At 35.9% G+C, this 72,089-nt stretch overlaps 2 protein-coding genes and 1 pseudogene across 10 annotated transcripts; 2 read left to right on the forward strand and 1 right to left on the reverse strand.

Annotated features, from left to right (window-relative positions):
- Positions 1-8,393: 8,393 nt before the first annotated feature.
- On the forward strand, positions 8,394-36,590 carry LOC146896234 (beta-galactosidase 6-like). Of its 9 annotated transcripts, XM_085734474.1 has the most exons (16): positions 8,394-8,705; positions 9,766-9,851; positions 10,455-10,520; positions 10,768-10,845; positions 10,940-11,027; positions 11,280-11,598; positions 11,719-11,911; positions 12,440-12,533; positions 34,018-34,130; positions 34,206-34,272; positions 34,351-34,406; positions 34,539-34,584; positions 34,780-34,908; positions 35,033-35,124; positions 35,540-35,738; positions 36,416-36,590. In XM_085734474.1, the coding sequence occupies exons 7-13, from the start codon at positions 11,895-11,897 to the stop codon at positions 34,792-34,794; spliced, it is 408 nt and encodes a 135-aa protein (XP_085590600.1). In that variant the 5' UTR covers positions 8,394-8,705; positions 9,766-9,851; positions 10,455-10,520; positions 10,768-10,845; positions 10,940-11,027; positions 11,280-11,598; positions 11,719-11,894; the 3' UTR covers positions 34,795-34,908; positions 35,033-35,124; positions 35,540-35,738; positions 36,416-36,590. The 9 variants fall into 9 exon arrangements, with proteins under 9 accessions (XP_085590600.1, XP_085590603.1, XP_085590595.1 ...); XM_085734469.1 differs by lacking the exons at positions 8,394-8,705; positions 9,766-9,851; positions 10,455-10,520; ... (1 more) ...; positions 10,940-11,027; positions 11,280-11,598 and having other exon boundaries at positions 11,758-11,911; positions 34,539-34,635; XM_085734471.1 differs by lacking the exons at positions 8,394-8,705; positions 9,766-9,851; positions 10,455-10,520; ... (1 more) ...; positions 10,940-11,027; positions 11,280-11,598 and having other exon boundaries at positions 11,758-11,911; positions 34,539-34,635; positions 35,540-35,628.
- An 8,366-nt stretch (positions 36,591-44,956) lies between these two features.
- Positions 44,957-47,548, forward strand: LOC146896235 (subtilisin-like protease SBT4.8). The gene is made up of 2 exons (XM_085733209.1): positions 44,957-45,453; positions 45,791-47,548. The coding sequence occupies exons 1-2, from the start codon at positions 44,982-44,984 to the stop codon at positions 47,512-47,514; spliced, it is 2,196 nt and encodes a 731-aa protein (XP_085589335.1). The 5' UTR covers positions 44,957-44,981; the 3' UTR covers positions 47,515-47,548.
- A 209-nt stretch (positions 47,549-47,757) lies between these two features.
- LOC146896236 (uncharacterized) lies at positions 47,758-53,097 on the reverse strand (annotated as a pseudogene).
- Between the last annotated feature and the right edge of the window lie 18,992 nt (positions 53,098-72,089).

A 72,089-nucleotide genomic window follows, 5' to 3' on the forward strand; every position in this document is an offset into this window, starting at 1 on the left:
TTTTATAGGAAATTCTATGGTGCAGTCACCCAAATGACTTTTCCAATAAAGTCAAATCTTTTAAATCAGTTTGTTCAAAAACCGGCTTTAAAAGTCTAAATAAAATATGGAATTTATTAAAGGACCAACAGGGAAGTGTATTTTACAACCCTTTATTTTATGTCCAAATTATCAAGATATTACACTAGTTAAAGCACAAATTAGATGGTGTGATAAAACGGCTGAATATTTTTTAGACAAATATTTATATGAAAGCCATGAAAATGAAGATCATTTTTTATATAATGAATATAAAGGATTAGCTCAAGATTTAAGGGATAAACTTAAAGAATTAGCTAGATGAGTGAAGAAAACAATACACTCACAACCAGAGTTAAAGCTTTGCTTGACGAAACCAAGAAATTAAATGAGAGATTTGAAAGACAAATTTCTTTTCTTGAAACCTTACCTCAAATCTATAAACAAAATAATTTGTTTACGAAAGATTATGAGCAAGGATTAGAAAGACCCCATGAAACTTGGGTAAATATGGAAAAAGATTTTCCGTGTTACAATAAAAATGAGAACCATAAATATCCTCATATATATCATTCTTTTAATCCTCAGTTAAACAATATCACTGACATGATTAATTATCTGATAAAAAATTGTTGTAAACAACATTTTTCTCTTCAAGAAGGGGGGAAGAATAAGGAAAAAATCGAAGAAAAAACCTTATTTGCTAACTATAAAAAATGAGTATAGAAGAAAACATAGAGTATCAACTCGAAAAATTAGACCAACTTATGGCTACTTTAGACATAAGTGAAAAAGATTCCATTAAGGAAGAACCCGAACCTAAAGAATTAGAAGATTTTGTCTACGACTTTAGTTCTGATGATGATTCAAAAGACGATGGAAATTTCGTTAAAATAGAACAATTAGAAATGAGCGAAAGCTCAGGAACAAAAAGAGGACCTTCTTATAATTGGAACACAGAATTCCATAGAGAATTTTCTCAAGCTAAATACCAAAGAATTCCTATGAATTATATTCCCAAACATAGTGTAAATGATGGAAGTGGGATTTTAAATATTGATTGTGTTGATAATCTTGTTCAAGCCATAAGAAATTGGTATAATAAAAATACTATCCAAATACAGTTAGATAGTGATTTAAAAGGTCTAAGCCCAAAACAAATTTTTAATTATCTTTTGTGTAGAACAGAAGGTAATGCATATAAATTTCTGGCTGAAAAACCTGAAGAAGAACAAACTGCAGAAAATAGTATGGGAATGATCAATAAAATCTTTGAATGGCTTTTAAATGAATTCAAAGGATGGCAAGATACGGTAGATTCAAATACCGCCTTTAACACTGAAAAATTATGGAGAATAATGAATTTATCCATATGTAATCCTTGTTACATAGAAAATTATATTTGTGAATTTTCACAATTATATTATGACTTAAATAAGGATACCAGAGAAAACCAAAAGGTTGTTGAATTATTTTACCAAAAATTACCTATGTCAATGTCCCAAATAATTCAAACCGAATTTAATAGTGCAGTTTCCTCAGGAAAGGTTAAAGACACTTTAGGAGCTAGAATTTCTATCCTTAGAAATTGGATGCAAGAACAGTGCCTAAAGAAACAATCAAAACGAGATGCACGAATAGGATTGTGCTGCGATAGAATCCAAGGAAAAATTGGAGCATATGGTTGTGAAAAAACTAGGAGAAAAAGAAAATATCCTAGAAGAAAGAAATTTAAAAGATTTTCCTATGATAAAAAGAAACATAGGAAGAAAAAATTCTATAGAAGAAAAAGTGAGTACCCTAGGAAAAATAAAACCTGTCCTAAAGGTAAAAAATCATGTACATGTTGGCTATGCCATGAAACAGGACATTATGCTAATGAATGTCCAAAGAAAGTTTCTAAAGAAAAGAAACAAGTTCTAAACATGATCTATAGAATAGGTTATGAACCAGTAGAATCAGATTCAGATTCTGATTGGGAGCAACAAAGTTTCTATGAACTTTGTACAGATTCCGAAGATGAGCAAAACCAAGATTTTGAGTAAAGGAAACCCTAGTGCTACCTTTATCAAAATAAAACTTCGAAAGAAGGAAATTCTAGCCTATTTAGATACAGGCGCAACATTATGTTTCGGAAAACGAAGCATATCAAGAGATTGGAAAAGGTTAGAAAAACCCAAAGAAATAATTGTTGCAGACAAATCAAAACATCAAATATGGTTTGTTTTGAGAGACATTTCAATTACCATAGAAGGTTATGAATTTTTCATACCAACAATTTATCTTCATGATTCAGGATTAGATTTAATCATTGGAAATAACTTTTTAAAGTTATATGCACCGTTTGTGCAAAATGTTAAAACTATTTCTTTGCTTTGGAAAAATTTAGCAAACCCCAAAGAAAAGACAAAAGTGATAACAACAAAAATTATAACTAGAAATGAGATTATTCAATTAATTTCTGAAAATCTTATAAACCTAAAGAGTATTTGGGAAGAAGGAAAATTCTTTTTAAATCTTGAAGAATTAGAACAAAAACTTGATACTGTATGTTCAGAAGATCCTTTGGATAATCTGAAAAATACAAATCATGAACTTGTTACCATCAAATTACGAGATCCTAATAAGGAGATTAATGTAAAATATAAAATGCCTTATTCAGTACAAGATAAATTAGAATTTCAAAAGGATATAAAGGAACTTCAAGAAAAGAAGTTAATTACTCCATCTGCAAGTCCACATTCGGCACCCGCTTTTTATGTGACAAATCATAATGAAATAAAAAGAGGAAAAGCTAGAATGGCGATAAATTATAAGAAACTCAATGATGCTACAATCGGGGATTCTTATAAATTACCACGAAAGGATTATATTTTGCAGAAAATAAAAGGATGTGATTGGTTTTCATCCTTTGATGCAAAATCAGGATACTATCAAATTAGACTTTCAGAAGGAACTAAGCCTTTAACAGCTTTTTCATGTCCACAAGGACACTACCAATGGAATGTCCTTCCATTTGGACTAAAACAAGCACCATCTATATACCAAAGATTTATGGATAATGCTCTTGGAGGATTAGAACATATATGTTTGGCATATATTGATGACATTTTAGTTTTTACAAAAGGAACTAAAGAACAACATCTTAAAGATGTAGAAATTGTTTTAAACAGAATTTCAGAAAAGGGAATTGTTATTTCAAAAAAGAAATCACAATTAGCCAAAAAAGAAATCGAGTATTTAGGTCTTATTTTTAAAGAAAATGGCACTCTCGATTTATCTCCACATGTTCAGGAAAAGATTCAAGCTTTCCCTGATGAATTGAAAGATCGAAAACAAATTCAAAGATTTTTAGGATGTTTGAATTATATTGCCAATGAAGGATTTTTCAAAAATTTGGCAACGGAAAGAAAGATTTTACAGAAAAATATATCTGAAAAGGTTCCATGGTCATGGACTGAACAAGATACTCTAACTGTAAAAACTATTAAAAGAAAAATTAAAGTTTTACCCAGCTTATACAATCCAACTGAAAATGATTTTTTAATTGTTGAGATTGATGCTGATAAAACAACCTGGGCAGGTTGTATGAGAGCTCTACCTAATGGTAAAGCGATACTGAATCTTGATGATTCGGGAAACTATGTTGGTGATGTAACCCATCAACAAGAAATGAAAGATACTGGAGCAACCCAGTACGCTAAGTCTAGTAGCTCGAAAGAGAAATTGGACAAACTATCTGATTTATCAGAAAAATTAGTATCAAAAGATACTAAGATTGATTATTCTTATGAAAATATTAAAAATAAGATAAAAGATGAAGATCTTTTACTTTGTAAATATGTTTCAGGATCATTTACAGATACCGAACAAGGTATCCAATTCATGAATTAGAAACATTAAGTTGTTTTAAAGTTTTAACAAAATGGCAAATGGAATTAATTCCAACTAGATTTTTATTAAGAACAGATTCCAAATATGTAACCGGATTTTGGAAATATGACCTTCGCGTCAATTATAAATATGGAAGACTTGTAAGATGGCAGATGAAACTCCAACCGTTTCACCCATATATTGAATATATAAAATCTGAAAAGAATTGCTTTGCAGATGCATTGACAAGAGAATGGAAGCAGCTATAAAGACGCTACAGAATTCTCTCAGACAAAAACAGGAGCAAATTGCCTCTGCAAAAAATCGTCTAGAAACTCTTCTTTCTGAAGAGGGGGAGATGATATTAACAATTCAAAACCTTGAAAAACTTTGTAAAAAAGAAACATCAATAGTTTCAGAATCTAAAAATAGTGAAAACTGGGATCTGCTAGGTCAAGATTCTGGAAAATTCAACTACTATGTAAAATACTCAGCTCCAAAAGAGTCAAAAATCCCAATTGAATCAATAGAACCAAATGGATGGAATCCAACAAAAGAATCTTCAACAAACCCAACAACTGTCCTTGCAGAATTACCAAAGACATCTTGGGCTGACAAAGTCGAAGAAGATGAAAGAAAAAATGGAAAAGAAGAAGAATCCATTGATCAGCAAATAAGCCAAAAAATTGATAGTCAACTTGGAGGCAAGAAAATGGCTTATGTAGTTTTTGATGGACCCATGAAAGGAATCTACCAAAACTGGGAAACCACAAAACTCCATACACAAGGCAAAAATGTCAGATACAAGGGTTATGAAATTCTTGAGAAAGCAAAAGCAGCCTACAACGCTGTTTACAAAGAAGTTGCAACAGCCAATAACATAGTCCAACCATCAAAAATGGAGACTAAAAAGAAGATATTTGTAGATAAAATTATCTATGGAGAAAGACAGTTCGTCAAAGAAGTCACCATTGGAGACTACTACAAAAACTGGAGATGGCTAACCAACTATTCAGAAGAATTAAAAGCAGAATGTTTTTATCCTAGCAACAATGGGATAGAAGTCAAAGCTGTAACAGTTCCAGGCATAGGCAAGGAATTGGTAAGATCATTCTATGATTGTGGAATGATTAAAACAATGTATCTTCAAGAAAACACAGGAAAGAAGATCCATGAATTAGAACTTCTTCCAAAAGATATAGGCGATATCGCTTATAAATTCAACAATAACTTTGCAAAAGGTAAAGAGTTCTTTTTATCTTTTACTTCAACTTATCCATGGTTTGAAGACGATGAAGTTATTAAAGCCAGACACTTAATCAAGATTGGCATTTCAAATCATTCATATCCAACAAATGATGATAGAGATGTAGATCCAAGACCAGAATGCTTTTTGCATCAAATGGAAAAATTCTATGATACTCTCATCAGATTTGGAGTAAAATTACCAAACTTTAGGGTAATTACTGCAAAGGAAAGCTTTCTAGTCTATAGTGACTCAAGAAAACAAGCAAGAGAAGAACACCTTCAGCAAATTCTAAAGTTTGAAGAAAACTTTAGTGGGCTTGAAGCAGACTTGGGCCATCTACCCGACCCAATTCAACAGGAATGTTGCCGACACTTTCAAAAATACAAAGGACACCAATGCAAGTGGTGTGCAAAGGACATGAATATCGTGGCCGACAAAGAATCGTTGTATGACAGTGACATATCACCAAACAACGAAGAAAATGTAGAAAGTTAGTGGGCATGGGACCCATTTAGAGATAAGCCTTATCTCTAAGGCAATTATGTAACATATTTTTCTACGTTTTCTTTTTCTTTTTGTCTTGTCATTTCTTTTTCGTGTGCTGTAAAGGAAAGGGACGTTGTGCCAATTATGAAGGCCAACTTGTGAGTCTCTCATCCTATAAATAAGAGCCTCGAAGCTCATTTGTAAGTACCATGAATTGAAGCAATATAAGTTATATCGTTTGATATGAGCTTGCCTCTTAGTTTTAAGAACTAGTGGTCCTATAGTGGTAAAACACTATAGCTGAGAATTCTTGAGGTAATACTCTGGAGGAATTCGCCCTGAGTTGGGAAAAACTCAAACACAAGCAGAAAAAACTGCTGAAGAAATCAAATTGCTGAAGCAAACCAACCATATTTCTGAAGAAATAATCAGGTATGACTTTATTGCATATTAAACATGACTGAAATTTCATATTTTGAAGGAACATCTAGTTATTATGCTGATAGCATAATAGATAATAAAATAGAAGAAGCAGATTTATCTTTAACTGCTGAAGAAAATTTTAAAAGAAAATTTAGTAAATTGAGAGAATTTCTTTCAAGAAAAGATATTCTGAAATTCGGAATAGTAACAGGAGAAGAAGCAATTCCTATTGAAACAACTAATGGGAAAATAGCTATATCCACTATAAACAAAGAACAAATCATAAAGAGACTTGAAACGTTTTCCGAAAACAAAAGAAGAAAAATTGGTTATATTCATATATCAACCATTCAATTCTTAATCAAAAGTACCTTCATGAAAGGTATTAATTCACCCTTAGAAATAGCCCTAGAAGACTCTAGGATTTTAGATAAAAATCATGCAATGATTGCAAAAGGAAAATGTAATCTTAAAGATGGAAAAATAAAATTTGATATAAATTTACAAATAGGATTATCCCTAAAAGATATAGATCTAGATAGATCCATAGTTTTTCATTATAAAATGGAAAATCCAAAATTCATGAAAGAAGGTAATCATCCTTTTACAATTTATTATAGAATTAATTATGCTCTGAGTAATTCACATCATAGTATAGAATTCTTAGGAAAAGATACAATTCATATTGATGAATTGTTTAAACCATTAGTCTCTCTGGAATCACCAATCTATAAAAATTTCGCAAGAAATAGCTTTTCATTAATAAAAGCAGAAAAGAATCTGTTTGAAGAAACAGAAAAACCATTGCTTAAAAGCCAAAGTCTTCGAATGACAGATTTTAATAAACCATTAAGTTCTCAAAACATATTTTAAGATGATGCCTCATCCTTAAATAACACTTCATTCGAACCTCCTAGAAAGGATTTCGAAATAAGCAGAGAAAAAGAGCTTAAGGATCTGCATGATTCTATAAAAACTCTATCGATACAGGTTAATAAGATTAATCAAAGACTATAAAAAGTCAAAATGCCTGGATTAAATCTAAAAACAGAGTTACAACTCTATAAGCAAAAACTAGAAGAAATAATTTTTGAAATAAATTATCAAAATACAAGAATTATGTTAAAACAAATTCTTTTTGCTTCAAAAGATTTAATAATCTACCATGTAGGTTCTATTTCTAAGTTATTAGAAGAAATAGAAGATTTGAATACTCTTACAAGTATTCAGCAAGAAAAAGCAAAAATGCTTTTAGAACCCTTTCAAGGTTTAACAAAAATCGAGAAAATGTTAAAACAAATAAAAACCGAACAAATGTTAGAACAAGAAAATCTCCGCTGGAGAATCCACCAATAAATATGCCTGGTTTAACATTAAAAGAAGAACTAAGGATATTTAAAACTAGGTTGCAACATCTAGTAAGTGACATAGAATGGTATTATGATCTAATAACATTCAAACAAATAATGTATAAAGCTCAATCTTTAATGAAAACGCATATAGATCTAATTGAAGATCTAGAAAATGAAATTGAAGAAAGTTCCGTCAACAACTCTATCCAAAAAATAGAGATTCAAAGAAAAAGAGCAAAAATACTTCTACAACCTTTTCAAGGTTTAGATAATATCGAGAAACTTCTAAAAGAAGCTCGAGAAAAATCCGCAAGAAACCCCACTCCAAATCTGGTATCAGAGCCGGAATACAATCCTGAGGGATAATAATGAAAACAAAAATAAAAAAGAAATTAAAAATATCTTTTTTCTTAAAACAAAAGCTTTTTAAAATCGTTTTTCCAAATAACCGATTTAAAAAGACATCCACGTGGCACTCTCCCATCAAGCCACATAAGCGACTTTTCCAAAAAAGTCACAAAAGCAACTTCACCATAGAAGCCCCCATTTTTTATTCCATTGAAAAAAGAACTAGTGTTTTTACTTGTGCGATGCACAGATAACTTTATTTGTGATTGATTGTTATAGAATATATTTTATCGTTAATCATATCTATTAAATATAATTTCTTTTTGCATTTTAAAATTGGTACATCAATTTTGCACAACTTTCAAGATAATTATACTCCCGGTTACTATTATAAGCAAAAGTCAACTTTTTAGGTTCATTTAATAAATGATGTATTTGGTCTATATTATTGACCAAATACATCATTTATTGAATGAATCTAAAAAATTGATTTTTGCTTATAATAGTGACCGGAGGGAATATGCTATATAGGACAATTCTTGTCCTTTTTTTTTTACCATTTTGCCCTTATGGGGGTATTTTGGTAAATTTGTAAATGCTGCCTTCCCCCATATATATATGGAGTGGTATGATTTCATTGTTATATTTCCTCACTCTCCCTTCACTCTCACGGCTTTCTCTCCCTTTCACCATCCTACACCAAAGTCCAATCCAAACTCACAAATCATCATATGCAAGAAGAATTTGGTAATGGGTAGTTCTTTGTATGGCTATAGAAGTTAAGGAAAGTTGGCGAAGAAGAATAAAGGAGATAAAGGGGATAAAATTGAAATTAGGGTTCTTGAAGAAATTGATGAAATTGAGGAAAAGCTAGAATTAATGAGAAAGCAAGGAACTGATGAAGTTAGGAGCAAGAAAAGATTAATTGTGCTTGAATCATCAACCTAGAATTAAAGGTGGGTTCCCTTTCCCTCATTCCTCATGCATGATTTAGGGTTTTGACAATTGGGAATTGTAGTTTGGGAATAATAGAACATGTTTCATGCATAGAAATCTTAGTAGATGAAGTTGTTGCATGTTGAATCAGTGTGTTTGCATTTGATTGAAATTGGCATGGATGTTAGTGCTAATCTTATTATTGAATGTTACTTTTATACTATTATATCATGATAATAATGTTTTAGATTAAGAAATGTAAAAGTAGAATCAATTGAGTAAGTAAGAGAAAGTAAAATTCTGCAATTTGCAGATTGGATACCCTGTTAGTAAATTGAGCATAGTTTTTTATACAAAGATCATTTGAGAGTGAAACTTGAACCATTGCAAAGTAGACAAAAATATCTACAGAATACGCTCAAGAATCGTTGAATTACATTGAGTAAAGTATGAGCAATTCAGGTTTCAAGTTGAGTTAAAGTTTCTGCCCTGTTTCTGTATATATGCAAGTTCTTTGATAAAACTGTATGAATTAGATTGTTAAACACCAAAGATAAAATAATATTTATAAACTATACATTCTAAGCTTTCCAGGGAATGTTCGTTTACTCAATTTGGACGTCGTTTGATATTTTAATTAAAAAGACGAAGTTGAGCTCTGACTATTGTAAACTGAATTTTAGGACTGGTTTGGTAGAACTATATGAATACAAGGCATTTGATAAATTTATATCAGAACTTGTGATTAGTGTAGAAGTTGATTGTGATTATGAAACTTAATCTAGAAGAGAATCTCAAATGACGTAAGTGAACACAATGCGCTGCATTGTGTAGTAAGGTAATGTATGATAATAAACTTGTAGTATTTAATAGTTGTTTGATGTACAATTAAGTAGACTAATGTATTATATTAGTAGTAGTTGCAATATAAATTTATTATGTATATAATAAATTTGCTTATTTGTTATTTTAATAAATCTTGACAGGTTTAGTTTTGAATGTTTGTTATTAGTATTAGTGTTAATGATTAGAAATGAAATAAGAACATTGGTTAAGATGTTTTCTTATTTTAATTTTCAGGTTGAAGATTTTTGTTGGAGTTGCTGCAAAATCTGGTGGAACATGAATCAGTTAATATTCATGAATAAAAACTTCATCCAGTGGAAGTAAGGCAATTGTGTATCTGATCTGATAAAATTTGATATGTGGTGTGATACAGGATGTTGCTTTAGTCTTGGTTTCAATGTTCTGTAATATTTCTGCATATGTGCATACTTTGATTGAGCTTTTAGTTGATCTGCATATTTCTGAAATTAGGCAATTGTGCATAGTTTCTATCTACAGTTACATTGCATTCATTAATGAATTTACTAAACTCATAATGAGTCTGATCATGTTGCACTTATTCATGTTAGAACACTTGGTTGATGTAATAAAGAATGTATAATTAAATGCAGAAAAAATAATCATGAAGTGAATCTAATCTTAGCAAGACTTTTTAGGAGAAGAGTGCTTTCTGGGGGTCTAAGGAGTAGCAGAAATGATTTTATGTTTAACACATCTGTTTATGTGTTGATTGGGACTAAAAGTAGAAGTCTCATTTTCTGTGCTTTAATCTGTATTGAAATTCTTGGTGTGCTGCAATAATTTAGTAGCTTAGTAATTTGGCAAGAGTAACTGGCTTAGTAAACTTTCAGACATGAAAATTGAAGGTTTCTGAACCTAAAAAAGCTGATGCTAAAAATGCTGCACCTGCAAAACATGTGAAGGTTGTTGATCTAAAGGATGTGAAAGATGAAGATTGTGATGATGAAATTGGAAGCTCTGATGATGAGGTATTCGATAAATGTTTTGTTTAGTTGCATGTTGCTATAAGTTGTCCATTTTTGGTAGTCATACTGTCCTTCAATCTAATATATACGAAGTTGAAATGAGATAAATTTGTTAAAAGTGCTAGGGGGTTATCATATAGTGTTCTCAGCTTAGGCAAATTTCCTTCTCATCTTCAGTAAATATAAGTCTTGATTATGCATGTCTGAGCTCAACATTTTATTAATATTGTTTTGATCTTGATAATTGTAGATGGAGAATTCTGATAGTGATAGTCAAGATGAAGATGAGAGTGATGAAGATGACGAGGAAGAGACTCCTGTGAAGAAGGTAATGACACATTGCTATCATGATGTTATTTCATTTGTTATAATATTATCGTTATTACTGTGATTTGAGACAAACTTGTCATTCTGTTTTGAAGGTGGACCAAAGAAAGAAGAGGCCTAATGAATCTGCTTCAAAAACTCTAGTTTCTAAGAAAACAAAAAATGCCACTCTTGAGAAAACTGGTGAGACCAAGTTGTATTATATATTGTAATAAATATATTTTAGTATCTTTTTGTCTAATTGGACAAGTATTTGATGAATGAGATGATATATCAGTGACCTTTAGAACATTATCTTCAAGGGCATTGTGAGGTTTCGAAAAAGTATGTATGCAACCAAAAATGGGAAAAATGGACATAGATTATCAGGTTTCATTTGTGTTTATGCCTTCGTGTTTTACAATTTTATTTTACTTACATGATTCATTTGTGCAGCCTGCACCACACGGTCTGCAGCAACAGTCTGCTGCTGATTACAGTTCAGTTTATGTTCCTGCAGCATCTGTTATTGCTGAACCGCATCAGATCAAGTGGCAGCCCCCTGCGAGTGGTCGATTCAAATGTAACGTTGATGCAGCTTTTTCTATCCCCCATAATCGCACCGGTGTTGGTATTTGTCTTCGAGACGACGAAGGGACTTTTGTTCTTGCCAAAACTGTGCATGGAAGCATTGCCGGTTCGCTCCTGGGATGTAGTCTAGCCTTTGGAATGTTCAACAGCCATGACAATTTTAAGGCCTCCCATAATAGTGCAGGTGGGCAACCAGGCAATATATATTTTTTTATGTAATTTTTTTATGTTGTGTCTTTATTTTAATAGGACCATTTTTTAATAAAAAAGATGATTAATTTCATTTCATGTACTACGTTTGCAGGACAATAGCAGTGAGCATTGGATAGTAGTCAAGGTAAGAACATCAATTATTTGATGCTTGAGCCTAAATATCATGTAAACAATACTGCTACTTCAATTTCTGCATTAGCTGGTAAATATTTTTATTTTTCCGAAATTATATGATCGGATGAGGATGAAGGCTTGAAAGATGCACAGATGAGAGGGGCCTTCAGGTATTAATGTCATGAATTTATTCATATAAAATCTGATATATTTCACATAAGTTTAGTACAAAATCTAATTAAATTGTGTTCATTTATAAATTAAGCCTCTATAATCTTTGTTACTGTGTTCTTGATGCTATCAAATCATGTTCTTGATGTTATCAAATCATGGTTACAACTTACAGGACAATATCAAAGTTTTTCTTATCACTTTAGGTTTAGGATCCATATGAACCTTAATCTGTCATACTGCATCAGTTATATAGATGAATTTCATTTTCATATTAGTTATATAGTGATTAGCTGTTGGTAAAGATGTGCTATAAAGGGATGAGCTACAGTTGAAACTTTATTACTCATAATAGTTGTGTTGTATAGTGAAAAAATATTGACGCATGATATGTTTATTTTTGGAATGAGACACCGCTTCATAGAATTATGGGACCAAGATAGGGGTTTCTGGTAATGATCACTTAGTATTTAAATTTGCGGTTTGGTGCTTTCTTGGTAAACTGTTCTTGGTTTATAATGCTTCAGGAGGTGGAAAAAATTGTCAAAGCAAGGACAAAGGGTGAGACAGGAGCTGCAAAGACACTCTGTAGTCCCTTTGATCAGCCAGAACTCCCCGAAGGTATAAGCATTGTTCAAGTGGAGGTGTTAACGTGCTATTATTTTATCCTACTTCCGTCTCTTTATAACTTAAGTGTCTCATTTGAGTTGTGCATGGTTCCTAAGAAAATGTTTAGTTGAGTTGATATCAATGATAAAATGTATTTCATTTACTAAAACTTTAGTAATATTTGACAAGTAAAAATTGCAAATGAGACACTTAGTGCATACTTGGGCTATTTTCTGTGTTCTATATACATATAACTATTGGCAGTGGGATGTTAAGGTTCTTTGCACACAAGATTTTGTTCATGTTTAGTTATTTTTTCTTTTGTGAACCCTTAAAAAGCTTCAAGGACTCATGCCATATATTTGTGACTTTCCTTCTCTTATTCGAATATGCCAAAAACTATGCAATTAAAAGTTGCGAAATACAGTTTCTTTTTAAAATTTTGGACATTTTTATTCTCTTTGTTATGAATATTCAAGATTGCACATCAAGAATCCCACTAATGTATAGTAGAAAACCAAAGAATTGGAGAATTTTCCTGGCATGTGCACCTGCATTTTTCTCATTTAAAAGGGCTACTGCTATGTCATGTTTGGCTGACTTGCTGTTGCGGATTTCTCAGGCCATTTTTCCGCTTATGGTGTGGTTTTGTTGCCGATTCAACTGTCATATTTTTGGTGTAACAGAACAGAATTTCGACTTCTTTTTTGGTCTGATGTAGCTAGAATTTTTGTTAATAAGGCTTTTGGTATGTGTATTGGTAACTTTCAATAATTGATTGAGTTTACATTTTTTAGTGCAAGTCTAACAGAATAAAAGTTTGGCATGTGTATGTGTAATGTAGTTGAAACAGGATTCATAATAGTCTTTCTTTCTTTCTTTCTTAAAACTATGTCTTTTGGACCACTCTTCCATATTGTTCAAGTAAGTGTAGGTTTTGATTAATTAGAGATAATGTATATATGGCTTCTTAATCTTCATGAAATTGTGAAATGTGGTGTTAAAAATGTAGTGTTTAGGTGTGTTATACCCTAATTTTGGACCTAAAAATACTTATTCAATTCTTCTTTTCTTGCATTATAAGTCATTTGAACTGTCTCTAATCAATTGCATCTTTCTCTGCATCTTATTTCAATGTTATTTGTAAAATTCACACAGAAGGGTATTTTAGTCATTTCCTGCATTCAACTCATTTTAATCTTTGAAAATTTTTTGAGTCTTTTAAATTGGTTTGTATAAGTCTTTGTTTCAATCTCATGTCAAAATTCATTTCAAAAAAATCAGTTGAGTCATTTTTTAGTCAGTTTAGCCCCTAGGGGCATTTTAGTCATTTCCTATGTCAAAATTTTTCTCAGTCTTTTAAAAATTTGTTTGAGTCTTTTCATTTGGTTAGAATAAGTCCTTATTTCAATTCTATGTCAAAATCCAGTTCAAAAATTGCATTTGAAGTCATTTTGAGTCAGTTTTGCCCCTAGGGGCATTTTGGTCTTTTCATGTGTCAAAACTCTGTTTAAACTCTTGAAATTGTCTCTGAGTCTTTTAATCTTGTTTGTATAAGTTCTTGCTTTAATTTCCTGTTAAAAATCCATTTTAAAATTGCATCTGAGTCATTTTTAGTCGTTTCAGCCCCAGGGGCATTTTGGTCATTTCACACGAAATTTCGGCAGAGAGAGGTTACTTTAAAGTACCTCATTTAGGCCATTGGTTTGTTTTAGTCCGTTTTGTCAATTTTAGTCGTTCCACTTTACGTTTATTTCAGATTACGTTTTTTAATTCAATTTTATTATTTTTTTTCATTTTTTAGTCCTAATTTCCAAAAATTGCATTTTAGTCCCTTTTCTAGTCTCAAATATTTTTTAGTCTTTCATTTCGAAATTTCTTGTTTTTAAGTCTTTTAAAAATTTACAGAATATTTTTTTATTTGCAGATTAGCCCTTTAGTTTTAAGAATTTGCAGATTGGTCCTTTTGTCCAAATTTTGTCCAGGTCATCATTCCATAACACTTGTCAGCTCATTACTGGGTCTCAGGCACAAGTGTCAGCCTATAAAAGGCCTCAATCATTGCAGAACCACACACTTCACGCCAACTCATCAAAAAATCACCACAAACACATTTCAGTTTCTCTCACTTCACCAAAACAGATCAAACCCAGAAAATTCAAGAACAACTTGAAGATTCAACAAATCTTCAAACCCTAACCGATTCAGTTACACTTCCAAACAACAGATTCATCACAAAATCCTTCAGTTTTTGCCAAATTCAACATCACGAAACCATTACATTCATCAAAATCAGTTCAATTTCATAGAACACAAGGAAATTAGCAAAATCACGTGCAAACCCTAAGAAATTTCCAGAATCACCAATTGAGCAACATCGAAGTGGATTTCGTACTAGTTCTCAGAGATTCTTCGAAGAATCATCATCATCGAACTGTGAGGACTGCAATTCAAGTGCAAATCCAGTGGATTCACACGATCACAGTCCAAGAGAGTGAGAAGAAGAAGGATCAGAAATTTTCTCAAGGATTTTCATTCGAATCTCCACTAAATCCAGGTATATTCAAAAGAATCTTCTCGTCTGCACTTTAAATCATCATCGAAGACTCAAGATTGAAAATAAACGGTGAATCGAAGTGAAAACTTCGAAGAAATTCAAAGAAAATTCGAAACGAAACCCTAAATTGAAAAGTCATGAAGATTCACCGTTTGTTTTTCAAATACGAGTTCAATTTCATAATCAGAGAAGAAAATAGAGTATGTTAGGGTTTCGTTTCATGAAAGTTGAAAACATAAGACCGAATGATTCAATCCTAGATCTACTCCGATCTAAGCTCGTTTTCAAGAAAACGTTTTCAGAATCATAAAGAGGAGAGAAAGAGCTTTAAGAAGATGTGTTCAGTTTTTAGATCGGAGTTGGTTGAGGCTCCGACGCGGCGGCGCCACCATGGGCCACCACGTCGGAGAAAGGATGTCTCGTCGGAGAAGAGAGAGTCATTTGCAGACTCTCTCTCTCTAGTCTTTGTTCTAGAGAGAGAAGGGGAGAGGGGAAATGAACCTGAACCGGTTCGAGGCCTTATATAGGCCAACGAACCGGTTCAACCCATGGTTCAGCCCTGACCCGCCTCCAAGGCCCAATTCTATGTCTGTTTGTTTGATTTGCTATGCGCCCCCCCCCCCCCATTCCTGCATGTCTTTGCAATTTTCTTGCTATATACACCCCTGCCTGTCCAAATTTGTTCACAAAAATCCTAGAAATTTTTATATGTGTTCTTGATATTTTTCTTAACATTTTTGTGACATTTTTTTGTGCTAAAGCCTGAGAAAAAATATTTGAAGCATTTTTTTTCTATTCTTGTTAAAATTAGTGATTTTCTTGCCTATTTTTCGCCTAAAAATCCTTTAAAAATTCCTAAAAAATTCCTATGTGTTCTTGATCGTTTTCTTGATATTTTTGTGATATTGTCATGTGTTGAATCTTGGTTAAAAAGTGTGTGGTATTTTCTCGTCAATTGTTTACTATTTTTGTTAAAAAATTGTGAAATTTTATATGTTTTTGTGTCTAAAAATTCTTTAAAAAATTCTAAAAATTTTCATACACATTTCTTGATAATTTTGTGGTGTTCTTGTGATAATTTTGCATATTAAAGATTGGTAAAAATAATGTGGCTAATTTTCTTACTACTTTGTGATATTTTGTGCTAAAAATGAATGAAAATTTGCTTGATTTCAATCCCAATTGCTTGATGAATATTTGTGACCTATACCACTTGATTTCATGGAGTTTTAGCTACTGTTTGTGTTTGGTATTGCTGCATAGGTGTGAATCTTGATTGGTTACTTAGTTTACAAGTTACTTGTGTAAATAAATAATGCAAATATGCTTAAGTTTGCTTCCAAAATGTCAAGTTAACCATGTTGCCTTAATTCCCATTCCAAAATTTGATTCCAAACCTTTAAAAATGTGTTGGAGTGTGAGAATTATAGGTCATATGGCTCTTGCATTCTATGAGCAAATTTTAGTCATGTTTGCACTCATTTTGCTTTATTTTGGCTTGTTTTCTATACTTTGGGCTATAGTGTCTTTCTTGCTTTATTTCTCTTGATATTATCATGTGTTACTAACCATCATTTCATGTCTCATATTCTTCATAAGCATTCTCATCTCATCTCATATTCACCTTTAGTTTCTTGTACTTTAACTTTTACCAAGGCTTAGTATGTAATAATTAGGACTTTTTGTACTTTACTTTTACGCCATTTTTAATTCTTGCAAGACCATAGAATGTAAACTAGGGCATGATGTAATAAGGACAATGGACTCTAATAATGTACACCGACACAAGCACCGACACATGCACACACACCACTTTAGGTATATAGCTAGAATATGCATGTTTAGATGTATGTTTAGGATTGTATGTTTAGATGAATGATTAGGCTTTATACTTAGGAATATCAATTTTCCAAAAAAATGTGAACAACATCACTCAAACCATTTTCCAAATAAACCTTGGGATCCAAATCCCATTGTAATTTTCCCTTTTATTTTCTTAATCAAATTTCAATGAATTGTAATCATACTTGACCTTTTTCCAAAATAACTAATCAAACCTCACAATTTCATAATCTCATGCCCTTGAGGCCTCTCTCCCTCTTATTCTTCAAAATCCCATTTTCAAACTTAAAATCAACCAACAAAAAAAAAACATTTTTGGAAGAGAACTACGGTGGATTTGATCCCTTAAACGGGTACGTAGGCAAGGAACAAAATTCCTTCAATTCAAATAAAACAAAAAATTCAAACACATTCTTCTCCCTCCAATTCTTCACTTAGAATATTCTTAGGTTTAATGAACACTTTCAAAATACCATTTAAAAATAGAGCGCACGCGTAGAAAGTAAAGACGGTTCCTATAGGATACTATAGTCGTTATGGGTGCTTAACACCTTCCCGTAGCGAAAACAACTCCCGGACCTCGATTCTCAAGGGTTTTGCTTACTTTTTCCCTTCCCAAGAAAAAATAAGATATCACCGGTTAAAAAGGTTCAAACGTAATCCATGTTTGACACCCGAAAACCAAGATAAAACAGCTGGCGACTTCACTGGGGAGATTCGAGAGTTACGCCTAGTCTTTATTTCCGCGCTTGCGCTCTTTTTTGCTTGTTTCTTTTACTTGCTTTCCTATGTGAATAAATGTTTAATTTCTTGCAAACGTGTGGGGTGAGAATATCAAAAGTCCTGCACCCGGGCTGAGTGAACTTAGGATTTAGGAGGGATATAATCGACAATTCATTCCGGGGGTTGCCTCGTGTTTTGGATTATGCGATCAATCCCACATAGCTGAGGCATTTTGGGGGTGATGTTATCGGCGCGTGTTGTCGCGTTTAGGCACTTTACTTCTAATTGTTCTATGACGCTATGAACCGTAGATAACCAAACCCATCCATGGCCATTTTCTAGGACGTAGTGCGGAGGCTAAACCGAGTGTTGTCTCGAGTTTTAGTCGTCACGCGATACTACACTCAAGTTAGACCTTCCGCGGATAATCATGGAGCGAGTGTTGTCTCGTGACACCGTGATATACATCGGAAAGGTTGCAACTTGGGAACCTTCTTAGAACCTGGTTACTATTATCCTAAAGCCCTAGATTCACCGGACACCGTGTCCACCCGTGACTCCTCGACTTTGAACTTCAACCCACCATGTTTTCTCCGAACTTGAACATAATCATGCATTCATGCATACATGCATACATGCATAAACTTTTTCCATGCATTGTTATCAAAGGGTTTAGACAAGTTGAATTTGTAAACATTGTAGGAATGAAGAAGACTAAGTCCTATAAGTTCAAGGAAGTGGATTTGGCTAGTTTGAGAGATTTGGCACTCAAAGTTGAGGATCAGACTGGTTTCCGACATCGTTACGGGGCTTTACTTACTATTCTCCATACTAATGTGGATGAGAAGCTTGTGCACACTCTAGTGCAATTCTATGATCAGGAGTATCGGTGCTTTACTTTCCCCGACTTTCAGTTGGTGCCTACTCTAGAGGCTTATTTTTCCTTGATGGGTCTATCTATTTCTAAGGGGGTGCCTTTCTCAGGACCTGAAAATCCTCCTACTCCATTGGTTATTGCCAAAGATCTCTATCTCAAGACCACCGACGTCTCCAAGAATCTTGTCACTAAAGCACGTATCCGAGGGTTCACTTCAGAGTATCTTCTTGGGAAAGCCAACCTCAATACTACTTGTCAGGACACTCTTGAGGCTATTCTTGCACTTCTCATCTATGGGCTTATTCTCTTTCCGAATCTTGATGGCTTCGTGGACATGAATGCTATTATGATCTTCCACTCCAAGAATCCGGTCCCTACTTTGCTAGCTGACACATACCATGCTATTCACGATCGTTCCGACAAAGGTCGTGGATACATTCTTTGTTGTGTGCCTCTCCTCTATAGGTGGTTTATTTCGCACCTTCCGCAGTCTTTCCACGACAATCCGGGGAATTGGTCTATTTCACAAAGGATTATGGCTCTCACTCCTAATGAAGTGGTTTGGCTCACTCCAGCTTCTAGAGTCAAGGAAATCATCTTCGGTGGAGGAAAGTTTCTTAATGTACCTCTTCTTGGTACCCGGGGTGGAATCAACTATAACCCGGAGCTCGCTTTGCGACAATTTGGTTTCCCGATGAAAGAAAAGCCCATCAATCTTGCTACCTCTCCTTACTTCTTTCACTACTCCAATGCTCCCACGGGAATAAAAGAGGATTTCATGGATGCTTGGTCCAAGCTTCGGAAGAAAGAGGTGAAGCACATGGGTGTAAGGTCCGGTGTTGCTCATGAGTCCTATACACAGTGGGTGATAAACCAAGCTGAGGAGATTGGTATGCCTTACCCCTCTATGAGATATGTGTCTGCATCTGTTCCTACCATACCTTTGCCTCTACTCCCACCTACCCAGGAGATGTATCAGGAGCATCTAGCTATGGAGAGTCGAGAGAAGCATCAGTGGAGGGCTAGATACTATGAGGCTGAGAACTTGATCATGACTTTGGATGGAAAGGGTGAGCAGCAGACTCATGAGGTCTTGACACTGAAGAAAGAGTTAGCTAAGGCTAAGAGAGAGATTGAAGAGAAAGATAGGTTGCTTATGAGAGACTCTAAGAGGGCCAGGCGTGCCCGTAACTTCTATGCACGATACTGCAGCTATGAGTCTGAGTCTGAGGATGACGCTTCCACTTCCTATGCTTGAGGATTTCTTTTTTCGTGTTTGTTATTTCCAGTTGTTTATGTTGTTTTACATTTCAAAGTCTATCCCTTGGCTTAGCATTTCAAAGGGAATCGTCTTGTAAAACTGTATGCTGGTTGTTTGTTTCCCGTTTATGATAATTGTTGTTTAGTAATGTTTACAAACTTCTAATTTGTCTAAAAACCCTTCGATAGCACAAAAAAGAGTCTTTTTGCATATGCATTAACACATTTCATGCATCATATGCATTCATTGGTCACAAAAAACTTCTCTCGTGCTCATTGCCTCCTGGTTTTGTCCGCCGCAGTCTGAAAAGTGGCTCGTGTTCGCAAAGTTTACCAACCAGATAGAATTCATCAAACAAGATTTCACAAGAGAAGGATTATGGCTAACTTTGAAGAAGAAAATGCTCAGCTCCATGCCGAATTGGCTGCTATGAAAGAAGACTTGGCTAAGGCTCATGACACTATGTCTGCTTTACTGGCTGCACAAGAACAACCAGCCACATCTGTCCCAGTTTCTACTGAAGCAATTCCATCTATCCCACTATCTACTGTGGCTACTGACGCTCGGTTTGTTATGCCCAACGGCCGTCCTTATGGGCTCTCAGCTTACTATTCTCCTAATACTGCTGCTGGTGTCTCTGGTTTTGCTGGTCAAGGACAGATTCCCGTATCCACTGCTATGCCTCAGGTGACTACTGTTGTCACTGATCCTATTGTCCACACTGTGCAACAAGTGATTGATGTCGATACTCCGCATGGACAAGATCCCGCAATGGAAGCTATGAAAAGACAGTTAAGGGAGTTGGCTGGAGAACTCCGTGAGGTCAAGGCTAGCCGTGGAAACAATGGCGTTCCTGCTAAAGCTCGTGATCTATGCTTGGTATCCCGATTTGAGGTTCCTAAGAAATTCAAAGAGCCAGAATTTGACAAATACAATGGAACTGCTTGTCCCCACAACCATGTTATCCGGTATGTCCGAAAGATGGCTAACTACGTAGATAATGACGCACTGATGATCCACTGCTTCCAAAGTAGCTTGACAGATGATGCAGCAGATTGGTACACTAGTTTGAGCAAAGACAACATCCATACTTTTGAGGAACTCGCTACTGCTTTTGAAAGCCATTATGAATTTAATACCCGTCTGAAGCCGAATAGGGACTCTCTTAAGGCTCTGTCTCAGAAGTCAGATGAAACATTCCGTGAGTATGCCCAGAGATGGAGAGGGGCAGCTGCCCGTGTTTCTCCTCGACTAGATGAGGAAGAATTAACACAGACATTCCTGAAGACTCTGAAGAAGGAATATAAAGAAAGGATGATAGTCTCTGCTCCAAACAACTTCTCCGACATGGTCACTATGGGAACTCGTCTAGAGGAGGCTGTCAGAGAAGGCATCATTGTTCTTGAGAAAGGTGAATCCTCAGCCAGTGCACCAAAGAAGTATGGTAATGGCCATCACAAGAGGAAAGAATCCGAAGTAGGGATGGTATCTGGTAACCCATCTGCAGCTGCTACACAATTGCCTTTGCCCTATCAATACATGCAATACTCTTAACATCCTTTCTTCCCGCCATTCTATCAACAGTATCCTCTGCCACCGGGTCAACCACCAGTACTCGTCAATGCCATTGCTCAACAAGTACAACAACAGCCTCCTGCTCAACAGCAACAGCAGCAACAACAGGGTCCCCGACCCAGACCTTCTTTCCCACCAATACCAATGCGGTATGCTGAGCTGCTCCCAACTTTACTTGCTAAGGGACATTGTGTCACTAGACCAGGCAAGCCTCTGCCTAATCCATTGCCTCCCAGGTTCCGGCATGATCTTACATGTGAATTCCATCAAGGCGCTCAAGGCCATGATACTGAGGGTTGCTATGCTTTGAAATATATTGTGAAAGATCTGATAGAAAAAGGAAGGTTGACCTTTGAGAATAGTGTTCCTCATGTTCTTGACAATCCACTTCCAAACCATGCTGCTGTCAATATGATCGAGGCTTTCGAAGGAATCCCCGTTCCTCAAGATGATCCCATGCTGGATGTCCGCAATGTCGTTACTCCCTTGGTACCACTACATGCCAAGCTTTGTCAAGCTTCATTGTTCAATCACGATCATGCTTCCTGTTCAGAATGTCTCCAGAATCCTATGGGCTGTCGTGTGGTGCGAGATGATATCCAGAGTCTGATGGATGACAAGCACTTAATTACCAGTGATGTATGTGTGATTGTGCCAGTGTTCCATGATTCTCCTGTTGAAATTGCATCTCATACGAGGAATGTTGAACCTTTGGTGATCAGGTTACCTGGTCCGATATCGTATACCTCTACAAAAGCAATTCCTTACAAATACAATGCAACCATGATTGAGAATGGGGTGGAGGTGCCTCTGATATCCCCAGCTACAGTTGACAATGTTGCCGGTGAAATTACAACTCTGAGAAGCGGAAAAGTCCGCCCACCCTTGTTTCAAAAGAAGGTGGTCACACCTATTGCCACCATAACTCCACCAGTTGATCCTCCCATTGACAAGAGCACTGGCCCATCAGGCCAATCTATTGAAGAGTCTAATCTGGATGAAATTCTGAGGCTTATTAAGAAGAGTGATTATAAGATTGTTGACCAGCTGCTGCAAACTCCATCGAAGATATCCATCTTGTCTCTGCTCTTGAGCTCAGAAGCCCACAGGAAAGTGTTGATGAAGATACTGGAGCAGGCTTATGTTGATCATGAAGTCTCTGTGGATCAATTTGATGGGATAGTGAGTAATATTACTGCCTGCAACAACTTGGGGTTTGGTGATGATGAACTCCCCGAAGCAGGGAAACATCACAACTTGGCTCTGCATATCTCCGTACACTGCAAGTCTGACATGATATCCAATGTGTTGGTGGACACTGGATCATCTTTGAATGTAATGCCTGAATCCACACTAAGGCAATTGAGCCATCATGGAATCTCTTTGAGAGGTAGTAGCTATCTGGTTAAGGCTTTCGATGGATCTCGCAAGGATGTTCTTGGGGAAGTAGACTTGCCCATTACCATTGGTCCTGAGACATTTCAGATTACTTTCCAGGTCATGGACATCAATGCTTCTTACAGTTGTCTCCTCGGAAGACCGTGGATTCACGACGCTGGAGCAGTAACTTCTACTTTGCATCAAAAGCTCAAGTTTGTGAAGAACGGGTCCGCTGAAGGGACGTCATTTCAAGGCATGACTGTCGAGGGTGCAGAGCCCCGGAGGGCTGGTACTAGCATGGCTTCATTGAAAGACGCCCAGAAAGCTGTTCGAGAAGGACAAGCTGCTGGCTGGGGCAAAGTGATTCAGATTTTGGAAAACAAGCGTAAAGAGGGCCTTGGATTCTCCCCAACCTCTGGTGTTTCAACAGGAACTTTCTACAGTGCTGGGTTCATCAATGCTATTACTGAAGATGCTGCTGAAAGAAGTTGTGTGCCTACATTTGTTGTACCAGGAGGCACCGTGAGAAATTGGGAGGCCATTGATGTTCCTTTAGTCATGAATGCTTCCATGTAATGTGTCTTGTTGCTCATGTTTTTTTGTTTTCAAAATAACAATCCTTCCGCCCTGCCCAAGGCGAAAGTGATATCATTGTAAGGGCATGTTTGTTTCGGCATTGCCGTTATCAATAAAAGTTGTCGTCTTTTCCGCGACTCTTTGTTTTTTTACTTTTTAGTGCCTTTTTCTTGGAAATAATGGTAATGCCAGAAAAAATCAAAACATTTGTTATTTTCTTATTAATTTCAAAAATCTGCATGAAAAAAACATTTTTTCTAAAATCATTCCAATCATATTATGCAGATTGAACCACAATAAACCCGTTGAACACAGTGACCCTATGGTTCCTCCAAATTTTGAATTCCCCGTATATGAAGCCGAAGATGAGGAAGATAATGAAGAGATACCGTATGAGATCACTCGACTGCTTGAGCAAGAAAGAAGAGCCATTCAGCCTCACCAGGAAGAGATTGAACTCATCAACCTGGGTACAGAAGAAAACAAGCGAGAGATCAAGATCGGTGCTGCACTTGAGCCAGAGGTGAAAAAGAAGATCATTCAGCTTCTCCATGATTATCCAGATGTCTTTGCATGGTCTTATGAAGATATGCCGGGTCTAGATCCCAAGATTGTGGAACATCGGATACCGACAAGACCTGAATGTCCTCCTGTCAAGCAAAAATTGAGAAGGTCTCGTCCAGACATGGCTCTTAAGATCAAGGCTGAGGTGCAGAAGCAAATTGATGCGGGTTTCCTCATGACAGCTGAATACCCTGAGTGGATTGCCAACATTGTACCAGTACCAAAGAAAGATGGGAAAGTTCGAATGTGTGTTGATTACAGAGACCTGAACAAAGCCAGTCCAAAAGATAACTTCCCATTGCCTCATATTGATGTGCTTGTTGACAGCACTGCTCAGTCTAAAGTGTTCTCTTTTATGGATGGTTTCTCTGGCTATAACCAGATACGGATGTCACCTGAAGATAGAGAAAAGATGTCCTTCATCACTCCGTGGGGAACGTTCTGTTATAAAGTGATGCTGTTCGGCTTGATAAATGCTGGTGCTACCTATCAAAGGGGTATGACCACTCTGTTTCATGATATGATTCACAAAGAGATTGAAGTATATGTTGATGATATGATTGTGAAGTCAAGTGATGAAGAGCAGCATGTTGTGTATTTGAAAAAGATGTTTGAAAGATTAAGAAAGTACAAGCTGCGGTTGAATCCTAACAAGTGCACATTCGGTGTACGATCTGGAAAGCTGCTAGGCTTCATTGTCAGCCAGAGAGGCATTGAAGTTGATCCTGACAAAGTCCGAGCCATCAGAGAGATGCCGGCCCCTCAAACTGAGAAGCAAGTCAGAGGTTTCCTCGGACGTCTGAATTATATTTCAAGATTCATATCTCATATGACTACGACATGTGGACCAATTTTCAAGTTGCTCAGAAAGAATCAACCTGTTGTGTGGAATGATGAATGCCAGGAAGCTTTTGATAGCATTAAAGAATACCTGTTGGAGCCACCTATCCTTGTCCCGCCAGTGGAAGGAAGGCCTTTGATTATGTATCTGTCAGTGTTAGATGATTCAGTGGGTTGTGTTCTCGGTCAACAAGATGAGACTGGTAAGAAAGATCATGATATCTACTATCTGAGCAAGAAGTTCACCGACTGTGAGACCCGGTATACAATGCTTGAAAAGACATGTTGTGCCTTGGCTTGGGCTGCCAAACGCCTGCGCCATTATATGGTGAATCATACGACTTGGTTGATATCCCGAATGGATCCAATCAAGTACATCTTTGAGAAGCCTGCTGTTACTGGAAAGATCGCGCGTTGGCAAATGTTGTTGTCTGAATATGATATTGTGTACAAAGCTCAGAAATCCATCAAAGGAAGTATCCTTGCTGAGCATCTTCCTTGTCAACCTCTTGATGACTACCAGCCAATTAAATTTGACTTCCCTGATGAAGAGATTATGTATTTAAAAGCGAAAGACTGTGAAGAACCACTGATCAATGAAGGGCCGGACCCCAATAGCAAGTGGGGATTGGTGTTTGATGGTGCTGTTAATGCTTATGGTAAAGGAATCAGAGCCATCATTGTAACTCCGCAGGGGCACCACATTCCTTTCACCGCTCGAATTACTTTTGAATGCACGAACAACATAGCCGAATATGAAGCATGCATCTTGGGCATTGAGGAAGCCATTGATCTGAGAATTAAACACCTTGACATCTATGGAGATTCCGCACTTGTTATTAATCAGATAAAGGGTGAATGGGAAACTCATCATGAGAAGCTGATCCCTTACCGTGACTATGCCAGACGTTTGTTGACATACTTTACCAAGGTTGAACTGCACCACATCCCTCGGGATGAAAATCAAATGGCTGATGCCCTCGCTACTTTGTCCTCCATGTTTCGTGTGAACCATTGGAATGACGTGCCTGTAATCAAGGTGCAGCGTCTTGATAGACCCGCTCATGTGTTTACTATTGAAAATATGCCAGATCAAGCTGATAAAGATGTGAATAATGGAAAACCTTGGTATTACAATATCAAACAATTCTTGCAGAATCATGAATATCCACCTGGTGCTTCCAACATGGATAAAAAGACTTTGAGAAGATGGGCTAGCAGATTTCTGCTGGACGAAGAAATCTTATACAAGAGGAACTATGACATGGTCTTGTTGAGATGTGTTGATAAACAAGAAGCTGAGAAATTGATGCATGATGTACATGATGACACTTTTGGGACCCATGCTTCGGGCCACACCATGTCAAGGAAATTGTTAAGAGCCGGCTATTACTGGATAACTATGGAACGTGATTGCCACAAACATGCGAAGAGATGCCACAAGTGTCAAATTTATGCTGATAAGATTCATGTGCCTCCACACGCTCTCAATGTTATATCTTCACCGTGGCCTTTCTCTATGTGGGGAATTGACATGATCGGAAGAATTGAACCAAAAGCTTCCAATGGACATCGTTTCATTCTAGTGGCAATTGACTACTTCACCAAGTGGGTTGAGGCTGCCTCCTATGCAAATGTGACCAAACAAGTGGTAGTGAAGTTTATCAAGAATAACATCATCTGCCGATATGGTGTTCCTAACAAGATCATCACTGACAATGGTTCCAATCTGAACAATAGCATGATGCAAGCTTTATGTGAAGAATTCAAAATTGAACATCACAACTCTTCTCCTTATAGACCTCAGATGAATGGTGCAGTTGAGGCCGCTAACAAGAACATCAAGAAGATTGTTCAGAAGATGGTCACTACTTACAAAGACTGGCATGAAATGCTACCTTTCGCCTTGCATGGTTACCGTACTACAGTACGCAGTTCAACCGGGGCAACTCCTTTCTCTTTGGTATATGGCATGGAAGCAGTTCTCCCTCTGGAAGTGGAGATTCCATCTCTTCGAGTGATCATGGAAGCAAAATTAACTGAGGCTGAATGGTGTCAAAGTCGGTACGATCAATTGAATTTGATTGAAGAGAAACGTATGAATGCTATGACTCATGGACAGTTGTATCAAGTACGAATGAAGAATGCTTTTGACAAGAAAGTCCGACCTAGAGAATTTAAGGAAGGCGAACTTGTATTGAAAAGGAGGATAAGTCAGCAACCCGACCCAAGGGGCAAGTGGACACCTAACTATGAAGGTCCTTATGTTGTCAAGAAGGCTTTCTCTGGTGGTGCTTTGATTCTTACACACATGGATGGTGTTGAGCTCCCAAATCCTGTTAATGCCGATATACTCAAGAAATACTTTGTCTAAAAAGAAAAGAACAGCGTGGTAGGTCGAAAACCCGAAAGGGCGGCCTAGGCAAAAATGCGCTTCTCGGTGGATCGAAAACCCGAAAGGGCGATCCAGGCAAAAGTTAGGGACAAAAAAAATGAATATGAAAGAGCTCGCTGAGATTGTACGCAACTCAGGCAAGAATGAGCGCCTCGATGAGCCGAAAACCCGAAAGGGCGGTTCATGCAAAAATGAGGTTGACAATAAAAGACAAGTAACTATATCTGGCAAGTCACCATCACCCCGTGGGGCATCTGCAACTGTCAATGATCGTCTTCACCGGAAGCTTCTGTACTTGTGAATACGAAATCTCTATGAAATATAGCGGTCATCGTGTTCAATGTATCACCAACCAATAAAATTACCATTTTCCAAGCTTTGTAAATCCGTGAAGTCATGCCTTTGGCTGACTCTCACTCTTCTACATCAATTTGAGCCTGTGCTATTGTTTGAAACTCTATTTTTCTTTCTACTTTCAATGCTGTATACAAAATATTTCCTCTCTATTTGATAATGTCAATGTCTGAAACAAACATCTTTGAAAATTGAAAAATCTTTTTATGTCTATTTTGAAAGCAAACCTGAGCAATAGGGTACATTTCAATGAAACATGCATGAATAAATGAATGTCAATGTCCATTTCAATACATGTTACGAGCATGTTACTCCCCGGGATGATCTGTGGTCAATGGCAAGAATGAAAAAAAACAGAATGAAAATGAAAAAAATTGAAACAATATACAAATGAAAAGCTCGCTAAGTCGAAAACTCGAAAGGGCGGCTTAGGCAAAAATGAGCACCCCGCTGATTGACAACCTATGAAGGCAATTCAGGCAAAAATGGGGCAATGAAAAGAATTTTATTCCCCGGTGAATCGAAAACCCGAAAGGGCGGTTCAGGCAAAAATGGGGTTTGAAAATGAAAAATGAAAGAATGAAAATGAAATAAAAGCATTGACCACAGATGCGAACATCCAATGTTTACCCAGCACTGACACGCCTAGCAACGGCGACCTGTATCCAAGAACTTTCCAAGGCTATTTCCTGTACAAGTTTTATTGCCCTCAGCCATGGTTTCGATACGTCTCAACGACGGTCTCCCCAAAGAGGTTTTCCCCTAGGAATATGTTGCAGCACGAGCCACTACGTGCCCAATCTTCCAATGTTTTGTCTATCTCTGCGAAGCTTCTCTGCCAAATTACAAACCAATCATGCATTTCAAGCATCCATACATGCATAATCATGCATTTTATGTGCTCATACATTTAATAATCGTGTTATACCGTACATACATGTTGCATATCCTGTCAAATTCAATCCAATTTCCAATTTCAATCCAATTTCAATTGCAATTCCAATCCAAATTCCAACTGTCAAACTCAATCACAATTTCAAATCCAACTGTCAAATTCAATTTCAATTGTCAAATTCGATGCAATCTCAACTCTCCAATCTCAATTTCAAATCATGTCAACTGTCAAATTCGAAGCAATCTCAATTTCAATTTCAATTCAATGTCAAATTCGAAGCAATCTCAATTTCAATACAATGTCAATTCGAAGCAATATCAATGTCAATGTCAATATCCAATCTCAATGCCAATGTCAATATCCAATCTCAATGTCAATGTCAATTTCAATTTTCAATTCAATTCCAATCCAATCTCAATGTCAAATGCAACTCTCCAATCCAATGTCAATGTCTATGTCTCAATTCAATTCCAATTTCCAATGTCTCTTTCAATTTCAACTCTCAATCCAATGTCTATGCCTATGTCTCTGCTCAATCTCAATTCTCAATCTCTCTTTCAATCTCAAACTTTCAATTCAAATCAATGCCAATTCACTCTCAATTTGCTCTTGGGCCAACAAAAATGGTCATGTCTATTTTCAAATCAAGTCAATGACAATTTACCCTCAATTGGTATCTTGTTAAACCAGACTTTCAATTTGTATCTTGTTACTGGTCAAGTGCCAGGTTCGATCCCAAAAAAGAACCACTTGTACCTGCTTATATACCTATACTTCCGGACAAACGACAAGTTCAATCCAAAGAACAGTTTGTACCCAGCCTATGCTTTGTTCTCGGTCAAACGGCAAGTTCGATCTAAAAGAACAGTTTGCACCTACCCATATGATGTGGTGATAATCCAACGGAAAGTTCGATCCAAAGAACAGTTTGTATCTACCCTTTTATCTATACCTCCAGCCAAACAGCCAGTTCGATCCAAAGAACAGTTTGTGTCTGTCTATTTGTTCGTATCTTCAATCAAGTGCCAAGTTCGATCCCAAGAACAGCTTGCACCTATCTCTTGTTTTGTATTCCTTGGTCAAGTGGCTAGTTCGACCCAAAGAACAACTTGCACCTTGTTTTCTATCCCCTGGTCGGTCCACCCTGTCAATGTCCACCTGAAACCCCAGTGACATGACATGTTCCATGGACTCCAGTTGTTTGTCTTGCATTCATAATCAAAGTATTGCATGGCATTCATATTTTTGAAAATCTGAAAACGTATTTTTATGTCCAAAAGCAGTGCAAATGTTAATATTTAAGTATCTTCGTCCCGTCAATTCAAAGACTTCGACTCTTGACTCTCCGGACAAAGAAACTTAAATAGGGGCAGCTGTTATACCCTAATTTTGGACCTAAAAATACTTATTCAATTCTTCTTTTCTTGCATTATAAGTCATTTGAACTGTCTCTAATCAATTGCATCTTTCTCTGCATCTTATTTCAATGTTATTTGTAAAATTCACACAGAAGGGTATTTTAGTCATTTCCTGCATTCAACTCATTTTAATCTTTGAAAATTGTTTGAGTCTTTTAAATTGGTTTGTATAAGTCTTTGTTTCAATCTCATGTCAAAATTCATTTCAAAAAAATCAGTTGAGTCATTTTTTAGTCAGTTTAGCCCCTAGGGGCATTTTAGTCATTTCCTATGTCAAAATTTTTCTTAGTCTTTTAAAAATTTGTTTGAGTCTTTTCATTTGGTTAGAATAAGTCCTTATTTCAATTCTATGTCAAAATCCAGTTCAAAAATTGCATTTGAAGTCATTTTGAGTCAGTTTTGCCCCTAGGGGCATTTTGGTCTTTTCATGTGTCAAAACTCTATTTAAACTCTTGAAATTGTCTCTGAGTCTTTTAATCTTGTTTGTATAAGTTCTTGCTTTAATTTCCTGTTAAAAATCCATTTTAAAATTGCATCTGAGTCATTTTTAGTCGTTTCAGCCCCAGGGGCATTTTGGTCATTTCACACGAAATTTCGGCAGAGAGGTTACTTTAAAGTACCTCATTTAGGCCATTGGTTCGTTTTAGTCCGTTTTGTCAATTTTAGTCGTTCCACTTTATGTTTATTTCAGATTACGTTTTTTAATTCAATTTTATTATTTTTTTTTCATTTTTTAGTCCTAATTTCCAAAAATTGCATTTTAGTCCCTTTTCTAGTCTCAAATATTTTTTAGTCTTTCATTTCGAAATTTCTTGTTTTTAAGTCTTTTAAAAATTTACAGAATATTTTTTTTATTTGCAGATTAGCCCTTTAGTTTTAAGAATTTGCAGATTGGTCCTTTTGTCCAAATTTTGTCCAGGTCATCATTCCATAACACGTGTCAGCTCATTACTGGGTCTCAGGCACAGGTGTCAGCCTATAAAAGGCCTCAATCATTGCAGAACCACACACTTCACGCCAACTCATCAAAAAATCACCACAAACACATTTCAGTTTCTCTCACTTCACCAAAACAGATCAAACCCAGAAAATTCAAGAACAACTTGAAGATTCAACAAATCTTCAAACCCTAACCGATTCAGTTACACTTCCAAACAACAGATTCATCACAAAATCCTTCAGTTTTTGCCAAATTCAACATCACGAAACCATTACATTCATCAAAATCAGTTCAATTTCATAGAACACAAGGAAATTAGCAAAATCACGTGCAAACCCTAAGAAATTTCCAGAATCACCAATTGAGCAACATCGAAGTGGATTTCGTACTAGTTCTCAGAGATTCTTCGAAGAATCATCATCATCGAACTGTGAGGACTGCAATTCAAGTGCAAATCCAGTGGATTCACACGATCACAGTCCAAGAGAGTGAGAAGAAGAAGGATCAGAAATTTTCTCAAGGATTTTCATTCGAATCTCCACTAAATCCAGGTATATTCAAAAGAATCTTCTCGTCTGCACTTTAAATCATCATCGAAGACTCAAGATTGAAAATAAACGGTGAATCGAAGTGAAAACTTCGAAGAAATTCAAAGAAAATTCGAAACGAAACCCTAAATTGAAAAGTCATGAAGATTCACCGTTTGTTTTTCAAATACGAGTTCAATTTCATAATCAGAGAAGAAAATAGAGTATGTTAGGGTTTCGTTTCATGAAAGTTGAAAACATAAGACCGAATGATTCAATCCTAGATCTACTCCGATCTAAGCTCGTTTTCAAGAAAACGTTTTCAGAATCATAAAGAGGAGAGAAAGAGCTTTAAGAAGATGTGTTCAGTTTTTAGATCGGAGTTGGTTGAGGCTCCGACGCGGCGGCGCCACCATGGGCCACCACGTCGGAGAAAGGATGTCTCGTCGGAGAAGAGAGAGTCATTTGCAGACTCTCTCTCTCTAGTCTTTGTTCTAGAGAGAGAAGGGGAGAGGGGAAATGAACCTGAACCGGTTCGAGGCCTTATATAGGCCAACGAACCGGTTCAACCCATGGTTCAGCCCTGACCCGCCTCCAAGGCCCAATTCTATGTCTGTTTGTTTGATTTGCTATGCGCCCCCCCCCCCCCCATTCCTGCATGTCTTTGCAATTTTCTTGCTATATACACCCCTGCCTGTCCAAATTTGTTCACAAAAATCCTAGAAATTTTTATATGTGTTCTTGATATTTTTCTTAACATTTTTGTGACATTTTTTTGTGCTAAAGCCTGAGAAAAAATATTTGAAGCATTTTTTTTCTATTCTTGTTAAAATTAGTGATTTTCTTGCCTATTTATAGCCTAAAAATCCTTTAATAATTCCTAAAAAATTCCTATGTGTTCTTGATCGTTTTCTTGATATTTTTGTGATATTGTCATGTGTTGAATCTTGGTTAAAAAGTGTGTGGTATTTTCTTGTCAATTGTTTACTATTTTTGTTAAAAAATTGTGAAATTTTATATGTTTTTGTGTCTAAAAATTCTTTAAAAAATTCTAAAAATTTTCATACACATTTCTTGATAATTTTGTGGTGTTCTTGTGATAATTTTGCATATTAAAGATTGGTAAAAATAATGTGGCTAATTTTCTTACTACTTTGTGATATTTTGTGCTAAAAATGAATGAAAATTTGCTTGATTTCAATCCCAATTGCTTGATGAATATTTGTGACCTATACCACTTGATTTCATGGAGTTTTAGCTACTGTTTGTGTTTGGTATTGCTGCATAGGTGTGAATCTTGATTGGTTACTTAGTTTACAAGTTACTTGTGTAAATAAATAATGCAAATATGCTTAAGTTTGCTTCCAAAATGTCAAGTTAACCATGTTGCCTTAATTCCCATTCCAAAATTTGATTCCAAACCTTTAAAAATGTGTTGGAGTGTGAGAATTATAGGTCATATGGCTCTTGCATTCTATGAGCAAATTTTAGTCATGTTTGCACTCATTTTGCTTTATTTTGGCTTGTTTTCTATACTTTGGGCTATAGTGTCTTTCTTGCTTTATTTCTCTTGTTATTATCATGTGTTACTAACCATCATTTCATGTCTCATATTCTTCATAAGCATTCTCATCTAATCTCATATTCACCTTTAGTTTCTTGTACTTTAACTTTTACCAAGGCTTAGTATGTAATAATTAGGACTTTTTGTACTTTACTTTTACGCCATTTTTAATTCTTGCAAGACCATAGAATGTAAACTAGGGCATGATGTAATAAGGACAATGGACTCTAATAATGTACACCGACACAAGCACCGACACATGCACACACACCACTTTAGGTATATAGTTAGAATATGCATGTTTAGATGTATGTTTAGGATTGTATGTTTAGATGAATGATTAGGCTTTATACTTAGGAATATCAATTTTCCAAAAAAATGTGAACAACATCACTCAAACCATTTTCCAAATAAACCTTGGGATCCAAATCCCATTGTAATTTTCCCTTTTATTTTCTTAATCAAATTTCAATGAATTGTAATCATACTTGACCTTTTTCCAAAATAACTAATCAAACCTCACAATTTCATAATCTCATGCCCTTGAGGCCTCTCTCCCTCTTATTCTTCAAAATCCCATTTTCAAACTTAAAATCAACCAACAAAAACAAAAACATTTTTGGAAGAGAACTACGGTGGATTTGATCCCTTAAACGGGTACGTAGGCAAGGAACAAAATTCCTTCAATTCAAATAAAACAAAAAATTCAAACACATTCTTCTCCCTCCAATTCTTCACTTAGAATATTCTTAGGTTTAATGAACACTTTCAAAATACCATTTAAAAATAGAGCGCGCGCGTAGAAAGTAAAGACGGTTCCTATAGGATACTATAGTCGTTATGGGTGCTTAACACCTTCCCGTAGCGAAAACAACTCCCGGACCTCGATTCTCAAGGGTTTTGCTTACTTTTTCCCTTCCCAAGAAAAAAATAAGATATCACCGGTTAAAAAGGTTCAAACGTAATCCATGTTTGACACCCGAAAACCAAGATAAAACAAGGTGGAGGTCTTTGAATAAGTGTTGTTCTGTAACCTTTTGGCAAATGTTTTGTTATTTTACTTTGCATCTAAGTAATCATATTCTATTTATGATTTGTTGCAGCCTAAAATCTTATTTACAGCTAAATTTATAAAAACACATGTTCTTGACCTACTATAAGCTTAGAAAGACTATCTTAACTCATTGAAATGAAATGGATTTTTGCAGTATGATTTTGATGGGAGGAAGGATTTGGTGAAATTTGTGAAAGCAGTGGCTGAGGCAGGTCTATATGTGCATCTCCGTATTGGTCCATATGTTTGTGCTGAATGGAACTATGGGTAAAGTTTGGTAATTTATGTGTATTATTTTTCTGGGGTGTTCATGTCTAATTGAGGGCTTTAACTTCTTGACAGTGTTTTCCCTCTTTGGCTTAACTTCATCCCAGGGATTAAGTTCCCAACTGACAATGAACCATTTAAGGTAAGGAAACGTTCACCCTGCTGCGTCGTGCTTTTGTCCTTAAATCCGAGTTCACTTGGCAGGAAACTTTGTCTTCAGGCTGAAATGAAGCGATACCCCGCTAATATTGTCGATCTCATGAAGCAAGAGAAACTGTATGATTTTATCTTATGTTTTTTATCATTAAATACATGGTCTTTTTGAATTATAGTTCATATATTTTTGTAGATATTAATGTCAAATTTTATATTTGTTAATGTGAGAGTATTTGTGCTTTCTAATTCCAGATTGAAGATGAGTATGGAGACATCGATTCAGCCTATGGTTCTGCTGGTAAATCATACATCAATTGGCCAGCAAAAATGGCTACATCTCTTGATATAGGTGTTCCTTGGGTCATGTTGTCTGCATTCATCTTACTTGATTTTAACTTTAACTGCAAGAAGCTTAATATATTCATTCACATTTTTAGCGTTTTTTATTAAGTCACTTATACAAATTATATTAATGACTTTAATTCCTTTGCAGATATTTGGATTATGAAAATGCACTAGAGAGCAAGACCGACGTCATCTTGCTTCCGTGTATATGCTATGTTTGCAAAATTTCATTTTGGCAACAATCGAGAGGCAACAACTGCTCTTCTTGGTTTTAAAGGTATGTTGGTTATTGTGTTTAATTTTCAACGAATAAAGATGCAAATGTTTTTGTTTCTTAAACAAAATCATGAAATCCCTTCTATTCATTTGAGTTTTTGACTATGCCATTGTGACATTAATAGATCAAAGTGATGATGTTGTTGAGTTCGACGAGTCTATATCAACGAACCTGTCAAAGCTGCAAACTTACCACATGGAGTTTCACATCTCTAATGTAGGTGGCATTGTCTTATCATGAAAGCTGCATTATTTTTTTGAATTTTGGTTGCAGTAATTAAGGGCAGTGAACTAATGGGAAGAGTGAAATTGGCCAATTTAGGTTGCAAGTACTTTTTGCTCATTTTGAAGCAAAAAAAAAAGTTTGTTTCTCAATATCTAAAGCTCAGCCACACCTTGCTTCATTTTTGAATGGAAAAGAAAGGCTATTTTCAGTTACGGGCTTATGTGACTTATGAGAATTAATCACATGAACTTTTTGGCTGCTTGGATTTTATGTTTGTTGTTTTGTTATTTATATTATTATATATGCTTCTGATATAGTCCTTTTGTGAATTATTTTTATTTATTTTTGTTGAAAAGGAGAAGAGCTTTTGTGAATTAAGTAAAATAATATATGTGTTGATCTGTAGACATATGCGACGATAAGGAGTGGATCTATAGCTATTGCAGCATCAACTTTGGATTCTCTGCTTCATCTATTGGTTGGTGGTATACTTTGGTACACTCACATAGCAATGAAGAACATAAATATCTACCAGTATCCCATTGGAAAACTGAGGGTGCAGCCAGCAGGCATAATTGTTTTTGCTGCTGTCATGGCCACACTTGGTGAGTCAAATTTGACTTGAACTATATTTCTAGCTTCTATACAGTTCATTCTTTTGTTGCCAAAGCTTACCACTCTTGACATGCTTATAACTCTTGATTCCTCCCTTTATCATTGGTGTGTGTAGTCCTCTTCATCTACATTTGTGGGGATACTGCAATCATACATATATCACTTCTCACAAATTTCTTCAACTTTTTTTTTTCCATCGAAATATGTTGGAATTGTTACTATCCTAATTTATGGGCAGGTATAGCTAGGATAAGTGATTGTAAGCCTTTTTCCCACATACTGTTTTGTTATTCATAACTGTCTATTTACCCTCTCATACCTCTAACATTAAAACAAAAATGGGTGCATGGAAGCATTGCCGGTTCTCTCCTGGGATGTAGTCTAGCTTTTGGAATGTTTAACAACCATGCCAATTTTAAGGCCTCGCATAATAGTGCAAGTGGGCAACCAATCAATACATTTTCTTTTATGTAATTTATTTATGTTGTGTCTTTATTTTAATAAGACCGTTTTTTAATAAAAATGATGATTAATTTCATTCTATGTACTATGTTTGCAGGACAATAGCAGTCTTTTATGTAATTTATTTATGTTGTGTCTTTATTTTAATAAGACCGTTTTTTAATAAAAATGATGATTAATTTCATTCTATGTACTATGTTTGCAGGACAATAGCAGTGGGCATTGGATAGTAGTCATTACAAAATGAATTATCTATGTTGATAATGCAGAAGACATTAAAAAATGTAAGGATAAGAGAAAACGATAAATCAAAAAAAATATGGAATATCGCTTTTACTATTCTATATATGTAAACATATTACATATATAGAATAGTAAAAGCGATATTCCATATTTTTTTTGAAGAAGCTAAATAGCCCACCCAGAAGCTAAATAGCTAAATAGCCCACCCAAATTGGCACTAGAGAGAATCGAACCTGAAACCTTGCGGAGGAGTACACTCCCAAGATCCAAGCCAATACCACCAGGCCAACCCAAGTGGGTTAAGCGATATTCCATATTATGTTTACATTTATATATTTAATGTCACTTGGATGACTCAACGGCCTTTCAAATTGTGAAATTGCTGAAACAATTTGTCCACCTTCTCAAAAGAACTGCTGTGATATCACTACAACAGCCATCACTAGAGACTTACTATCTTTTTGATGACATTATTTTACTCTCTAATGGACACATTGTGTACCAAGGTCCTTGTGTATAAGTGCCTGATTTTTTGGCTTCAATGGGTTTTTATGTGTCCCGAAAGGAAACCAGTGGTAGACTTTTTACAGGAAGTAAGAGCAAATTTACCAGTGGTTAGGACTAAGTTTTACTAATTATTTGACTTTGGTTATAATGCAATGTAATATTATAGAGACCAGTGGTAATATATTTGACTAATTACTAAGCATGTTTAATTAGCCATTGCTAGGACTAAGTTTTACTAATTATTCTCTCCTTTTTAATTTATAAACCTATGAATTTGACAGTTTATCGTTTTAATAGTGACTCAAGTTCACAAATATTAGGATCATGCGACCTTCGTTCTCAAGTTTACAAAGAATGACAATGTTCTATAATTTGAACATCTGTCCTTTAGAACAAATTTTTTAAAATAGCACGGGTTTGTAACTAGTTATAAAAGATAAAATAATATCAATCATATTTAAGAAAATAGATAAACATGTATTTTAACACAGTCAACATAAATCATATTCACCCGATAAATATGGATAAGATACAATTTATTATTAATTATATAATGAGTCATAAATTTTAGGCTTAATTGCAGTTTTAACCCTCTAACTTTTCCAAAGTTGCGATTTTGGCCCCCTAAGAAAAAAAACTACAAAACCGTCCCCTAAGTTTTGAAACTGTAGCAGTTTTGGCCCCCCAAGGCAAAAAAAATAAAATAAAAAAATGACATGTGGCACCTCACTTAGGGTGCCACGTCAGCGTAGACTGAGTCAAAATTGGTCTTGGGGGCCAAAACTGCCACAGTTGTAAAACTTAGGAGGCGGTTTTGTAGTTTTTTTTCTTAGGGGGTCAAAATCGCAACTTTGGGAAAGTTAGGGGGCTAAAACTGCAATTAAGCCTAAATTTTAATTACATAAAATGTGTAGACTACAAATGAAAAATACGTTTTTTATTTGAAAAAGATGCAAATGAATTTATAAAGAATAAAATTGTATTGAAAACTAAAATTTGCGGATATTTCTTTGACAAATCTATTTAACGTATTTTTTTATATTTGTTGATTACATAACCTGTCTATTTCATTTATGGGGAGGTTAATGACTCAATTGTTGTACCAAGGGAAAATTATTCCTACTATAAGAGACTTACTGGGTGAAGCATTGGCAGCCAGAGAATTTGTACCTGTGATAGAAAAATCCTTCAATGCCAACAATCTACAGTCTTGTTATGATGCAATTGCTTCCCAAAGGCAATATGGTGAAACCAAGAAAAGTATCTAGAGCTATCCTCCCTCATCTGAACCAGATTGATGATTATCCTATGGTCGCAAAGTTGGATCCTCTATAGGTGAGAGAAGAGTATTACTTTTCCCACCCTACTGCCTTCTCGCGCGCCCTGCAAAAATTCCAAAAATGCCCCTGGTCCGGATTACATATTCCGAACCAGATTGTTAGTGTTTCCGGGTTATAAAATCCGGACAAATACGATATGAATATTTTGTGTCTTTCTTTGATGTCAAGGGTCTCTGTTGACCGTTATACGACCCCTGCATAAGCTGAAATGCAATTGCAAGGGTCGTATGAGCGGTCAACAATGACAATGACACCACAAACACTGATAAAAGCTACCTAAAAAACTAATTTTTTTTTGAAGAAAATGTAAGAAAGGAGGTGAAGAAGAATGAAGGAAAATGTTGAAGATTCAAGCCTTTTTTATAGCCTGATATAAGTCATAGGTCTTAATTACAGTCAAATAAAACGTGTTCCACATTCAAAACCATAAAAAAATGCATTCAAACTCCACTAACCGGCCAAAGCTTTGGTGAAACGTCACCGACCAAATTTTTACTGAGTGGTTCCGGATTATATAATCCGGAATGCACGAAGTATTTCCGGATTATATAGTCCGAACCGCACCAGAATAACCTAAATGATGAATCTTTTAGGAAGGTGGTTCGAAGAGGAGCTTTTGAACTCGATCCTGTCGGCTTACCAACTGACATGTTACGATCTGCAGACCGACATGATCGAGTTCATAAGAACCTCTTCTTTGGAGTCAGATCTGCAACACAATGAAGAAAGGCAAGGTGTTTTCAAGAGGATTTCTTTGAGTTAGATCCTGCTGCCTTGCCAAATGACATATTCATCTGGCAGGCAGCAAGATCTAACTCATAGAAACCTCTTGATATTTTTGAGTTATCTATCTATCAAGGAGGCATCAAGGACTATCTATATATTTTTGACAGCATGCTGAAGATCTTCATCATGCCGTTATATAGAGATCTATATATTTAAAACAACTTGAGAAAGATCCTCAGCTTGATGACAAAAATTTGCATGGTTTGCTTTGGTGTGTTTGTGTGTTTTGATGGTATTGAAGGTGAAAACCGGAGAGGATGTATTTATAGAGGTCCTTGGATGTTGTGGACCACATAAACTCTTAGTGCAATGTGGTCCATAGAAAAGAATCCTATGCTGAGGCATTCCGGATTACGTTTTCTGGAATATACTTACGCCCTGTGTTTTCCGGATTTAGTAATCCGAAAAGTATATATTTGGTTATTTTATCGATTAAATGAACATCTTTGCCGTAAATTAAAACATAAGCTCTTTCTGATGATTATGTTGATGATAATGCACATTTGTCAAAGGTGTTTGGTAAACAAAAAGGTACATCTTCCTATGTATATGTTCAAGTCATAATTCCGAGGAAATCTTCTTCACGTCCTCACTCTGAACCGCTCCCAGTCGAGGCTTCTCCTACCCCATCATGTGCTAGATCTCCCAGTCCTCCACAAAATCCTCCTTCCCCTCCTAAAGCTAACACTTCCTTTGTACCTTCCACCAATGAACCTCAACCAACATCCTCTGAACTTCCCAAACCTCTACCTACAAATCAACCTCCCATACAATACAACCCTCAACAACTATCCCTCTAACCATGCAACTGCATGGATAACCTCTGCATTCGATCATTGCATATGATTCATCCAGCCTATCCCCATCTTCTTCTGATAACATTTCAGAATATAGACACTTTGAGAAATTGTTTTCCGAAGCAAGCTTAACGAAACCAGCTGCTCCTGAATCCTCAATCCCATTTCCCTGCGAACCATCTTTTCCTGATCACTTTGAGGACTTGAACACTATTGTTCCTAATCCTTCTGCATTAACTTCTGGCCTAGCCATGACAACACTCTCACCACCAAATCACCCTCACCTTGAAGAATTCTCTTAGGAATTTATTACGAGGATAAACTCTATGAAGCAGGATGGGAGAGCATCTGATGTGAACAACTTCCAGGATCATCTGGATGAACTTCTCAAATGGGTTCATCAGATTCAAGAGTCTATGGAAGCTGCTGCAAAAAGAAGGTCAATTAAGTTGATGCATGCTTCTTCATTCATTTCTTATGTTGGAGGACTTGTGTTTGTGCTGGATTCTTCAATGCTGCGAGCTTATGGTATTGAGTTTTCTTCCGAAACTTCTACCTCCTCTAGTGCACTGACTGATCTTCAAGTGTATGATGCTGCAACAAATGCGACTCAGGATAATTTGCAAGCTCGGCTACGATCTCAAGGTGAAGCACAACAGATATTGTGATAGAAATGCTGATGAGCAATTGGGCCTTCATTTTGGTCAAAAGCCCAAAGTGTGGAGAGTTTATCAGAGAAAACGTAAGAAAGGCATGAAGGGTAATGACGTGGAGGGAATGATGCATGGAATGCATGTGATGCATGGAACTAGCATTATATAAGGGGGACAGTGGAGAGAGAGTCTCTCAGCTGAGTTTTCTGTTAGCAGAACAATTCACATTACGTGCATTGTGGGAGCCTTAGTGCTTTTGGGAGATTGTTAGCTTGTTAACAATCTTGTTATTTTCTTACAGTTAGTTATTCATTTTCCATCAATTGTTCCTTTTCCAAATCAATACAATTACAGTTCTCTATTTTTGTCTTTATATTTCACTACTTACATTTTGAGACCCATCAATTGGTCCGACCTGCCGGATCCAAACAACACAGTGTCTGCAATTGTAGATGCCACGCCAACACAGTGTCCACATTTCCTATTTCACTTGATTGTCCCATGTTGTCTTGATGAGCATTACTATAATAGTCTTTAATAGTATCATAAACCACTTCAACTAGTTCCTTTCGTTTTGTGTTTAAGGCATCTAGGTTCACTGATGCAGGATCATTTTTTAGTTCTTTTCTATTACCTTGATGTTCCTCCCGAGCTTGTGTAAATTTTACTCTCTTTGAAAGAGCTCACATGATGACCAATGCAATTACAATGGCCACAAAAGTCGAGCATATTGTTATAGTCTAATTCAATGAAGAAATCAAATTGTGTTCTTTCCATGAATCTTATACTTAGGTTCTTTTGTGAGATCCATACCTACAAATAATCAAACAAAGTGGCCATAATATCAATCAAACCTACATTTATTAATAGCTTCCTCTATACAAATTTGTGTACCAACACTACTTGCTATTGCAAAAAAAATAAAATTGGGCCTATAATATTCCTACGATAATCGATAGATTCGAACCTAAACTTTAACATTTTTTTGTTGTTGCATGCTAGTATTAAAATCTGTAGCCCATGCAAACTATCTAAGAAACCCAGGGCTTACGTTCCATGATTCAATTGATTGAACACTTTGTACATAATCTACTGAAGACAAATAAAACTCATAAAACCCTTTACCTAGAGATGTGATTCCACACTTACTTAGGGACTTCAAAATGGGTGTTAGCTTGACTCTCAAGGCATAAATTTTGTTTGTGTTGCACCCTATGACCGACTGATTTTACCACGTAAGTTGTTCTTGTATGCTTCAATACCAATGCAATATTCATCTTTATACATTTTATAGATAGTTGAGGTAGCTGGCTTAGAGGAAAGTTGGACACATTTTTTTTTTCGAGCTTGTGCGAATGTTTTCCTCTGCATAAGTGTTTTGAGGTTTTTGATGGATTCACTTTGTTGGGATTCAAGGCATGGCCATGGTATACCAACATGATCCATGGTGAAAAATGGTGGTGGAGCAGGGTCTAATGTTGGTTGTTGACATTGCTAGGACGATATGGTTTAGAGTTCTTCACGCTGAAGCTAATAGTGCAGTTTCGCTTTTGTTTCTCTCAAAATTTTGGATTCATATCCTTATTTATTAATTTTGTTATGTCTGCAGCAACTTAACCTAATTTTTTTCCTGCTCATTTGCTTTATTAGGTTTGCAATTATTTAACCTAACAAATTCCATCTAAAAGAATGCATTGCACACCAATTTCATTCCTATCCGCTTGCCTTTTTTTTTTGAAGAAAATATTTTCTACCATATCAATGATCTTACGGGTTAAAGATTATTTATTGGTCTCTATTATAGTCGAGAAAACCCGTGCGATGCACGGGTCAAAAGTCTAGTTTAGAGTATATTATAACGTAGGGTTAAATAAGTTTTTAAGTCTCTGAAAATATAGCAAATTTTGATTTTAGTCCCTATAACGCCCAATATTGGAGTTAATATATCCTTCCACTCTTTTTTTTATTTATTTTCAATGTTACATTGAGTCTTTCTTTAAAGTTTGAAGTATTAAAAGTCTAAAGTTAGTGTAGTTTTTAACATTTGTCTTTTGATCAAAATTGAACTTAATCTGTGTGTAAATGTTGGTCTAAATTGCATGTATATTGGTTGTTGTATTATCTAAAAAAAAACATTTGTTTGTGAACTGAGATATGTGCCTTTTGACATATTAAGAACTAGTTTAGTCAAAGAGCGCAACAGATATAACGGCATGAATATGAAGTTTTTTAGAAGCATTGTAGAAAATTAAGTTGACTCTACTATAACTTGGTTATCTTGTCAGATTAGAATTATAAATTCATCAAAAGAATGCAGCAAAGACTTGGAACTGTTGGTAAAAGTGCGAAATTTCGAGGATGAAATTCATTTTAATGGGGTAGAATTAATATTATTTCTAATTAGCTTAAGAAGATGATTAATGGGGGAGGAAAACTACTATTAAATAAATTAGTATTGACAATCATTTTACATTCATCACTTAGAGAATTAATTAAACTCCGTCTCTTTAGAGAACAAAATCAAACCTTTTTTGCTAAGCCGACACCCAGTCAACATATAAATCTTATTTGATCAATTTAAGGATGTGGTTATTAAAAGTAAAATTAATTTTTTTTGAAAGAAAAAGTAAACTATTATATTTTAATTGAATTTCCATGTAGGTCTTAAAATATTTTAATGAATTGAATAACTATTCCTCACAATATAGATAAATTCATATATTAGTTATAAAACTATTTTTTGTAATTTAATTTTCATATATTTATTAAATTTTCCTTAAGAGTTTAATAGATATGGTTCACAATATAAATTATTAGTTTTGACCATAAATTAAATTATATTTGATCTTTTTATTAAGATGGCACCATTTTAGTTGTTTTTCCTTTTGAGTTTTTTAATTCAACTGTCATATATACTAGTTATTAAACTATTTTTAAGAGTTTAATAAATATAGTAATCGTTCATTTTTTTTAATCAATTGTCATATACTCTATCCATCCCTAGATATATAACCAGAAAAGTATGTCCCTAAATATAAGCACCCCCACCCTCTCTTAAATTACTAGATTCATGTTTTTTTTTTTTTTTTTAACATAACCATTATTAAATCTATTAAGTTGTCTTTAAACTAAAAATTTAATATTGAGTCCATCTACATACAAATGACAGTTTATAATAGTTATTCATAAAATGATAAAATTATTACATTCATGTCATTATCAATTTTTCTTAATATATGTCAGAAATATGCAATAGATGCTTATAATTAAGGATTGACGAAGTATTTATTAAAAAATATTTTTGATTATCAATGTAATGGTTGTAAATTTTTGTAAGCGTTTAAAAACTATACCTTACAAAATAAGTGAATTGTTTTTTAAGGGGAATATAAATGAATTTCCTTGAAATAAATTAATTGTTATTTTTTTACTAGAATATATATATATATATATATATATATATATATATATATATTAAAAAATTTGTCAAAATAAGATATTAATAATAATATTTGACCATTTCATTATAACATTCAAAGATATTAATTAAAATATCTCATAATATAAATAAATTACTATTATTAGACCATAATATATATTATTGTTTTTTAGGGGATTTAATTAATATTTAACATATTTTTTTAATTGATTACTATGTTTAATGGACCAATCCTTCAAAAAAAAATGTTTAATGGACCAAAAAAATTACTATGTTTATGAGTTTAAATATATATATATATATATATATATATATATATATATAATAAAATTTTTGTCAAAATAAGATATTAATAATAATATTTGACCATTTCATTATAACATTCAAAGATATTAATTAAAATATCTCGTAATATAAATAAATTACTATTATTAGACCCATAATATATATTATTGTTTTTTAAAGGGATTTAATTAATATATAACATATTTTTTTAATAGATTACTATGTTTAATGGAAAAATCCTTCAAAACAAAAATGTTTAATGGACCGAAAAATTTACTATGTTTATGAGTTTAATAATCATTCATCATGACATAAATAATAATTTTTTTCCACTTTTCAAAATAAACACACACACCCAGGACTAGTTCAATGATAAAATTTTAGTCTGGTAATCTCTCCAAAAAAAAAATAAAAAATTAGTCTTGTAACTTTAAGGGATGTAGTTTAAATATCCTGGAATGATTTTAAGAATTATCATTAGAGCCACTTTAATTAATAATAATTTCACTATGTCCCAATTATATTTAAGGGACACACACTTGACTATTTTATGATAGCATTCATTGTTATTAAAAGAATAATTTTTTAATTAAATTATAAACTAGTTTTCACATTGTTTTTTAATCTATTGAAAATATTTCCATATATATAAACTTCTTATGTTTATAAATACATTTTTTGGGTTTAAGCTAAAGTATTCACCATTTGATAAATACAAACAATGACAATGCTTAATGTTGTTTTATTATTCTCTGTGTCTTTAGTTTTGACATCAATAATTTCTTCGGCATATGGTGCCATTGAAAGTGGTGATGAAAGCAATAAACTTCACATTGTGTATATGGGCTCACTTCCTAAGGGAGCATCATATTCTCCAACCTCTCACCATCTAAACTTGTTGCAACAAGTTATTGATGGTAGCGATATAGAAAATCATTTAGTTCGAAGTTACAAGAGAAGTTTCAATGGTTTTGCCGCAATACTCAATGATCAACAAAGAGAAAAACTTTCTAACATGCGAGGTGTGGTATCCGTTTTTCCAAGCCGGGAGTATCATCTTCTAACGACAAGGTCATGGGACTTCCTTGGATTACCTCAATCAATCAAAAGAGCTCAAACCGCTGAGAGTGATTTGGTGATTGGAGTCATAGATAGTGGAATTTGGCCAGAGTCTGAAAGTTTCAATGATAAAGGTATATATGTAATTAGTCATAATCAAAATATATTTTTGTAATTATCATACAAACTTGTTTTTTTAATTGCGATATGTATAAAATATTTAGCCCAATTAAAATGATACATAATTAATTAATTAGAATAAATTGTGTTTATTGTATTTATCTAATTTTGTATTTTACGTATATTTGTATTATAAATTATGTTAGCCATGAGTGCCGTTGGACATTGAGTAATATTATTATCTATATTGTAGGAAAAAATTATAATATGCTAACAACATTGTATAAACTAACTATATATGATATAATATGATTAATTTACTAAGTTTATTTATTTTTTATGACTAATCAGGTCTTGGTTCTATTCCAAAAAAGTGGAGGGGGGTTTGTGCAGGCGGTGTTAACTTTACTTGCAACAAGAAGGTCATTGGAGCACGCTTTTACGGCATCGGAGATGATAGTGCAAGAGACGCAAATGGTCATGGAACCCACACATCATCAACAGCCGGCGGAAGTGAGGTGAAAGGTGTAAGCTTTTATGGTCTTGCAAAAGGCACTGCAAGAGGTGGAGTACCATCTTCAAGGATTGCTGCATACAAAACCTGCAACAATCTAGGTATGTGCTCTGATGATGCTATTTTATCTGCATTCGATGATGCCATTGCGGATGGAGTTGATGTCATCACTGTCTCTATGGGTAAACCACAAGCTTATGAGTTTGTGGATGATGCTTTTGCCATTGGTTCTTTTCATGCCATGGAGAAGGGAATACTGACAGTGCAGGCTGCAGGAAATGATGGTCCACACCCAAGTACTGTGACAAGTATAACACCTTGGGTATTTAGTGTTGCTGCCACTACCATAGATCGTCAATTCATTGATAAGCTAATTCTTGGAAATGGAAAGACTATTATTGGTAGTTCAATTAACATTGTCCCATCAAATGGTACCAAATTTCCAATAGCTGTGCATAATGCTCAAGCTTGTCCAGCTGGAGCAAATGCATCCCCTGAAAAGTGTGATTGCGTAGACAAAAATATGGTGAAGGGTAAGCTTGTTTTGTGTGGAGCATCAGGGCGTGAAGAATTGGCTTATGCAAATGGAGCAATTGGTTCAATCAATAATGTTACCGAAACTGAATTTGATATTCCTTCAATCACTCAAAGACCTTCACTTAACTTGGAACCAAAAGACTTTGTTCATGTCCAGTCCTACACAAATTCCACTAAATACCCTGTAGCTGAACTTTTAAAGAGTGAGATTTTCCATGACACCAACGCTCCTAAAGTTATTTATTTCTCTTCTCGTGGCCCAAATCCTATGGTTCCTGAAATTATGAAACCAGATATAAGTGCTCCAGGAGTGAATATCTTGGCTGCATATCCACCTATGGGGCCACCAAAATACAACCTATTATCTGGAACCTCGATGTCATGTCCCCATGTTGCTGGAGTTGTTGCATATGTGAGATCATTTCATCCAGATTGGTCACCTGCAGCTATCAAATCTGCAATCATGACCACTGCGAAACCAGTGAAAGGTACTTATGATGATTTGGTGGGTGAGTTTGCTTATGGATCTGGGAATGTCAACCCACAACAAGCTGTTCATCCTGGACTTGTTTATGACATCACTAAGGAAGATTATGTACAAATGCTTTGCAATTATGGTTATGATGCCAAAAAAATCAAACAGATTAGTGGAGATAATTCGAGTTGCCATGTAACATCCGAAAGGTCCTTCGTGAAAGATATTAACTATCCATCAATGGTGATTCCTGTTAGGTCTTATCACAAGCGTTTCAATGTCAATATTCATAGAACAGTCACAAATGTTGGCTTTTCCAACTCAACCTACAAGGCAACTCTTATCCATCATGATCCAAAAATCAAAATTAGTGTGAAACCAAAACTTCTTACATTCAGATCATTACATGAGAAAAAATCTTTTGTTGTCACTGTCATTGGAGGAACAAAATTAAATCAAACAGTGTTTTCCTCATCACTTATTTGGTCTGATGGTACCCACAATGTTAAGAGTCCAATTATTGTACAACTATTTCCTCTATATAGTTGACCAACTTATAATTATGGCAAATTAAATATATAATTATTGTTGGAGACCCAAAAAAAATTATGAATGCTCTCTCTCTCTCTCTCTCTCTCTCTCTCTCTCTCCATTTGTTCAAGTTGATTTCATAATATTCAAAATTCAATATATACAAATAAAAATAATAAACAACATTTAAAAAGGTGATAAGATCCACATATATAATAACTCATGTGCAACTTTTCTCTTCATTATATTTAACATCTTATCTTATATTTATTTTAATTTTTACATAAAAATAAGCTTACACAAATGTAAAATCAAACATGTGTCTTAACCACATAAATTCACATCAACACAAACAATATTTAATTTTTTTATTTTTAAGCAAAAAGAGGTGTAGATGGTGAACCAACTGCAACACCCTAAAAATATATAGATATAAAGAAACAAGAACAAAAGAAGAAGGGGGATATAAACTGAAACCTTCTCATAAAATAAAAAAGAAAACCAATAAAAACAAAGCAAGGACATAAAATAAAATAAAATAAAAAACAACAAAGAAACCAAAAGAGAGCAAGGAAAGAAACAAAACCCTCCGATGGAACTCAAATCAATTTGGTGGTCTACCCCTAGAACGAGTGTTATGAACCTGAAAATGTTTATGCACATTTTTTTTCTTAGGTTTAGACACCTTAATAAAAGGCTCTTCTTCGACAACATAACGATTCTTCAAGTAGTTGATAGTTGCCTCTCTTTCTTCCTCATCAATATAAACCCGAGGCTCACTTGCACAAGCATCCTTGCCGTTCAAATATGGCCGCAAAATCTCCAAGTCATGGGCAATGTTAGGATTTAAAACATCTTTAAAAATCATGACATTGGAAGAACATAAACCATACCAAGATGAGGGATCTTGATTATAATCTAAGTCCGTCACATCGTCACTCCAAGGACCAACGATGCACATATCAGGATGTTTGTTGCCCAGTCGGTCTTCACCTTGTATTTCAGTCATCACTTCAATAGGTGTTGATTGAACCTGAATAGCCCCAACAGAAGTGCTAGAATATAGTTCTTCCTCAAGGTTTATAACATCACCCACCAACACATTAGTTGTTACTTCCTTAGACCTCATTATGTCAAGAATAATAGGATCTTCATCAACCACAGTATTACTACAGCCTTGCACATGTCTTTTAGGGACATTCTTAACAAGATTATCTTTAGTGATCACCTTTTCACGAGCAATTTTGTTGGCAGGATCTTTTTTACAATGATCCGATGAATGACCAATAGAATTACAAGTGAAACAAAATTATGGTGGATGTTCATACTCAATCTCAATGTCAAAAGTAATATTATCTCTTTCAACACACATAGTATGAGGAATAGATCCAGCAAAATTGATATCTACTAGAACACGAGCATAATGACCAAATGAATTGTTTCTGGTATTCTCATCAAATATTATAGGGGTACCAATAGCCCCATCAATCTCAAAAAAGGATTCTATCTTGCCAATATTATAATGGCAGATAATGAAAATGTACCCATACCTAACTATGTGTTTGAGTCTGATTAGAGAGATTAAAATCTGGAGACCAGCACAATAAGCATAACAATCCAGGCTTCAAGATTCAAGCGCCATTCGACCTGACACTTCTAAGATCATCATTCAAAAAAAAACCTTACCCAAAGGAATCATCTTCCATCGATCAAGAGGTTTTCACAATTGTAAGAGTTTAGCGTATAAGTCTTTAGACGATAAAGGCTTATCCCCTTTAAACAATACTAATCTACCATGGAGGTAATTGTTACAATTAGCTAGACGAGATTGGTAAACATCCTCCAAAATTTTGATTGAAAGGGAATTACCTTTCAAACAAGGTTTCGGGAGATCAGATAAAGGGACGTTCACTTTGTTGAGAAGAGTTTGTGCAAAACTTTGAGTTGGGACATGCTTCGTCGTAGGATTCGGCGTATGTGAGACCAAGCAAGGCCAAGGATATACGAATTGCGCCATAAGAGCAGACATAGCCTTAACTTCAAAACCTACAAAGCAGAAAACAACAATCTGCAAATAGAGAACAGATTGCAGTTAAACACCCAAAACAGTTGCGCAAACAACAGATTGCAGTATCAGATCAAGCTCCAAATCGAATCCAAAACCAAGCCAACAATACCAAAATTGGAACAATCAATCACACCTAGAATTGACACTGTGATACAATCGGAACGCAGTACACAAAGCAAATGAATCATGTCTTGAAGACCGGCGTACACCGAGAAATGAAAATGGGAGAGATTCAGAGAATAGGTGACTGGAAGGACCACCGTGTGAGGTGGCGCTGTTCAAACCCTTGTCGAGTTACTTTTCATCGGAGTCTTCCATGGGTTACGCAACCTTCAGCTCAACATAAGCAATATTAATATATTAACGATTATTGTTTTCAATCAATTTAAATATTAAGATAGTACACCTCACATGCAATATAAAAGACATGATATTTTATAATTATTACCATTTTTCCACTTTAAAGTTATTTACAAGATATGAAGAAGAGTCGTCAACATCCCAACTAGGATGACACCCTGAAGACACTCCTATCCTCTACCGCGAAACTCATAAAATTTTATTAAAAATAGAACAAAGTTATATACAAGAGGGGAGACTAGACCAAAACCCTCAACAAAAAAGGGAAGCAAAAAATTAAAACAGCTACAGGAATCTATAATTAGGTAATTCCAATTTGTCCCTAAAGAAATCCCGACGAACATCCTACGACAACTTAGAAAGCCAAATTGCACCCTGAAGATAGTTCCCCATACTCGCAATCTAGCCAGTACAACAGTTGCCTTCCCGATAGATATGCAAAGATATAATCTGAACACCTAGTCGAAGCGCATTATGCCACCTATTCCAAAGGGAAATTGGAACCAGAGAATCATTCTTAAACGACAATAAGGCACTCGTTCAAACACTTTTCCACCAGATGTTTCGCCACCCATTCAAAGCCGCATATTCCATTTGTAACATATATTTAGTATTATTTTTTTTTAGCTAAAATCCATCGATTTTGATTGCGATTTTAAGATTTCTTATATCGATTCTACAAAAGTCCTTGAGTAAAATCCTTCGATTTTGATTGCGATTTTACGAGTCCCGATTTTGCTATTCCCTTTCGACTTGAAGTAAAGTCCCGATTTTGACAACCTTGCTAGTAAGGGTGGTGATGATTTTCTGGTATGTGAAAAGTCATCTTTCCCTTTAAGCCAACCTTTCCTTTTATACTAATAAGAACAGCCCCTTGCTTAAACCGCGTGGAAGTTATTACTCACCCACGTTTGAGGCATATGGTTTCCCTAACCCATCAAAGGACATGGGTATAATACTATATATCATATGATCTGGGGCGGAGCCACACACAAGGTTGTGTGGGCTCCTGCCTGCATAAAACTTTCATAATTTTTTTAATACTACTAGTTGTCAACCCGTGCTTCGCACGGGGTGGATTGCTTTTTTTCGGATAATTTTGTTGGCAATCACATTTGTTAACGGTTAAAAGTGAATTGATTGTGAACATAGATATTACATGCTTATAAATATAAAAAATCATGATCCATAACATATCAAATAATAGATAGGTCTGCCATAAATGAAACCAAAGTAGAAGTTATACAACATAGATTCTAAAGTAGTGGTGTTTAATGGATTACAAAGTTAAATTTCCAAAACGGCCTCATCATCTTCAACCCCAAAGGTAAGCACATTCACCACCTAAAGGTTTCTCGGCATTTTCCCTGCCAATAGTTATCTATTAGAGAAAACCATTTAGTTAATCTAACTATTTTTTTTTGTTGTCATTAATAATTTTTTTATTGTTGTCCAGTTAATCTGAATATAATAATGATGTTTTTTTTCCATGATTGAGTCACACTTGAATTCCAATCTGGTTCCAGGAGTGTTGCGATTACATAAGCAAAATCTTTTCCATCCATTTTCGATTATAGATGTGGTAATATTTGTTTCAGGGTCATTTATGAATAATAATTTACATATTGTAATTGTGTTAGTGGTACCACATAGTCTTAAATATCTTTTAAAAAATTTGTTACGAAGGAAAAATGAGCAAATTACTGAATATTCCACAGACATTAGAAATATTTACCAAAATTTGTTTATTGCTAAAATTTATTAGTATTTGAACCTGAGTCGCTACTAAAACAATAAATTGTCAAAATACAACAACATTGTGTTGCAGAAATTTTGTGGATACCGTCCTTGATTACTGAGTTTAAAAGTGAATTTCCAAACTCCTATCACTTATTGCGACAACCTAAGTATCATATCCCTATTACATAATGCAGTGCTTCATATTTAGGACCAAACATATGGAGCTCTAAATCTTTGATGAAGAGAAAGTAGCCAATTAGGAATCTCATAGTACATCATGTCCCTGCTGATCAAAATACAGTTTACTAATCTGAGACAAACCCATGGTGTTTGATAAGTTTGCACTTGATCGAACACCTTGAGTTTGAGTTGAAAAATGGAAAATGGACAACCAAACAATAGAAGCATCCAAGAGCAATGATCATCTCTTAAAAAAAAAACAATGAATCGTTTTGTGGTATAAGGAAAGGGATCAAGGACCCTAAGTGCAAGTCATGTAGCTCTTAAAAGTGTTGAAAATGAATGAAAAGAATAATAAATATGTTTGAAATTAAAAGAACAAAATGACCATAGAATTTAGAAAAGGGCAACACCAGTGATAAAGAGGTTCCTCATTGAATTCATGTTGGTGTGAGTTGCAATTTTTTCAGTCAATTTCAAAAAGTTGAAGAAAATTAGAGGGACTAAAATAAAAAGTTGGTATATTTAACCCTTTTATGGATTAATTTCACTAATGAAAGCTACATTTGAGGATTAAATTAATCGATGAAAGATACATTGATAACCAAATCGATTGACGAAAGATGCATATATGTATGTTTTCATACGATCAGAGACTATTGCGACAACCTCTCACATATTTAAGGACCACAAAGTATGTTTGTTGTGTTATTAGAGAAGTTTTAGCTTACAATTAACTGATAGGAGAAAGAGAAAAAGGCTTAGCCATGAAAAACCGGAAAATATATTTGGTGACTTATAACTATATCAATAAGATTAAATATTCGTCTTGTATTAAACACAAAATAAAGAGCAAGAATTGGTTACAAAATTTTTCCATCAAACAATGGTGGAACACTAACTTCAAAATCTCCTTCCGGCATCTGCAACACCTTTGCAATAGATGGCCTAATAATTGGATTAGGGCACAAGCACCACAGTCCAACCATAGTCATTCTCTCAAACCTAATGAAATCATTAACAACTTCAACATCATGGCTAAGAATGTCTCTTAGTTTCCCCTCTTTTGCCCAATATAGAACCCAATCTATAAGTATCATGTCATCACCACCTTCTGTTCCATCTTCAACTTGATGCAATTCAATGTGCCTTCTACAAAATAAGATTTCAAGTAACATGACACCAAAGCTGTAGATATCCACTTTTGCAGTGATAGGTGCATTTTTGAGCCATTCTGGTGCCAAACATCCCATTGTCCCTCTAACATTTGTGCTTGTTCTACTTCTGTCTTTCATTAGCAGCTTGGCCATTCCAAAACATGCTTTAATTTTGAGCTATAGTTTACTTGTAAAAAGTGATATGCAAGAAAGTGTACGATGGTGTTTAAACTTGGAATGAAGAGTTACAATTACAAAATTAAGTACTTGCTAGATCAAAAATACTGCTAGTATAAAAATTCTATTGTGATAATATATGTATATGATATTTTTTCAAAGGAAAAAGTCTGATACAATGTGTATACCAAAATGCATAATGAATATGCAAATCATTTTAAAAAAGGTTAAGAATTATTAAGACATCACTGTCGAGAAAGATGCTCGGTGAGTGGTGACAGGCTGACAACAACTACACTTAATATATAGAAACCGTGATTATTAGCTCATACTATCTCATTCAGCCAAAAAACACACACATTGACGTTTAGAGTAATATTTTATGTCCGTTTGTCTGTTTTTTTGTTACTCGAATGCATATAATTTTTTTTAGTGTTGCTTGGTTGAGGGCTATCTCACCGATTTTTTTAACTATTTTCGAATTTTTATATTTTTAAAAACTTTTAACTATTTTATCAAATCCTAACCAATGAAAACCCTATTACCAAAGCTACATGATTTATATCATTTTGACTTTCAGCTTCAACATATATAAATCCTTTCACATGATCTACAGCAAAGGCAGATATTAACTACAATTTAGTATCCAGTTCTTTCAGGTGAACAAACTTCTGCATCAGACAGATAGCTGAAAGCCTCTCTACCTAATTTATATCATTTTGTGTTTTAGCTTCAATGTATATAAATCTTTTCACATGATCTACAACAAAGGCTAGGGATGTCAATGGATACCCATGGGTACGGATAATATGATACTTGTCCCCGCCCCGTTGGATAAATATGATACCCGTGCCCGCCCCGTATCCTCGTGGGTACCCACTATACGGGTACCCGTGGGTATTGAGGTATCCATGGGTACCCATGGAGTTTTGAATTTATTTATTTTTTGGTACAAATAATAACGTTTTTTAATTCCCAAAAAACTTCAACTTTTAAACATCCATACATAATCCACTTAAAATTTCGTAAATCATACATAATTCATAGAAAATTCATGATTCTTATATAATCTATATGTTTTATGATGTGAATGAAGTGGAAACGGTGAACTTAATAAGATGAATTAAAAATAGGTTATTATTGAGGATTTTTAGGTGGGCGGTAAAATTTTCTTCAATAAGGTACCAACTTTAAGCAATAAGATATGATATATAAGGATATATTAGTAATTTACTTAATTTATTATCGGGTATGGGTACCCGTGGGTATGGATACAATCCAATCCGTTTCTATGTCCATATAATAATGGGTAGTCAAATACCCGTTTATTATACCCGTGGATACCCGTTTAGCTACCCGCTCCATACCCGTGACGGATTTTACCCACGGGTACCCGTGAGCATGTGTATTTTTGTCACCCCTAGCAAAGGCAGATATTAACTGCAATTTAGTACCACGTATATAAATCCTTTCACATGATCTACAACAAAGGTAGATATTAACTGCAATTTAGTATCCAGTCCTTTCAGGTGAACAAACTTCTGAATCAGACAGATAGTTGAATGCCTCTCTACTTGATTTATATCATTTTGCCTTTTAGTTTCAACGTATATAAATCATTTCACATGATCTACAACAAAGACAGATATTAACTGCAATTTAGTATCGAGTCCTTTCATGTGAATTATACGCACTTTTAAAAAACTTGTTTTAAAGGAGAGATGTTCAAATTACGGAATATTACCATTCTTCGTAAATTTGAGAATGAAGGTCGCATAATCCAAATATTTGTGATGCATGGTCTAAGGCATGGGGTTCAGTAACGTATTTTGTAAAAAAATTGTTCCGAAGGAAAAATGGACAAATTAATGAATATTGCACAAAAATTATAAATCTTTATCAAAATATTTATGAAAGCTTTATCAAGAGCAGGAAAACATCATAAATTACATATTAGTTAAAATTATAAAAGTGAGCGCTACTGTCATAGAGTTACCAAAAAGGGATTAACACCAATATTTACATGACACAAAATGAACGAAAGAAACACATTAAACTCTTTAGCGTCTTGTGAAGGAACTTGGTTATTAATAATTTGACCGTTAAAAAATAAAAAATCTCTTTGACGTCAAAAAAGTAATATCAGCTAAGCAATATTCAGTCTCTTCACATATGCTTAGTAATATTCAGTCTGGAAGATTACATTGAAAGGATAGATGGTAAAAATATTTGGGATCATTAAATGACAGCGTGAATAAAAATATCTGTAAGATTGTGATGATTAAACGATATTGAAATTAAATATATAAGTGATAAAAAGATAATAAAATTCCTTTGAAAAAAAGGTAATAAAACTAAATGGAATCTCCTTAAAAAATTAATGGAACGGTTAAAAAAAATAAAGTTAAATGGAAGAAAAAAACATATTGAAATATAATATTAAAAAATAAAGAAAAGGTTCCCAGCGTGAGTTGAAAAGAGGTGTTTGTGAAATAAATTGTCGAGAAATAGTTTTTTAAAGTAACATTCAACAGCTTATGGTCAAAGCTCAATCCATTCAATTTTATGCGTTCAAAAAAAGTATTTTTTTAGTAAGCACTTAATTGATATTGTATTCGGCTTAACTTCTCCTTAAAAATGTAGAGAAGTTTGAAAAAAGTCGGGTCAAACGATACCTTAATCTCCCACAACGGCAATGTAGAAGCAATTCAATTTGGGAGGAAAAATTGAAGAATAGTTAAAAATATAAAAATTGGAAAATAATTAAAAGTTATTAAAAATATAAAAATTAGAAAATAATTAAAAAAAAATTGGTTAGGGGCAAAAATGGAAATTCACAGGCCAACCCTAAAAAAAAACACCCTCCAATAATTGAATTACCAAAATGCCCCTCATAGGGGCAAATTGGTAAATTCAATGGACATTTCCTTTTAATATATAGATTACTAGATTTAGCCTAAGCAAAAATGATGATAGATGTGTTGAAGACATTGCAGGAGCTTAAGAATTTCAAGGATTTTTATTTGTTGTTACAATCAATTTGTATGGTAGCAGGCAACCGTATTGATTGAATTGCAAATTAGAAAGCATGATATATAGACAAATCGTTATATCCAGCATTTTCCTTCTAAAATATGACAAATCGTAGAGAACAACTATGTTGTATATTAGTTGTCAAAAAAAAAAAAAACTATGTTGTATATTAATGTTTTCCAAAATGAAATCTAATATATAAACAAAATTACATAATTCATCCCTTAACTTAATTTCAAGTAATAGTTTCATCCTTTAATTTTTTTTTTTTTGTCCCGGTTTAGTCCTTTGTGTTATAAAATGACAATATCTTATCATTTTTTATGAGATTTTTTCAATGAAATATGATTTTTTAGGTTTGTATGATAAAAATTTCAGTTTGTTTATGAGTTTGATGAATTTTATTGGAGTTTTAGATTATTTTTTCTTATAAAAAGGATAACTATGTTGACATTTTATAACATAAAAGACAAAATTGAAAAGAAAAAAAAAAGATAAATGATGAAAGTGTTATATAAAATTAAGTTAAGAGACGAATTGCGTAATTTTGTCTAAATTATATGTATATTGTGCTCCCACTTTTCAACATTTCTGGCTCCGCTACTGCATATGATGACCCATTATTAAAATTGTAGAGAGGTACCTTTTAACGAAATAAAACACCAATTTGACCAAAAAAAAAATGTAGAGGACCAATAAAGACCAATAAAGTGTATCACTTACTCTTAAAGCTTATTAGGTCTTGCCATCATTTAACCTAATTTTTTCCCTCTAATTCTATTGCATTAATTGCTAATCACTTTAACCCTAAAAAATTTTCCCTCCCAATGGCCTTTTAGTTTGAATTTCACAATAACTAGACTTTCCACCCGTGCGTTGTAAATGTAGTAGATAAAAAGAAAATATTAATAGCACAATTCAAACTTATAATTTTAATGTCTTAATTTCGACTACAAATTTAATAGAAGTTTCTCATGTCTACAAATTTCGAAATACTTCTTTAAACACTACATTCGAAGTACTATCGATATAGCAGCAGCCCATACACACGACCACTATGCAGTTGATACAAATGAATATTTTGTTTTACTATTAAAACATATGAAAAACTAAAGGCATGCGCAAGAGCCAAACATGATAAAAAAAATTCAAAATCATCATCCAAAATTGTATGCAAACCTTAAAATTTATTCATTTATGTATATATAAATTTCGAAAGACTATAGTAATCAACAACTGATGAAGTATTAAGCAAGTATACCATTCTCATTGAAATACTCACCTCAAAATACATATTAAAATTGAAAGCAAGAGATAAGAAGAAAAAATATAAAATTTCGAATATGGGAAAAAAGAGAGTGAAATCAATAACTATTTTCAGCCACACAAAAAAGATAATAGACAACAATATCAATATTAAAACCCACTTCATATATATTGTACAGAAAGCAGAGAAAACACTTACTAAAAAAAAGATGTAACTTCCTTCAAAAAAAAAAAGATGTAACCAAAATGTAGAAAGAAACGCAAAGAATGCAGTAAATGCAGCATGTGGATATTCTTACCAAATTGGACCAGTGAGGCCAATGCCATAAACAAATTGTCGTAACAAAAAAAAAATCAAAAAAGAAAAAGTTTAGTTAAGCACTCAAATTAATTAAGAACTATAGTGTGTATGTGTATCTAAAACATGGTCTATGAAAAAGAGATGGGATCCTTTTGTCAATATTCATGAGTTTGGTCATCATCATATATTGTTGTTGTGGCATGATATTTTACTAGGTTTTTAATCATCTGGTCTATCATGAATTGGTTTTATCAAATATAAGCTCATACCTCACGATGTATTGTTGTGACCAATCTATGAAGTAGACTGGATAAGATTTATAATGTTACATGATTGTATCATTATCCCTGTAGGTGCATGTTCCAATTTTATCTATAATATGTTGCATTGTTTTAGCAAAATGCGAAGATCAAATGTGTGGAGGATATGAGAGCTTCCAATTTTTTTTTTTGATGATAGTGCAAACTATTTTGTTTTATTGATTTCTTCTTTGCCTTTCAAGTTGCTATTCTTTGCATTTTCAAATTTTGACAGCTTGATATCGTAACCACAATTAATAACGTCCCTTGGTGTACTGACATTACACCAACAAACTTTAAGAGAAGGTTTGAAGATACCGGTCACGGATGAAGATGGTGAAGATTCTGATTTTACATCCAATGTCGTCTATGACGAAGTATTCCGTAATGTTTAATGTAAATAATCTTATGTACGTGATTATTTGACTACACCGACTATTAGTTATATTTTAGTGACCAGTACAATATTATATAATGTTGTGTTAATTTATTTATTTTAATTACTGCATTTTAATTGTTAGCGGATGTTTCTTAGCTCATAAGACCCGTGCGGCGCACGGGTCGGCTATCTAGTAAACGTTAAAATTAAACGGCCCCCCTAATACGTTTGGTCTATCTTATCTTATCTTATTCGTTCAAGACGTTAATATATTGGAAAATAGTTCTTTCAATAACTTCATATCATAGCTTTAAAAGGTCACGTGGAGACTCATAAACAAGCCTAATTTTTTTTTAAGGAAACAAGCCTAATGTCGTGTAGCCACCCCGCCCCCAATTATACACATTACACAATAATCCTTTTTTAGAGGACACAATAATGTTTTTTTTGAACAATCAAAAATGAAGCTTATATATTAACAATCCAAGGGATCATCGAAGTACAAGGTGTACCAAGAAGACCCCCCAAAGTTACAAATACACAATGTCAGAAAGATTAGCCAATTCCCAAACAAGCCAAGGGATTTCACCACCACAAATGAAAACCAAATACAAAAATTACATTACTCGCTTTTAGCCACCAAAGCGAATACCGCTTTACTTTAGCCAATAACTGATCAATGGAACTACCTAAATTATTAAACAACCTTTGATTACGGTCGTTCCAAATGATCCACGTACAAAGCAACCACACAAGATGCATGAAAGATCGCCGAGCTCTTAAACCACCTGCTGAATGAGTAAACTGCAATAAATGATCTGAAACAGTAACAGGGTCTGGGCCTGAGACACCAAGCCAAGACCGAACGTGCTGCCACAGAATGCCATAAAAATCACATGAGATGAATAAATGCTGACAAGTCTCATTTGCCGCACATCCTAACAAACAACCTGCTACGTTATCAGAAATAATACCGCGACGCACCAAATTCATCCTTGTAGGCAACCGATTTTGTAACAACCTCCAAGCAAAAATAGAGACTTTTAGCGGAACATGTTTATGCCAAACAAGAGCCTCCGCACCTGCCATCTGTGGGGTGTCCTAAGAAGTGAGAAGCTGATATGCGCTACGAACTGTATAGCCTGCAGAGTGGTCCAGGTCCCATCTCCAAGTATCTTTCACATTAAACTGCAAAGTAACATTAGAAAGTAAAGTAATACACTCCCCTAGCATGTCCTCCTCCCACGCCCACAACCGCCTCCTCCAATTCCAACCCACACCCCCAGCCTCCCAACCTTGCGCAAACATATACGCAACCGTACACGATCTATCAACCGCAAGATCAAAAAGGCGCCCAAAGCGCACACAAAACGGCACACCACCTAACCACGGATCATGCCAAAAAAGAGTATCAGCCCCATCTCCCACCAGCCGAGTCACACCCTCCTGAAACCACCCGCCACCAACTCCTGCTAACCCATCTCTAATATTAGCTATCTCACGCCACCAAGAAGAACCACTCCGGCCCCCTACCTCCAACCTCCCATCCTCCTCACCGTATCTCGCCACCAAAACCCTATACCATAAACTACCCCTCTCTACCAATAACCGCCAACACCATTTGCCTAACAACGCATCATTAAACTCCCTCAACCTCCGCACCCCCAAACCGCCATACTCCCTCCGGGAACAAATAGTGGTCCAACTGACCCAAGATAATTTTCTAAAATCCTCACAACCCCCCCAAAAAAATTTAGAAAAAATAGAATTAAGGGAAGAAATTATACCTGACGGAGCCTTGAAGAAGGAAAGGGCATAGACAGGTAGAGAGGTCAATACAGACTTGAGAAGAACTTACCGGCCACCAAACGACAAAAACCGACTATTGAAACCAGACAATCTCGTTTTAATGCTACGCAGAAGAGGTTCCCAAAAAATCAATCGACGCGAATCACCCCCGATAGAAAGGCCCAAATACACAAACGGCACTATCCCCACTCGACAACGGAGAATAGAAGCTGCCTCACTCAGCCAAGAATCTGAAACATTAACACCCACCAACCTACTTTTATTGAAATTAACTTTCAGACCGGACATAGCCTCGAACAACATCAAAACCGCTCGCATAGCCCGGACGTTCGCCCAGCTCTTCACACCAAGGAGCAACGTGTCATCCGCAAATTGAAGGTGAGTAACGGTCACAGAGGAAGACGCCCCAACTTTATACCCTTCAAAAATATTTCTCGCAACCACCGACTTCATGATTATGTGCAACCCTTCCGCCGCCAACAAAAAGAGAAAAGGGGATAAAGGGTCTCCCTGCCGAAGACCCCTCTCTAAAGGAAACTCATCAGTTGGACTACCATTTACTAAGACAAAAGCTGTTGCAGTCCCTATACATTCCTTAATCCACTTTCTCCAAAGAACCGGAAAGTGCATCCTTTCCATCACCGCATCCAAATACCCCCAGTCTACTATATCATACGCTTTTTCAAAATCTACCTTAAACAACAGTAATTCCTTTTTTAATCTAGATGCCTCATCCACCACTTCATTTGCAATAAGAATCCCATCTAAAATTTGTCTATTATGCACAAAAGCTGACTGTTCTTCCGCAATAACTGAACCGACCACAGCCCGTAATCTATTCGCAAGGACCTTTGCCAAAATTTTATAAATACTTCCCACCAACGAAATAGGTCGAAAATCATTCAATTTTTGCGGGTTGTCAATTTTAGGAATAAGAGCGATAAAAGTTGAATTAATACCTCTGGACAACCTCCCATTCCGATTGAATTCCACCATAAACCGCTTAATGTCCTGTTTCATATCCGTCTAGAAGTCTTTAACGAAACCAAAATTGACCCCATCCGGACCTGGACTTTTAAAACTGTCACAATCCCACACCGCTGCCTTCACCTCGTCTTCAGAAAAAGGTCTAGTTAAGCCCCCAACTTGAGCACCACTCAAAGTCTTAAAGGAAAGATTACTCAAAGCTGGCCTACCAATCTCACCTCTCTTAAAATGATTCGAAAAGTGTGAGAAAACAGCTTGGCAAATGGGCTGTACTCCCTCCACCACCGCCCCATCAACAACTATGGAATGCATACAGTTACGACGACGCCTACCCTGAAGAACCGAATGAAAATATTTTGAGTTCGCATCCCCTTCACGAAGCCATTGAAGCCGAGATTGTTGCCAAAAGATACTAGTATTCGCCCGAGATAACGAGTGAATATTAACCCAGATATCATGCAATTCTTCAATTTCAGTCTCTGACAGAACCTCGTCCTCCCTTTTCCCATCTAAAACTGCTTGCCTTTCCTTTAAAGAATTAATTCTCCCAGTTAAATTCCTAGTATGAGTAACATGCCACTCCTTCAACGCCTCTTTTATCAACTTTAATTTTTCACGTAAAACAAAACCACCCCAACCCTCCACCTGTAACATCTTCCACTTATCAGACACAAACTGTTTATAACCCGGAACATCTTGCCAACACTTCAACATACGATTAGGCCGGGGTCCCCAATCCTCCTCATCGACTGACAGAACAAGAGGACAATGATCAGAGATACCCCTCAAAAGGGCTGTCTGAACGCAATTAGGCCATTGAAAACACCACTCCTCAGACAACAGAAACCTATCAATCCGACTCATGGAACTTCCATCTCCTTTGAACCAAGTAAAATTCCGACCAAAAAGCGGTAAATCGACCAGCACATTATCTTCCACAAAAGTGTTAAAACCAACATGATCATACGACACATTTGCACCCCTAACTGAACGCCTTTCCTCCACAGTTCGGACATCATTAAAATCTCCACAAACACACACAAGTTTACCCCGAAGCATCTGGAGCTGCGCAGATAAGGATATCCACAACGCTTCTTTTTCACGAAGCCCACATGGAGCATACACATTAAACAAATAAAATTCTTCACTCGACTTAATAAACTTACCATGAATCAATAAAAAATGTTGTCTGCTGACAGAAGACCAAACCTCCACCTCCAAGCTGTCCCACAAAATCAACAGCCCCCCCCCGACGCACCTTCCGAGGGTCGAAAAGAAAAATTGCAATAAGAGCTACCCCATAAAGACTCCACAAGAAAAGAATCACAAACAGACAATTTTGTTTCCTGAAGACACACCATCCAAGGCAATTTCTCCCCAATCAAAACCCGCACTTCTCTACGCTTCTCTAAACCACCAAGACCCCTAACATTCCAGAAAAACAGCTTATACCCCTAACCGAACCACCCTCCCCTTCCTTCCCCACAACCACACCTGACGTCGCATCCTTACCCGCTCAACATAACACCTCAAACCTGTTCTGAGTAACACCCGGAAAATCCAAACCAATGTCCCTGCCTATACCCTTAACGTCTTCCTCCGCCACTTTATCATTCCCATGCAACGCCACCCAATGTTGCCACTCTGGATTAACTGAAGAAGATGATGCATATCCATCTCTCGAACCTTGTGAAACCCCCTCCACCGCTTGTTTCAAACTAAGTTCTCGTTGACGTTTACGTTCTTGTTTCCGTAAAATTTTCAACACCTCTGTTCGATCGCTCCCAGACATACGTGCCACCTTCTTTAGATTGTGGACTGGATGATTTAGCACCCCTCCCACTTTCTTTCGACAACCACCTTCCTCTGTATCTATTACCCTGTCATCCGGAAACGATGAATGCCTACCCTTTTTTAAACTTTGTGCCTGCAACCACTCCATGCTCCATGGTCCCGAAGAAGAAGAACGAAGACCTCCCGGAGGGCAAGAAGATTGACGTAATCTTCGCTTCTTGAGAGACGAACAACCATCATCCACCTCATCCTCAACTTGTCCATTCAAACAATGCACCAGAGAGATTTTCTGTTGACCTTCACTCACAGGAATGTCAGTTTGGACCGACACCCCCTTCTCAACGACATGTTCAGATGTTACGCGATCTACCATTTCAGCTTCATTATTTTTGAACAAGATGTTACTATCCTCCTCCATCAAATCTTTAACAATTTTATCAACCAAGATATCCACATTATTTGCCTCCTCTGAGTTCCTTTGAAAATCCACCTGGTCATCTTCATTAGAACTATTCGATCCCTCTTCGTCAGTCAACAAACAAGCATCTTCACCCAGAGTGTAACCGCATTCCTCACGCTGTTATACCCTAATTTTGGACCTAAAAATACTAGTCAATTTTTCTTTTCTTGCATTATAAGTCATTTGAACTGTCTCTGATCAATTCCATCTTTCTCTGCATTTTATTTCAAAGTTATTTGCAAAATTCACATGTAAGGGTATTTTAGTCATTTCCCATGTCAAATTTCTTTCAGTCTTTTAAAAATTTGGTTGAGTCCTTTCAAATAGTTTGAATAAGTCTTCATTTCAATTCTATGTCAGAATCCATTCCAAAATTTGCATTTTGAAGTCATTTTGAGTCAGTTTTGCCCCTAGGGGCATTTTGGTCATTTCAAGTGTCAAGTTACTGTTTAAATCCTAAAAATTGTCTATGAGTCTGTTAATTTTGCTTGAATGAGTCTTTGCTTCAGTTCCTTGTTAAAAATCCATTTTAAAATTCGTATCTAAGTCATTTGCAGTCGTTTTAGCCCCAGGGGCATTTCGGTCATTTCACACGAAATTTCGGCAGAGAGGTACTTTAAAGTACCTCATTTAGGCCATTGGTTCGTTTTAGTCCGTTTTGTCAGTTTTAATTGTCTCACTTTACGTTTAGTCAGGTTTACCATTTTTAAATCCAATTTTATTTTATTTGTTGCACTTTAGTCCTCTAGTTCCTAAAATTGCATATTGGTCCTTCTTACCTTTATTTTTCTTAAGTCCTTTAAATTTTTAATTGCATTACATTCCTTGAAGTCTTTTTATTAGTAATTTTGGTCTTTTCTTTTTTTGGTCCTTTTAAACATTTTCAAAATCACAATTAAGTCCTTTGTCCAATTTGCAGTCTGGTCCTTTTTCTTAAATTGCAGGGCAGTCCTCAAGAGTTTCGAAATTGCACAAAAGGTCCTCAAAGCAAAAAACCCAGCAAGGCCGAGTTATTCCAAGTCCATGTCCAGGTGTCACAAGGCTATTGGTCCAGAACATTACACTTGGCCTATAAAATGAGGCCACATCACCAATTACAGAGAATTTTTCCCAATTACTCAGTGACACATCACCAATTACAGAGGAATTTTCCCAATTACTCAGTGACACATCACCATCAGAAACCTCTAACAGAATTTCTCTCTCCAATCACCACCGTAACAGAATTCAATCACCACCGTAACAAACTAAAACCACCGCAATCCAAATCAATCATCGCCACAAAGTTTCTCAAATTCATCAATTCACAACCAAAAATCCACAAAATTCATCACAGAAAGCTCAAATTCAACAATTGCACAATGAAAACAGTTCAAGATTGAGGTGATTTTGTTTCGCAATTCTCAGAGATTCGAAGGAATCATCATCATCGAATTGAAGACTGCAATTCCAGCACAATTTCAAGGAAATTGTACGATCACAGTTCGAAGAAGAGAAGAAAGGGGAAATTGAAGCAAGATCACAGTTCGAAGAAGAAGAAAGCCAAAACACCGATTTATTTTCGGTCTCGAAGTTCACCAGAAGAAGCCGAAGCTTGCTCAAGGATCTTACGTTCGAATCTCCAAACAAATCCAGGTATATTCAGGGAAAACCTTCTCGTTTTTGGTTCGAAATCATCATCGAAGGTTTGAGATCAAGAATAAACGGTGAATTGAAGAAAGATTTTGAAAAAGATCCGAAGAAGTTCGAACGAAACCCTAGAAACATGAATCGTCCAAAATTCACCGTTTATTTCATCAATTGAGTTTCAAATCCATGAATAATGAAGAAAGTGGTTCGAATTAGGGTTTTGATTCAAAAAATTTTTTGAAAAGAAAGTTGAAACCCTAAAAAGCAAAAGAATCCGAAATCAAACCTGTAGAAACATGTAGATCGAAACATTTTGGACGCTCGTCTTCAAAGAACGTGTAGATCGAAACGTTTCGAACTCTTGTTCTCTAAAAAAGTCAAAATCAAATGGTTCGAACAACTTTCTTCAGAAAAACAGCAAGATCGAAGTGTTTCGCATCCATTCTATGTTTGATTTGTGTGTTGATTCATAGTTCATAATCCAAAATCATGTTTGATGTGTGAATGCCATGAATGGCGCCGCTAGGGTTAGAGTAAGAAGAAGAGAGAACGAGAGAACTCTGAGAGAAGAGAGAGAAACGAATGGGAAAATGAGGTGAACCGGTCTTCAAGACCTTTTATAAGCAGACTGAACCGGTTTGGTTCAGTCATTGGACCATTGGCTTTGTGTCCTGGCCGTTAGATCTAAGGGTTGATCCAGTTGGATCAATCCAACGGCCTTCTGTGATTCCCTGAGGATCCAGGATCCATTCATCCCTTGGGCTTGGGTTTGGGCTTAGTTTCCTGCGTGTTTCCTTGTTTTGTTGTTATTCTTACCACTGTTTCTTGCTATTTGCACACCTTTATGCTCAAAAGATTTGTTAAAAATTCCAAGTATTTCTTCATGTGTTTTTGACTAGCTTCTTGATCTTTTTGTGATGTTATTATGTGTTGAATTTGGATAAAAAATATGTAGCATTTTTTTATTATTATTAGTTTGTTGCATTTGTTAAATCTTGTGAAAATTTTTACATGTTCTTGTGATCAAAACTCTTTGAAAAAAGTTCCAAAGAAATTCATGAGTGTTTTTTGACAATTATGTGACTTTTTGGTGTTAATTGTACATAAAAAATTGGTGAGCATGGTGTGGTTAATTTTCCTAATGTTTTGTGACATTTTGTGCTAAAAATAAATGAAAACTCATTTGATTTTAATTCCAATTGAATGTTGGTGACCCATACCTTTTGATTCCATAGGGCTCAGCTACTGTTTGTGTTTGATATTAGTGCATGAGTATGAATCTTAGTAGGTTACTTAGCTTGCAAGTTAGTTAAATAGTTAAATAATGCAAGTATGTTCAAAATTTGTTTTAAAATGCCAAGAAAATCATGTAGTCTTAATTTCCATTCCAAGACTTTATTATGAACCTTTTTAAATGTAATTGGAATGTGGGAATTATGGGTCACTTGGTTCTTGCATTTTATGAATAAATTTTAGCTATATTTGCACTCTTTTGCCTTTATTTTCTACCCTTTATGTCCTAGTACTTCTCTTGCTTTATTTCCTTTGATATTGCTCTATGCTACTAACCTTTCCATTTCATGTTTCATATTCATCATGAGCATTCCCACTTCATCTTCTTCTTCATCTAATTTCTTGCATTTTAAGTTTAAAAAATGTAAATACTTAGAGGTTTTGTAATATTTTACCTTCATGCAATTTTAATTTCTTGGCAAAGAGGCCATAGAATGTATCTAGGCCAACGATGTAATAAGGACAATGGACTCTAATGATGTACACCGACACAAGCACCGACACATGCACACACATCACTATATAGCTAGAATATGCATGTTTAGATGTATGTTTAGGATTGTGTGTTTAGATGAATGCCTAGGATTCATACTTAGAAAAAACCAATTTTCCAAACAAATGTGAACAACTTCACTCAAACCTTTTCTAAATAAACCTTGGGATCCAATATCCCGTTGTATTTTCTTTTCCATTTTCTTAATCAAATTTCAATGAAAATAATCAAACTTTGACTTCTTTTGCAATTCACTAATTCAACCTCACTATTTTCCAATCTCATGCCCTTGAGGCCTCTTTCTATTCTTCAAACTCCATTTTCAAACTTAAAATCAACCAACAAAAACAAAAACATTTTTGAAAGAGAACTACGGTGGATTTGATCCCTTAATCGGGTACGTAGGCAAGGAACAAAATTCCTTCAATTCAACTAAAATAAAAATCCAAAAACATTCTTCTCCCTCCAATTCTTCACTTAGAACATCCTTAGGTTTAATAAGCATTTCAAAATAGCATTTAAAAATAAAGCGCGCGCGTAGAAATTAAAGACGGTTCCTATAGGTTACTATAGTCGTTATGGGTGCCTAACACCTTCCCGTAGCGAAAACAACTCCCGGACCTCGATTCTCAAGGGTTTTGCTTACTTTTTCCCTTCCCAAGAAAAAATAAGATATCACCGGTTTAAAAGGTTCAAACGTAATCGATGTTTGACACCCGAAAACCAAGATAAAACAGCTGGCGACTTCACTGGGGAGATTCGAGAGTTACGCCTAGTCTTTATTTCCACGCTTGCGCTTGTATTTTTACTTGTTCTTTTACTTGCTTTCCTATGTGAATAAATGTTTAATTTCTTGCAAACGTGTGGGGTGAGAATATCAAAAGTCCTGCACCCGGGCTGAGTGAACTTAGGATTTAGGAGGGATATAATCGACAATTCATTCCGGGGGTTGCCTCGTGTTTTGGATTATGCGATCAATCCCACATAGCTGAGGCATTTTGGAGGTGATGTTGTCGGCGCGGGTTGTCGCGTTTAGGCACTTTACTTCTAATTGTTCTATGACGCTATGAACCGTAGATAACCAAACCCATCCATGGCCATTTTCTAGGACGTAGTGCGGAGGCTAAACCGAGTGTCGTCTCGAGTTTTAGTCGTCACGCGATACTACACTCAAGTTAGACCTTCCACGTATAATCATGGAGCGAGAGTTGTCTCGTGACACCATGAGATACGTCGGAGAGGTTGCAACTTGGGAACCTTTTTAGAACCCGGTTACTATTATCCTAAAACCCTAGTTTCACCGGACACCGTGTCCACCCATGACTCCTCGACTTTGAAACTTCAACCCACCATGTTTTCTCCGAACTTGAACATAATCATGCATTCATGCATACATGCATACATGCATAAACTTTTGTCATGCATTGTTATCGAAGGGCTTAGACAAGTTGAATTTGTAAACATTGTAGGGATGAAGATGACTAAGTCCTACAAGTTCAAGGAAGTGGATTTGGCTAGTTTGAGGGATTTGGCACTCAAGATTGAGGATCCGACTGGTTTCCGACGCCGTTACGGGACTTTACTTCCTATTCTCCATACTAATGTGGATGAGAAGCTTGTGCACACTCTAGTGCAATTCTATGATCCGGGGTATCGGTGCTTCACTTTTCCAGACTTTCAGTTGGTACCTACTCTAGAGGCTTATTCTTCCTTGATGGGTTTATCTATTGCCAAGGGGGTACCTTTCTCAGGACCTGAAAATCCTCTTCCTCCATTGGTTATTGCTAAGGATCTCTATCTCAAGACCACCGATGTCTCCAAGAATCTTGTTACTAAGGCACATATCCGAGGGTTCACTTCAGAGTATCTTCTTGGGAAAGCCAACCTCAATACCACTTGTCAGGACACTCTCGAGGCTATTCTTGCACTCCTCATCTATGGGCTTATTCTCTTTCCGAATCTTGATGGCTTCGTGGACATGAATGCTATTATGATCTTCCACTCCAAGAATCCGGTTCCTACTTTGCTAGCTGACACATACCATGCTATTCACGATCGTTCCAGCAAAGGTCGTGGATACATTCTTTGTTGTGTGCCTCTCCTCTATAGGTGGTTTATTTCGCACCTCCCGCAGTCTTTCCACGACAATCCGAGGAATTGGTCTATTTCACAAAGGATTATGGCTCTCACTCCTAATGAAGTGGTTTGGCTCACTCCCGCTTCTAGGGTCAAGGAAATCATCTTGGGTGGTGGAAAGTTTCTTAATGTACCTCTTCTCGGTACCCGGGGTGGAATCAACTATAACCCGGAGCTTGCTTTGCGACAATTCGGTTTCCCGATGAAGGATAGACCCATCAATCTTGCTACAGCTCCTTACTTCTTTCACTACTCCAATGCTCCCACCGGAATTAGAGAAGATTCCATGCAAGCTTGGACCAAGCTTCGGAAGAAAGAGGTAAAGCATATGGGTGTGAGGTCCGGTATCGCTCATGAGGCCTATACACAGTGGGTGATAAGCCGAGCTGAGGAGGCTGGTACGCCTTACCCCTCTATGAGATATGTGTCTGCAACTGTTCCTACCAGGCCCTTGCCTCTACTCCCACCTACCCAGGAGATGTATCAGGAGCATCTAGCTATGGAGAGTCGGGAGAAGCATCAGTGGAGAGCTAGATACTATGAGGCTGAGAACTTGATCATGACTTTGGATGGAAAGGGTGAGCAGCAGACTCATGAGGTCTTGACACTGAAGAAAGAGTTAGCTAAAGCTAAGAGAGAGATTGAGGAGAAAGATAGACAGCTCATGAGGGACTCCAAGGGAGCTAGGGGTGCCCGTGACTTCTATGCACGATACTGCGACTATGAGTCCGACTCTGAGGACGACGCTTCCACTTCCTATGCTTGAAGGATTGCCATTTTCTGTTGTTATTTCCATTTGCTTATGTTGAAATTGTCTTGTAAAACTATATGTTGGTTGTTTGTTTCCCGTTTATGTTAATTGATGTTTAGTAATGTTTACGAGTTTATAATTTGTCTAAAACCCTTCGATAACACAAAAAGAGTCTTTTTTTTGCATATGCATTAACACATTTCATGCATCATATGCATTCATTGGCTACAAAAAACTTCTCTCGTGCTCATTGCCTCCTGGTTTTGTCCGCCGCAGTCTGAAAAGTGGCTCGTGTTCGCAAAGTCTACCAACCAGACAGAATTCATCAAACAAGATTTCACAAGAGAAGGATGATGGCTAATTTTGAAGAAGAGAATGCTCAGCTCCGTGCCGAATTGGCTGCTATGAAAGAAGACTTGGCTAAGGCTCATGACGCTATGTCCGCTATGATGGCTTCACAGGAACAGCCAGCCACTTCTATTCCAGTTACTGCTGAGGTGATTCCCTCTATCCCACTATCTACTGTGGCTACTGATGCTCGTTTTGTTATGCCCAACGGCCGTCCTTATGGCCTCTCAGCTTACTACTCTCCTAATACTGCTGCTGGTGTCTCTGGTTTTGCTGGTCAAGGACAGATTCCTGTGTCTACTGCTATGCCTCAAGTAACCACTGTTGTTACCGACCCTATTGTACACACTGTGCAACAGGTGATTGATGTTGATACTCCGCGTGGACAAGATCCCGCAATGGAAGCTATGAAGAGACAGTTAAGGGAGTTGGCTGGAGAACTCCGTGAGGTCAAGGCTAGCCGAGGAAACAATGGTGCTCCTGCTAAAGCTCGTGATCTGTGCTTGGTATCCCGATTTGAAGTTCCTAAGAAATTCAAAGAGCCCGAGTTTGACAAGTATAACGGGACTTCTTGCCCACACAACCATGTTATCCGGTATGTCCGCAAGATGGCTAACTATGCCGACAATGATGCACTGATGATCCACTGCTTTCAGAGTAGCTTGACAGATGATGCAGCAGATTGGTACACTAGTCTGAGCAAAGATAACATCCATACTTTTGAGGAACTCGCTGCTGCTTTCGAAGGTCAATATGAATTCAATACCCGTCTGAGGCCAAACAGGGACTCTCTCAAAGCCCTATCTCAGAAATCAGATGAAACCTTCCGTGAGTATGCTCAAAGGTGGAGAGGGGCAGCTGCCCGTGTTTCTCCCCGACTTGATGAGGAAGAGTTGACACAGACATTCCTGAAGACTCTGAAGAAGGAATACAAGGAGAGAATGATAGTCTCTGCCCCAAACAACTTCTCTGATATGGTTACAATGGGAACCCGTCTGGAAGAGGCTGTCCGAGATGGTATTATTGTCCTCGAGAAGGGTGAATCATCAACCAGTGCACCAAAGAAGTACAGTAATGGTCATCACAAGAGAAAAGAATCTGATGTAGGAATGGTGTCTGGTAACCCATCTGCAGCTGCTACACAATTACCTCTACCTTATCACTACATGCAATACTCTCAACATCCTTTCTTCCCACCATTCTACCAGCAATATCCTCTACCACCGGGTCAACCACCAATGCCCGTCAATGCCATCCCCCAGCAAGTACAACAACAGCCTCCTGCTCAACAGCAACGGCAACAACAACAGGGTCCCCGACCCAAACCTTCTTTTCCAACAATACCAATGCTTTATGGTGAGCTGCTCCCAACTCTACTTGCTAAGGGACACTGCGTCACTAGACCAGGCAGGCCTCCGCCTAATCCATTGCCTCCCAGGTTCCGTCAGGACCTAACATGTGAATTCCATCAGGGTGCTCAAGGCCATGATGTCGAAGGTTGCTTTGCTCTGAAATATATTGTGAAAGATCTGATAGAAAAGGGACGGTTGACTTTTGAGAATAGTGTTCCTCATGTCCTTGACAATCCGCTTCCGAACCATGCTGCTGTCAATATGATTGAGGCTTTTGAAAGGATTCCTGTCCATCAAGAGGATCCCAGGTTGGATGTCCGCAATATCGTTACTCCCTTGGTGCCATTACATATCAAACTTTGCCAGGCCTCTCTGTTCAAACATAATCATGCTGCTTGTTCAGAATGTCTGCAGAATCCTATGGGCTGTTGTGTTGTGCAAAATGATATCCAGAGCCTGATGGATGACAAGTACTTGATTGCCAGTGATGTATGTGTGATTGTGCCAGTGTTCCATGATTCTCCTGTTGAAACTGCATCTCATACAAGAAATGTTGAGCCTTTGGTGATCAGGTTACCTGG

The sequence above is a fragment of the Medicago sativa genome, chromosome 8 (assembly GCF_051527215.1).
Source record: "Medicago sativa cultivar Bolivia chromosome 8, Bolivia_mono, whole genome shotgun sequence".
In the NCBI taxonomy this organism is placed as follows: domain Eukaryota; kingdom Viridiplantae; phylum Streptophyta; class Magnoliopsida; order Fabales; family Fabaceae; genus Medicago; species Medicago sativa.

Excerpts from the sequence above, each read along its gene's own strand:
- LOC146896234 (XM_085734469.1), top strand. Across the intron at positions 34,131-34,205 it reads TGTGCTGAATGGAACTATGG|TGTTTTCCCTCTTTGGCTTA; the intron begins GTAAAGTTTGGT and ends ACTTCTTGACAG. Across the intron at positions 34,407-34,538 it reads CTCATGAAGCAAGAGAAACT|ATTGAAGATGAGTATGGAGA; the intron begins GTATGATTTTAT and ends TTCTAATTCCAG.
- LOC146896235 (XM_085733209.1), top strand. The coding sequence starts at position 44,982 with ATGACAATGCTTAATGTTGTTTTATTATTCTCTGTGTCTTTAGTTTTG. Across the intron at positions 45,454-45,790 it reads TGAAAGTTTCAATGATAAAG|GTCTTGGTTCTATTCCAAAA; the intron begins GTATATATGTAA and ends ATGACTAATCAG.